Here is a 72089-nt window from a genome sequence, read left to right on the forward strand (position 1 = left end):
GGCATGGATATTCTTTATTATCCTGGGTCCAAACACAACGCGCTCCCCGTGATCCTGTGGATGCCGCCATTGTTGACTTGCTCGTAGGCTTGTTCACACGAGTACTCGTCATGGCAGACTATCTGCCGACTCACCTCCGACCCAAGGTGGCTCTCAAGATCCTCTGCGATGTCAAAATCGAGGTGATGCCCATACGGACATTTACATCATTGCTTCTGTTCATACTGGTCATTACAAGATACCTTCCTATTGCACTTTTAACAAAAATGACTACAGAAAAAAAATGTATTCAAATGTTAGTCTGAGGCTTACATAATACTTAAACATTCTGTCAGTCAAATCAAGTGGATATCTTACAAAGTTACAACCCTGTTTGTTTTTTTGTATAAAATGTCCTCCTTGTGTTTTGCCAGATTGTTTCCTCCCTGGGCTGTAGTAAAATAATCATAACTGATACAGTGTACTCATTCCAAGTCAGATAATACAAACAGACAATACAACCAATGGTCAAAATTGATTTTTAATGTTCATTTCCACTTGTGCCATTTCTTAATTTCAAATTTCAGCAGTGACTTACATCCAGCAACAGGAATTGGTATAGGATGCAAACACACCTATCTTTTTAACAGACGTTAAAAATAGACACCACAGGGATTACATTTCATGTACCTGAAATGTAGGTCTTCTTGCATGACGGCTGGCTGACACAGCAGTCACACATATGACTCAACAAGACAGAAGCAGGAGGGAGTTGGAATTTTGGTTTAAATAATGTGACAATGAAATGTACAAAAAGACTGTACTATGTTTCCAGTGAGCAGAATGATAAATATATGTATAAGGCGGGGGTAAAACATATGAAAAAAAAGAAAGGAAAAAAAAAAAGGCTGAGCTGTCATAAGGTCACTTGTCAAATTTAGGATGGGTTTACCAGAAACACGTCAGGACCAACAACATGCCATTGCCTCGCAAAGGAAAAACAGGGCTGGTTGACACTGGTAGGATGCAATTACAGAAACCCAACCTTATTTGATGCTGTAGCCTAACACACAAACAGGCACACTTTATTTTAGAGTAAATTTTACCTATAAAAACATGGGGCACTCAAAACCGGCACTGGGGTTACAATAATCTAAGGTTATTGACTACAATATAAAAAAGGCTTATTCCAATTCTGTTACCTGACATGGGATCTATAGTACCTATCTGAAGACAAATGTTTGCATCCTTCAGATCACAATGACAGTCATTTATGTGGCTCCTAAGTGGATAATAATATTATCAGTAGAAAGATTCCAACTTCATGCAACAACAATACAATTATTCCACAAAAAACAACTAACAAACAGGTTAAAATAAAAAGAAAAATCTTCACAGTTATGTTTCTTCTCACATTCATACGTTACAGACCAGACGTGCATGCAAGATGGGTCAAAACCGAACACAGTGCAAAAATGACAGCTTTCTTTTTTGCTCGTGTTCTGGAAACTCCTTGTATAATCACGCACAGCTTGTGCTGTCGCAATATAGTTAGGGGAGATTAATTACTTTTTGTTGATATGAGGGTGTGATCCTTGTACCCTGTCTGGCAGGTCTAATGCATTACAGGGGCAAAGGCAGACTTTGAACCTTATACATAGAAATACATAAAGTGCTTCTGTCAAAACAAACAAACAATAAAAACAGTACAAAACAGTTTTCAAAAAAGAGGTATCAAAACAATGCACTTGGGGATGTGGAGGACAGTGGTGTCGACTGGACACCAGTTAGGATTCCTGCGGTACAGACAAAGGGGGCGGGGGTCCTTGTTTTTTAAAAAAAAAAGATGAGTTCAGAGATGAATGGATGTAAGAGGGGGGGAGTTGGCTGGGATTCAACCCAGGATGAGGCTGGACTTGCCCCCAGGGGGGTTCCTGCGACCGGATGGTACTCCCGCAGCGGGATCGTCAGCTGCAGGGGCCTCTTCCTTCTGCTCTGGAACTGCTTCAGGCTCAGGAGCACTGTTTTCTAAACACAGGCAGGGAGGCACGTGACTTTCAGTAACATCTGAAAACATTAACAGGGTAAAATTCACTGTCACTTTGTCACAAGACCACACCTCACCCATTGGAAGCTTGCCAGGCTCAACCACATCATTTTGTAAATGCAACCATTGCCCTGAGGGAACTCACAGCTTGTATTCACATGATGTGGGAGCGTCAATGTCGTCTGGATTTTAGCAGCCTCAGCCATGCAAACAAGAATGTTTCTTTTACTCCTGCTTTATTCTTACACTGCAATACAACAACAATGTCGTTTTGGATTTTCCATGTCTTCTGCATGGATCATGAACATATGATGATGCTGACTTTCTGCCTGGTACGCGTATGCATATCTATAAAAAGATTCTCTTTTTAAAACAAGTCAGCAAGAAATATTATATGGATCTAGCATTTATTGGCTAATTAGCTACAGCAGATAAAGTCTGTCAGCAAGTTTTTATTTCAGATGGCAAAGCGACAGTCACTGGCTGGAAATAAGATGCTGCTTTTGTCTTCTGCAATTTAAGGACCCACCGTTTATCCAAATTACTAAGAATTTCAAGTGGTAAACAACATTTCTTTCTTCAACGAGGGAGTGTTAGTATTTGATGGTATATTTTTTAGACAAACGGGCACATTATTCTTAATTTTGTTAGATTTTGGTTTTAGAGACCGCAACACGAAAGACGGAACTGCAACACGAGACCATGGGTGTTTGTGTTGTGGTTTTCTCAGTTTCAGAACCGTTATACTCCTAATGTAAAAGCATGAATGTTTATGTGTACAGGTACATACAGTATGTATGTGTGTGATGTTTATATGTGATATTCCTGATGACATATCACAAATCTGTTCTTTATAATACTGAGCCACTGGTTTAGGGTCCACTAAACCAGTGGTAAAACTGGGTTATGTTACCAGGAAAAAAACAGGTGCTTACCATAATCGCGTACAGAATTTTCTCCATCCTAAAGAAACAAGCATAGAGGAAGTGGTTAGTATTTCATCAGCCTTCACAGACTTAAAACAAGAAACCCTGCTGTATGTCATCAGTTTTGATGATAGACATGTACTGAATAAGGAAACAACAGCAGGTATTACTTAAATGTTTCAACATAACAAATACACAAGAAAACCTTTGTAAGACATTGAGGGAACATGAAGAGAAAATAAATAGATGACTCTTATCACATGGACTTTAGCTGCTTCCCTATATGTTCGTCTGCCCTCAGGTTTCACTTCATCTCTTTCCAGCATAACTCATGACCTGATATGTGATCTTACTGTGGCGGAGGCGTCAGCAGAGTGGGTGGTGGTCTGGTTCCCTCCTCTCCTCAGGGGGGCTGATGGCTCACCACAAAGCACACCTGTGGGCTTCCCACCTGGAAAAACAAGGGGAGGTAATGGCTCATATAGTAAGGCCTTCACTGCATTTCCTCTTCCAAAACAGGTTGGCTAACCTGACTCAACCTTTTTTGTGAAATCACAGCCTTCGATATTTCAAGAGCAGAAGACAACAGTTGAGAGAGAATGGTCTTACACAAGACAGTGATGACCAGACCAAAGACATCCTATTGACTACCCCCACCACTCAATGTTACTGATTGTGATGAAGAGCGAAGCAAGTGTGCTGTTCTGGGTATTTGAGGACATAGGTGAAGCTATATGCCTCTCAAACTAATTAGATTACTGTCATTAGTGACAGACATTTCCTGGCTAAACTCAATTTAATCAAAGCATTGCTTGATTGCCTAATAAATCAGAGTACTTTAGATCTCGATTTTAAGGTTTAAAATTTATTATATTACACATTTATATAAATAAAACAAACAATCTTTCTGAGCTATATAATCAGCGATGTAATGGTGAAGAAGGCTGTTCAAATGATTGATTAATGTTGCAGCAGGTATATTTACTATGTCCACCATCTTAGTTTAGTGTGTTAGGATGCTAACATTTTGGTATCCTTTAGCTTACTAAGGGGTTTTTTGAAGGCCTAATCAACGGAAGGTGAAATAGCCTCTTAAATATACATCATTGAAACATAAATATCTGGGGATTATAGGCTGAAACCTGGTCCGAAGGAAAGAGACCATAGAGTTTTGGAAAACTGTGCCATTGGAGAAATAGCCCATTGTGAAGAAGTCTGCAAATCCTGTCTTAACAATCCAGCCACACAGATCCTCTTAACATATTTCAGACAAAACACGTTGAAACACTATGTCAGGGGTGTCAAACTCATTTTTAGTTCAGGGGTCACATACAGCACAATTTGATCTCAAGTGTGCAGGACCCCTGAAACCACTTAATATTAACCTATAAATATCAACCCCTTCAAATTTTTCTTTCATTCTGAAAACATGTAAAATTATGTCTTGGATTTTACACATTCAGTCAATCTAGAAATCACTGTCATTACATGTAACTTCTTTTTATTTATAATTTTTAGATGGTTTTTATCAAGGTTATGTTACTGCACTGCCTATTTCTCGCCTAAAATGCCTCTTAGAAACATATTTTAGTGTCGTATTTCGCTGTAATAGCGAGTTTATGAACAGGAAGTCGGTGCCAAACAGTTTCCTGCATAGTGAAAACAGAGGCCAAAAAAATTGAGATCAAACGATAAAACTAGGCAGCACTGATCAAATACAAACTAAAATTCTGTTACTGCATTGCCTATTTCTCGCCTCGAATATTTTCAGAAACAAGTTTTCGCCAGTGTTTAACTGTAAGAGATTGAGATCGTTTCCACGCAGCTTGCCGTCACTGCTTGAAACGGACATGTTCGCATTACATTACACACCAGCTGAGGTCCAGTGCAGCACTGTGCATTCTGGTAGTTGTAGGTTTTCTCCCTCTTGAGCAAAAGCCTACTTTTCTCTGTTTTCTCTGGTTCTGTAGCACCACTTTCATAAGTATTTGCATCTTTCCACTGCATAGACAGCCTAGTTTTATTAAAAGGCCATCTTTCCCACAGAGAAGTACTTCTTTAAGTGCAAATATAACACTCAATTATTTATTACACAACTGACAGCATACAGAAAACATACAACACTTACATTTAAGCATTACCTCCATGAACATGCTTTTGGACATATTATGATCACAGGAAATACAGTTGTTATAACTTCCTGCTCAGAGTAAACCTCCAAATATTAAGATCAAATGCTAGAGCATGGAATCAGGGTTTTCATAAAACGTGCAGAGTTTCCCAGAAACTATTAAAATATGACTGAGGATCTCATCTCTCCGTCATAACATAGGCATTGGAAAGCAAAAGGGGAAGTGACCTATCCCATGAATGGAACAACCCTGACAATGCAGTCCACTGACATCAAGGCCTGACCTAATGACCCATTATGCCGAACTTTTCTTAGTAATCAAGTTGCTCCTACAATTTCCTACTAGTTTCCTATTATGCTGTGGGGAGTTTTTCAGATTTTGGAAGTTTCATTTTCACACTAAATGTCTTTCTGACAATAATTCTGTTCACTTGGTCTAAATAACAATGTGCAGTCATGTCCTGCTGTGTGGGCTTTTCCCCTTGGACCCAAAGGCGTGGCCTCCGTGACTTTTATGGAAAATAAAAGAAGCGTTATGGAAGTTGAAATAGTTTGGATTTTTTGATCACGTGCAAAAGTTTCAACCCACAGCATATCTGTGTATTGACACACAGATGAGTGTATCCGGCACAATTCACACCACCAACATTGTTAAGCATTTCTGAAATTCAGTATTTGTCCACATCACGTAACAAGCACATCTCTATTGTATCAATCCGCACCAGTTTAATATGGCAACTGGATGATACATACCCTTTTAGTTCATCCCTTGACACTTGTATACGTACCTATTTGGTTTAAACTAGGGATGCACCGAAATGAAAATTTGTGGCTGAAGCTGAAGCCAAATAAAATTAAACGCTTGGCCAAATACAGAGTACCGAATACTGTTGTTTAGTTTTTCATTAGTTTTTGCAGATGAACACCCTCCAGATTAGTGTTGTCATGGTACCAAAATAGTAGTATCATGATACCACAGTGAAAATGAGGCAGATGTGCCTTTTGTCATTTATAAAAAGATAAATCACTTTTCTATCATACATCAATGATATTTCAATGGAATAAATTACTTATTGACTTATTCATACTTCAAACACAGCATCAATCAGTGATTAACATAGGGGGGATTAAAATAAACAAATAAAATAAAAATCAACCAGCCACCCTCCTCCCCTGACAGTTCCTTCATAAGTAAAGAACAGTCCCTAAAGTGCGGTGAGGTTTGTGGACTGTTACCTGCCACAAAGACAGAAATGTGAACGGCTCGTTTCTCCTCTGACACGTCACATACCTGTGTGCCGCCACGGCTCGGCTGTCCAGGTACTTTTGGTCAGTCATGACACCAAGAAGAGGAAAAGAAACCACTGCAGCACCATGTTGAGTGCCAGGTGGCCAGCACGCGCCGTTATTGGACGGTGCATGGACACTCACCCTCTTGCGATTGGACTTTGAACTTATCCCACAGTAGTGGTACCGTGAGGTACCGTAGTACTACGGTACTCCAACATTATGGTATCATATGTACGGTGGTGTTTTAGTACCGCGGTCTACTGTTGGTACCAGTATACCCTGCAACACTACTCTAGATAGTTCAGTATTACATTCTTTGCAAACCGCCTTTCTTCTATCACTCTCCAACTAGGGCTGGGCGATAAATCGATTTTATCGATTAATTCGAATTTGTAGTTTAGGCCGATTTGTTTTAATGAAAATCGAATTTCTATTTAAAATCCACCACCGCCGCTCCACGCTGGGCTGCCGTAGTTCAGAGTGGGCTCACCCATCCCCCCCGCACGCTTGATACACAAACAACATGGCAGCGAGCGGGGAAGAACTCGTTCAAGAAAGCGAACAAGTTCCTCAGCGCTTTTGTGTGCACACCTGTGTCTGTGAGTGTGTGTGTGTGTGCTCACCTGTGTCTGTGAGAGTGTGTGTGTGTGTGTGTGTGTGTGTGTGTGTGTGTGTGTGTGTGTGTGTGTGCGCATCAGGGCCAAACTCCGCCATGCGCGACACAGAGAGCAGAGGAGGATTTTAGACGTGCACCATGTAGGCACATAAATGACATGCCGTTGTGTAAATAAGATAAATAAGTGTTTACAACGCCAAGCTGGCAGACCCCCGAACCGTAGGAAAGGGACCTACGAAGACCATTAGCTCCTTTAGCTTGTGTTAGCTCATTGTGGCAACAACACATAAACAACGGGACTTCGTCTGCGTTAAAGAATGGCACTTTATTTTCAGCACTGCAGGGATGATGCACAGCCTCTCTCATCAGTGTCTGACATTTACATAGAGGGAAATAACTCAAAAACAGCATGCAGAACTGCGTAGGCTTCTTCACTGTGGCTGCTCGATGTAAACAACGGAGCACATGCCTTACTTTCTTCCTGGGGCGCATCCGTCTGACGTCACTCACCACACCTGGCGCACTAACGTCTCATACCTCCAACATCAACTACACACATACACAACTCCACACACACAAGCCACACACATCAGGCTCAGCCTGTAACATAAGGCTATTTAGTTTGTTTAATAAAAGGACAAGGTATAGACCTGTTCTATAGGAAAGGTAACCTTAAATAACTTCTGTTGTGATCCAATATGATGGTAGGGGAAACACTGCCGTATGATAAGAAAGGGGTCCGGTGGAAAGCAATCACAGATGCAGTTGCCATGTATATTGCAAGAGATATGGTGCCCATATATAGGCTACCGTGGAAAAGCTGGGGTTTATTCACATGCTGAAAGCTTTGGACCCCAGGTATGTGCTACCAGGCCGCAAATATTTTTTTTTTAACTAGGAGGGGAAAAAAATTGATTTAAATCGTGAATCAGATTTTTTGTGAAAAAATCTGAGATTTTTTTTTTTTTAGGCCATATCGCCCAGCCCTATCTCCAACACTTTGAAATATCGCCACACTGCTGACATTTTACTCCGTCCGTCACCACACGCTGTTTGATTGCATAATCAAAACACGCCGCTATTATTCGGCCTTGCTTTTCACTTATTCCACCAAATACCGAATGTGTGTTTTTTTGCAATATTCGGCCGAATATATTCAGTTACCGAATATTCGGTGCATCCCTAGTTTAAACTTGTATATTGAATTAATATATGAGATGATGTACACTTAGTTTATCTTTTCGGCACTACTGAACATAAGTCTTGTTTGTTAAAAATAAGCGACAGTGTTTAGTATTCATTCAAGAGCTTTTGGTCTTAACATGCCTGTCAATAAGACTGTCTGAGCAGGACCTTTGTCTTAGTTTTCTTTTTTTTGCTAAAGAACTGTTCTTACAATTATTTCTGAGTGCTGATGTTTCTCATTAGTATTTATATTTTGAGATTTCTGATTTATACTTAACTACATTTTACAGGAAATAGTGTATAATTTATTCTACTAGATTTAGCTTTCAGCTTTAGTTGGTATAGTTTGAGGAGCAGATGGAAGCCCCATTTGTGTGAAAACATGAGTATACAAATAGGCCACAGAGATGCAAATTATACTGCAGGAGTGATCTGACAAGTTCCTCTTTGGATGTTGACACTGTTTAAAAGGTTTGCTGTCAACAGACCTCATGGTGCTCTTTTATTTCACACAGTCCAGGTAAGATTGACGTATCATGTACAGAAGGCTCCCCAAGTGTTGGTAACAGAGCGGATGGCCAGCTTCTTTTATATGCTGTGGTATTGTCACATTTGACAGAGGAGGAGGAAGTCTCACTCTATTATTAACTAAACATGTTTAGTTTAAGATTCTGCTTATAAAATATTAAATAACTAGATGCATGAATCCTAATTACGCTGTCATTTTAAAGCTGTACCAGGCCTCTGCAGGACCGCCATGCCAGTCCAACTGTCCGTGTACACACATGATGGAGCCCAATACAGCCAATCACTGTGCCTCTCTGTGACAGCTGAGCTGCTGCAGTTGCAGTGAAATCAAAAGAGTGAGAAAAGCATTCAGTGACTACGAGGAAACTGCCTGCTGAAAAATAAGTTGATCTTGTTTCAAGAAGACAGCCATTCTGACTCCATTAAATCAAAGTTCATATACTGAAAGGACTAAAGGCTCATTTCTCTCACTGAATGTGAGAAGTAAAAGGAGGAAGAAGGAAATGTCAGAGGAAGAGAATGTGTCAAAGCTTCAATATGTATTCAGCCTGTGACCACGAAGAATCTCTATAAATATCCTCTGTAGGCGTGATTGTGTTTGTGATGAAGAACAAAATATGTTCCATTTACTTTTTGTGTTAGAAGATTTATTTAGGCTGCTGTACACTACACTGCCTATACACAAAGAAAATATTTATGACAGGAAAGTAATTTAATAAGGAAATTACTCTTAATAGCATCCCTTTTCAGTAAGGCTGCTCTTTTTTGCTTGAATTTACAATTAGGCCTTTGATAAAAATGTTTGTTATTATTTCAGTCACACTGCATTCATTAACACGTGTTAAAGCTATGGTTGGTAACTTTTATACAAGTAACTTTTCGCCATATTTGATGAAACTGTCAATATATTCTTAGAATAGTACAAAAGAGAGTCTGTGAAAAAAATTGTGTCCCTCTGCTTCCTCCTAGTGCTTCTAATGGCATTTGCAGCTGAACGAAAACAATCAGAGTCGAGGGATCTCCAACGCAGCTGTCAATCATGTCAATCATTCTCGTGAACTGCAGGCAAACTGTCAAACTAGGCAGAGCTGATTAGGTATGAATCAAGATTCTGTTACTACAATGCCTGTTTTCAAATGTTTTCAGAAATATATTTTAGTGTACTGTTTACCTGTAACATGAGAGAGTTTGTGAACCGGCAGCCACACTGAAGACAGTCGTGCATCAACCAAGCACTGCCCACCAGCCAGAGCAAGCAGGTGGGCAGTGTTGTAATGCAATGAAGTAATAATACTTTGTTACTATACTTTAGTATTTTTTGGGAGTATCTGTACTTGACTTTTTATATTTCTGTCAACTTTCACTTTTACTACACTAGATTTTCTGAATAAAATGTATTTCTATGTATTGGAGTAAAAGTATTATATTCCTGTTTTACTCTAGTATCTATGTATTTCTACGTCCTAAGCATTCTTTACTTACTTTTTACTGTACTTACTCTGTAACTACAAAATAAAAACTGAAAGTTTGGTTTATCACTGGTTCTAGCTTGCAAGTTTGATCATAGATTAATCACACAATGGCAAATGCAAACAAGTGCTCTCAAAGCCGCAGTTAAGTTTCAATTTCAAGTCAAGCCCAGGCTGCACGTCAGATTAGATGCTACACGATAGTGACTATATTCCACTCAATGGTGAAATCGACTTCATGATGTAGCAGGAAATGGCGTGCCACAGCAGAGAGGGCAAGTAACGGTTCACGGAGATAAAGATTTGTGACAGGCAACTGTGTGGAGACTGCTCCACTGCAGTGGAGTGTGAAGAAGCCCTTGTTTTAATGTACACTCGGTTTTTAAGGTGGTGTACATGTTGAGAAGAAATAAACTTCATAATCCTCAGATTTCTGACTGCTTGCTTTTTTATTACCAGCATTTACTTGTACTTTTTTTTCAAAAAATTAACCTTTTAACATAATAAAATTACTCTTGATACTTGAGTAAGTAAATATCAGATACTTTAAGACTTTTCCCTAAAATAATATTCTAATAGGTGACTTTAACTTTTACCAAAATCATCTTCTATTTTCACTTTTACTCAAAATGGCTTTCAGGTACTTTGTCCACTACTGCCAGTGGGCAGCTGTGTTCGAGAATCCCCTAACTCTGATTGGTTGTTTTTATTCCGTCAGGATAGATTCCTGTAAATACCATGAGAAGCACTGGGAGGAGGAAGAGGAAAATTATTTTGTTTTTCCCCCAAATGATCCATTTCATGTACTAGTGTCAAGATATAGTGACAGTTCCAGCAAATATGACAAAAAGTTATTTCATAAGTTACCAACTGTAGCTTTAAAGGTATGATTATACAGGTAATGATCACACTGAAGAGATTTTGTCTTGCTGCTGCAAACATACCTCATCTGGGTATTTTCCCGTTTGGGTAGCAACTCAAAACTCTTTGACAGAGGCTTCCTGGTTGATAAATCACCACCTTGGAGAAAAGGAATCCAGGCTGATGCTTTTAAAATGTCACCCAACTTTGCACATGCCAGTGTCAGAAAAGCTTCTGTGATTGATGTGTTACAGTTCATCCCTCCTTAAAGAGATTCCGGGAACGCCAGATGTAGTTAAAGCTGTCAAGACATTTACAATTTGACACCTGCCCCATATTTTGATGTCACTGAACGTTTCAAACACAGAAAGCCCCACCTTACAAGCCAAAATATTTGTTTCATTGCATGTAAAAAAAATAAAAAATAAAAAAAAAGCTATTTGTCACAAGAGACAGAAAAATAATTGTTGATCCATCTTTGCACTGCGCAATGAAAGCTACCTGGTTTACTACTTCTCGCAACCTGTCCTATACGCCACATCTGCAAGGAAGAACTATCAAATGCAGCAATGCCTCTGAGTAAGTTCAAGAGACATCTCTTGTGACACATGTGTTTGACTTAAATTGGTGTATTTGTTCTAGAAAATTAGGAACCACTGCACAAGATTTAAAAAATGCATACCTGGCATCACTTTTACTTCCTATTATGTTTCAATTCCTCTTTTGGTAACATTTGGCTGTGTAGTATTGTGCATTTAGAGAAGGCCTGGAAAACCGAGCTCTGGGCAGGAATGACAGCCTTTTATTATTCCTCTGAGAAATATACTTTTTAAATTCTATAATAAGCCTTGTGATCTAACAAGGACTTGGGGCAGCTCAATTCTACATGAATATTTCAAATCTCCGCAGGCTTGTGAAGATCCTGATTAATAGAGAAACACCAGTTAACTTGAATATCTAATGACAGCCTGAGAGAGAAATCAATTCATCATTTGGGCACCTAAACCTGTTATGTCAAGTAGCACCAGTGGAGACAGCAAATGTTATGCTTATGTATTCGGCTGTCTGAGGTGTTGAGTAGCTTGGGGAGGCTGAGGATCACTTTGGTCCAGCAGCAAAGAGAAAAACCTGCAGAGAAAACCTTGCATCTCCAAAACACAATAATCAATATTCTCAAACTTGTTCCTCATTGTCACTAGTTTAGTGCTCTGGTTTGATTTTTAAGTGACACTATCTATAAATGCTGTAGTAAACTTTCAAAGTAAGATGGATAGAAAGTAGAGTTCTAAGCTTTCACACTAAAGCAGCAGCTGTTTGGAGGAGAGGGAGATTGTACCTGGTGGGTTGTTCCTTCGATTGGCATAGGGGTCCTCTGGCTCAGCGAAAACACTGGAGGCCATCTTGTTTTTCCGGACGGGTGGCTTCTCCTCATCTGCACCAAGTGAAATGTTGGAGCCGCCACCAGGAGGGCGCAAAACCCTGGGAAGAGAGGAATGGTCAGCACTGTTACTAAAAGCTGGATCATAATGGCTAATGTTTTCAATGCCTGTCAGGTGCCTACAAAAAAATAACCTACTTAAATGTTTTGTTTCAGGTGAGGGATATGCAGAATTTATCAGTAAGAAATTATTGTTAATTCACATTTGTGCCAATAAAGGTCAAAAATTTCATTTTGTATCATGTAACAATGTGCTACCTTTTGGATAAACTGTAAATAACTTTAACTTTAAACAGTCTATCAGATCAACTCATCAGAGTGGTTGCAAACTATCTTTGCACTGTCTAGACAACCAGATTCAAGTGGCGAAGAAGGACCAGGCGATGCCTGCCGAGATGAAAAGGTCACTGCATACATGTCATTAATGTTTCAGTGAACTTTAATGACAAGAGGAACACAAAAGCATTCTCTTTAATGTGTCTATGTGGCCTTTATACATAAGGTACAGTTTATGCTACTGTAATACTGTGGTATGACTTGTAACGATGTTATTATTACAGATGTTTATGACTTAAATTAAACCCAACATATAGAAAACATTCCAGCAACACTGACATGAACTACAGCCTCAAAAATTACCTTCATGAAGACAGGATTTATTGCAGGGCTGTTGTATTAGACCACAATATTCCTAACAAGATATGCCTATTAAACTGGCAACTAAGTGTATATTGTTATACTGTTATATATCAGTGATAATGTATTTTTCCTATAAGGTTTACTGTGGTTAATACATTGATGTGATGTATTTTACATCATTACTCACATTGCTACTGTCACGCTATGATGAAATGTATCATGATAACAACATGCCTAGCTGATACCTCAATCGTTCACTTAAACATTGAGAGTTCTGCATCCTTACGGTTTTTCTATCACTGGATTACCAGCGGATGTGGATCCATCTCCCTGCATCTCGATGATGAGAATTATACATGTGGCTCGGGTTATTGTCAGGTGTAGCCAGCTGTAACATGGCCCTCGCCTCAATAAGGCCATATGCAGGGCAGACCAGAGGATGCCTTTATTGTAACGTTACCTCACTGATCATCTCGATAAGTGATCTGAAAACCACGGTGGCCCCACCCAACTGGAGTGACAGATTTGATACATCTTTCCATTTCGGATAATATACCCATAAAAGTGATGGAGGTAATATTACGTCAAAGGCCTGCAGTTAATACTGCTGTGTGGCGACGAGCCGCCTAGTCTGCACATGCTAGCTGAGCAGCCTCTCTACAAAAGGGAGGGTACATGTGTGCTATCTTGCTAGCTACCGTTGAAAAATGGGAAGGGTCCATCCCAACAGGAAAAAACGGGAAGGTGTGGTACCGAGCTTTATCCTGGCATCGTCGCCTCATGCTTATATACAACCATTTCGAAGCGGTTAATTAATAATTACGGACAGGGGTCAGAGCAAAACTATCTAAATTTTAGGTTAACCTTTGTAGCGTTGAGGTTAACGTCAGAGGATGCAGGACTTGTTGGCATCATGGTGGCTAACGGGTTACGGAACCGTCTGAACGACGCCTTTTTACCTGGAACTGCTTTTAGAGCCGGGCTCCATCCCTTGATATGTTGTGGTCGTCGTCATTTTTGCACAAGAAGTCGTAAAATATGTATAAATCTGTCAGGATACACGCGAATTACACTTTAATTAGCGACACTTCACCGCCTCATCATTGTCTACCCTAGCCGGTGGTTCCCAATAATCAACCTGCTTCCAGTCTGAGTGGACCAGTGTCAAAGTGACCAGAAGGAGACGTCTCACTTCCGGTCGGAATTTCAAAATAAAGTATGCTCAACTGAAAATTAAAGTGTTGTAGCAATATTTAAGATCAAATCGAAGTTTCATCAAATCACAACTGAATTATTAATCTAAGCAGCGCGTGCTTCTTGGCTAAAAGTTTATTGTTTGAGACCCTGTCTCAGTACAAGTGACACACTTGGATTTTAATTTGAAGGTAAAAACGCCCTGTTTCCGGTTGGGCTGGCTGAAATCTCTTTGTACATCCACGGGTTTGACAGACTGAAGTGCGGGTGCGACGGTGCGACAGAAACCACTGTGAAGGAGGCGTTTCTACAGCTCAAGCACCGCCCACAAGTGAACAGCTCCTAATTGGATACTGGCAAATTAATCAAACCTGTGATTGGATAAATTGTTTACATGGCATGCACATAGTAAATTGGATGTTGACCCAGAAGTCCACCATCAGTTTTGATCATATACTGAAAAAGCTACTGTTTATTGTCATATTATTCAGAATAACATTATCTAATACTGCAATCTTATTCAAAAATACACAATCTAGAACCAATACTATGTGAGAAAAACTTAAGTGAAGCAATTTACTCCAAATACCAAGAGTAAAATCAAAAGACAAGTGGCAAACTCATAAGAGTAGTTTCCAAAACTCTTTAATGACAGCTCATTGTCCCTGTTGTGGACTTGAAGCAAGTCTTGTTTATAAACTCTAAACAGCTGAGTAAACAGTTGCAGCCAGGAGACAAGCTAAAGCAACCATGCATGCATCCTCATAACATGATGGTGGAAATATATTCAGATGTGGGTGTTATGCTTACTCTGTGGATTATGACTTGCACACAACTAACCACACAGTGATTTAAGACAACTACCACATTTTACAGTTTTTTTGGGGGGGGGGGGTTTACTGGCAAGCCTTCCTGTGTGGCCAGATTTTTCTTCCAATAGCAGGATAGTGATACTCACAGGTACTGAAGCTGGGATAGGCCTGTTAGCAGTCCACAGAACAAGTAGTATGGTTTGTACTGTTTCCAACAAGTGCAAGCCTGACTTTCATAAAGACATTTGAAGCATTACAAATTAAAAGTAAATGACAGCCATCTTAGATTTACCTTCCAATTTGTTTTACACATCTATGGTTAAGCGTTAAATTGTTTCAGGTCAAAAAAAAAAATGCACTTTTTTTTTCTAACTAGCATTCTACATGCTGACTCTGATGAGAGCTGCTGGTTTAGAATACTTAAGTATCCATAAATCAAACAACAGGGACATATGTTTAAAAAAAAAGACTCAATTTATTCCAATAATACATTTTCATAACAACAGATGTGAATTTAAAATGCAGGCTTACTTGACAACAATAACAAAATTCCATCTGAATCAAAACCTCAATGACATAAGTATATAAAAAAAAGAAAGAAAAAAGGAGCTTTCTGTTAAACCTCCAGGGGAAGGGGTGGGGAGAGAAAAAAAATTATGATGGCAAGCTTCTAATTTCTTCAGCACATTAGACTCACTGCAGCTTACAGGATGTTTAAACTGCGCAGCTCAGACATGGTAATATATGAATGACAGTGTGATTATATCTATCTACATTGACTGTGCCGCTGCCTTTGAACATTTTGTAAAAGTATTCCACTGAATGGTATCAACACTGGTCATGAACATTTGAAGACCGGGCATAACAAAGATGTTCAGGGATGAAGAGGGGAGGTAGGGATGTTCGTAGGAAACAGTCTTTAAAGGGAAGAGCCTCCGGTTTGCTGTTGGAACACGTCAATCGTATCTTCGTCCTCCATTTCTAGCTGTTAAAAAAAAGAGAAAAAGGTTTAAATGTCAGTTGATCCATCCCCTGCAAATATTGATAATATTGTCTTGATTAACACCATTTGACACCTATAGCTCCAACACAATGACAGCCACTGTTTACAGTGCCTGTGTCCGCTTGTAACTACTAACCCAGCACTTCCTGCATGTGCTTCACAATAACTGTACTTTTAATTTGAAGGCAGTGATAGGTCTTTACTTTGAAGCCACTAACGAAGTGCTGACAATGCCAGTAAGGTCAGCTAATGCCTCCAAAACTTTTCAACAGGAAGTTAGTTTGAAACATGTACAGGGCAAAGTTTATTTTATTACATCTCTTACAAAAAGAGATCAGAAAATGAAGACTGAGTAAATGTCAAGGATGTGATGTAAGTAGAAAGAGGAAAAAAAACTTAAAAAGAGGTTAGAGGAAGAGGTACAGAAACTTAGTAGAGTTTTGCCTAAAATGAGACTTCCAACATTAAAGTAAACAAGACCTTTTCCTTTATGTTATTGTTCTATGGACATAAAGAGGCAGCACATCTACAGTATGGACTCTGATCTGTTCACAGCTGCTAAGTGCTGTTTGTAAAGTCTAATACCAGCACTATGATACAGTACATATACTTGACAAAGCTGATGTGAAGGGTTCATCCTCAAGTATAAAGTTAAGAGTAGCTTTGCAGCAAGTTTTCAGAGTGGACTCCTTGTATTTCCTCAACCATTTCACTGCTGCCAAGGGCACTGATTTTCAATAATTCAGATTTATCATTTACCAAACCTGTGAATGAGGATTCCCACTGCAAGGCACAAACATTAATTCATTTGATGTGTATTTTGCAATTAAGAATAACGTTGTTAGGGTTTCAAAAGAACCTCTGACCTTAAACTTTTGCAAATCCTTTTGTCTCACCAGTTGCTTTCCAGAAATACTTTTAAAAAATGGCGCATAATCCTAACACTGACAACAAAGTGTAAAATCAGAGAAACGCAATGGCTAAGGTAGCAATTCTGTGAGGTTAGTTGGCTGTAGAAGAGGGCGAAGCCTTACCTGCGAGGGTGTGTCTGTTTCATTGATGGGCTGACCGTCAAACCGGAACCGTATTTGCCTCATCGCCAGCCCCTGTGTGGGAAGACAGAGAGATATCATGTTTAAAATAGCGCTTAACAAAATGACTGGCCACCCTCAGGCCGTGAGTGCCAACCATGTACTGCAGAACAGAAGTAAATAAAAAATAATTCATGCTGCATAGCTAGCTAGCGCCCTATTTTCATTCTTGAAAAATCTGCAATCTGCAAGGTACTGTCTAACTAGGGCCCATGTAAATGATAGAATTGGCAGATATCAAGAGACTATAATGACTGTTCCAATTCCATTAATTAAGACAATAGAGGTGTGTGACAATAACCTGGTATCAGTGCTTTATGGCAGTATGCTCTAAAAAAGTGCAATGAGCATTACGCAACAATGGTCCATCCTCATTTGGCGAGCACCCAGGACCCCTCAACTGGTCTCCAATTCAAGGACCTCTTATTCAGGCTACCTTTACTGAGATTAACCTAAAGATGACTTCTTTTGAGTCACTGTGTAGCAGTCTTACCTGCCGTTCACAATAAGCTTTCATCAGTTTGCTGAGGGGAGTGTGCCTTTTGATCTTGAACTGCACCACTGAGCCATCCTGCCCTGCCACCTTCAGATTGATGTGCTCATTGTTCTCTGTCTTCACTCCCTCCTGGAAGAGACAAAAACAGAAGTTTCCAGAAAGTTAAATTGATGGCAGAAAGTACAGGAAACAGAATAACCTTAGTAAAAATGTGACCTCCAGCATGTGTGATGCATTTGCTCTCCCCCTCACCCACAAATCCGCTACAGCCAGGGCCAGACATTATTTAAGATTGATGTACAATAACGTTATGTACCGCAAACACTAACGATGAGAGTATATATAAACTACTCACATCACGTGTGTGAGCTACACGTTTGATCAAATTTGTCTAACATCTGCACCTTTAAGCACAGACCGGAGGAGTGGTGTGGCTATTGAGCACAGAAAAGCAGCAACATCGTTAACTTCAATGTTAGCATTTAGCATTAGCATCAAGCAATTCAGCTGACAATGGCCTACAATTTAAAATAAAGCTCAACGGCCTAACTTCGTCAGAACAGGAATAACAACTCGCACCTGTCGAAAAATACTGACGTTACTTATCCCGAGACACTCGGACGTGTGCTGGCGATGAGCACGACTGTGTCACATAAGACCCGTTAACAGTTAACGGTCTGTGCTCAAACAATTACTTTAGGCCCGTTGCCACTGCACACTGCTAACAGCTAAACGTTACTCACTTTTCTTCGGTTCTGACTGACGTTATATTTATAGGCAACATGTATATTGCTACGTGTTACATGCATATCACGGATACTAATAGCGGCATTTAAGAGGTGTGGATTAAGCGTGTTTTAAAAGACCGGCAATTATTATTTCTTTCATACCGCCCGGGTCTCAGGCGCATTAGCCGTGTTAGCTTATTATGCTAACTTAGCTCGCTTGCTAGCTAGCTAGCTAGCTAACGCGGTAACTCTGGTTTGTATCCTTCTTTGTCATAACGCCACCGTGGACGAATTGGTCTCACAGGCGGCCTTTCACGGTGATATCAGTACAATTATCAGGCACGGATTGGGTACACACTGTACAGAAAAACTCCATACAAAATCCGCTCCTCACCTTGGGTTTTTCGTCTGCCATGGCTGCTGCTGTGTCTGTAGTCTGCGCCTGTTCTGCTGCGGCTGCGCTGTCTCTGGCGCGCCACTTTGCGTGGGCAGTAGAGCACACCGCTGCGCGCGCCGGATCAACACAGAGCTCTTGGTATGTGACAGATTCAATTGCTCTGCATGAACCCTTCAAGACAATACATATGAATATTCTTCCACATACAGTAGCTCAGTGTAAGCATTTGCAAGTTGGTTTAGTGAGTAATTGTCTGACAGTGTAGGTACTTTGAGATACTTACTTTACTTGAGTGTATCACTTTTATATTACTTTATACTTCTACTCCACTACACCTATGCGATAGTTATAGTTACTGGTTACTTTTCAGATTCACTTTTTACACACAATACTAAAATGAGCAATCCAGTTAACAGTGGCGGAGGAAATATTCTGAGCCTTTACTTAATTTAAGTACTAGGCTACCAATCTGTAAAAGTACTCTATTACAAGTAAAAGTCCTGCATTGAAAATGTTACTTAATTAAGTATTATCAGGAAAAACTACTTAAAGTATTAAAAGTACTCAATCCAGAAAAATCTAAAAAAGAAAAAAATCCACCACCAAAACTCAAAGTTACTAAAAAATAATAACCCTAACAAAACAGTATATTTTATAAACTGTTCTTATGCTTTTCATGCAAAAATCCTATTTGTAAAGTAACTAGTGACTAAAACTTTCATTTAAATATAGCTACTAAAATAAAAAGTACATTTCCCTCTACAATGCAGTGGAATATAATTATTAAGTGGCATGAAAAGAGTCTCAAGTAAAGTAGAAATACCTCAAATTTGTACATAAATGCAGAACTTGAGTAAATGTAGGCTAGTTAGTTACATTCCACCACTGCCAGTTTAGGTATTACAATTAGCTACAACTTCACCAGCCACAACATTAATATGCAGCTTACATGTTATTGCATTAGTAATAATAATCCATTAGTATATAATAATGACAGGGATGGTTCTGCTGCATCGGTACTTTACTTTTAATACTTTGTTACCTTGTTGCTTCTACATGTAATTGATTTTTTTTATACGATGGTATTGCTACTTTGAAATGAAAATGCACCTCAACGATATTGTGGTTAATATGCTACACTACCACACTGATACCAGTCCTTTGACACTAAATAATAAGGCAAAATATGTGGAAATTGTAATACAAATAGATCAACCTCATTCTTTATTTTTCCATGCACAGAAATAGCTTTTCAAAAAATATACAATGACAACTTCATTTAACAATCTAAGACAATTAAATAGTTTTATAAGAAATATGTAGAGATTCTCCTATATAGCACTAATAGCCCCAGAAAGACAAAAATAAAGAAGTCACAGTTTTTGATGAAGACATGGTAAGCCTAATGCTTTGAATCAACCATCAAGTTTTTACTATTGATATACAGTATTTTGTCAAAGTAGTGTTTTCCTAATTTGACATAGGAAACTCCCACACAAGCTAAACGTTTACTGTTGACCCAGGGTAAATGTCTTTACCCCTACTACCCTCATGTCTGCAACACTGTCCAACAGCAGGAGTGAGGGCAAAGCTGTGCATGGCATTTAATTAAAGTCCAACAATAATACTTTCTGTCTCCAGAGATTAAATATCAGCTGGTCAGCTGTTCCTAAAGCATATCCACTTATTGTGATCCTTGCCCTTATCCGCTCATGTTGCACCTACCAAGTAAATTGGGCTAATGTCTCTGGCACAAGGCTGCTGTCTCATTCTGCAGGAATTACATCTTTACACTAAAATGCTATCCAGGGTGCACAGTCTGGGCAGGTAACAGGATGTGTAATTCATCAGAATCCACCCTGTTGCTACATAATGTAACATTATAAAATGTCTGTCTGCATATTTGGTAACTTTACAGTGTCTGTCTGAATATTTGGTAACACTGGACTGATTTGTGCCTATCTTACTGCAATATTGTAATAGTCTATCATAAGAAGAGTGCGCAGAAAGATAACAACTGTTGATTTAAACACCAAACAGGAAATTAACGGATCTGATACCTTCTTCCCAAAACCCAAAATAAATAATATATTCATGTCAATAAATACTGAAAAACAAAAAAAAAGCATACCAAGAGTCTGAGCTATGTGTTACAGTAGAACTCAGAGGACAAGTGAAAGTATTTAGTAGTGGCTGTGAAACAAGTCAACAAGGTCAATAATTCTTACTGAGCAATTATGGATGCAAGTAAGAGATGTAAGTATTTGAATTTTAAAGGTCACTGAATACATAATATTGAAACTTAAACACCACTGTATTAATAGCATTTCAGAATTTTTCTTTGAAAACCATGCATCTGAATTCATCACTTATTAATTATCTCTTTGAAATTAAAATGTGAATTTTCTTAATTTGCAATTTCAAAAGCTGAATATTTTTTCAACAGATCCAAAAACTCAAGTTGAAAAATTAAAAATAACAACAGTGTGCCCTACCCCGGTGAGAACAGGTTGGGTAGCCCGAATGTTACTAAAAATTTAACCTGGATTTTTTTTAATCTGAATTTGGCAGATTTTTCTGTTTGAGAATTTTAAACTTGAATTTTTAGATTGAAATTGCAAATCAAGAAATTTCACATTTTACTTTCAAAGTGGTGATTTCAGAACAAATCCATTCAGTCAAATGGTATTAAAAGTAAAATGCCAACGCTATGAATTCAGGGTTGTTTAAATATAAACATTAAGTATTTAACAGCTGTTAAATATCAAACACATATGTCTTTTATTTGCCTCCATAGCCAATGTGCGGGCGCCTTTTATTTAGCAACAGAGAGGCTCTTGTCTGCTTCAGTCCAATGTTCTTAGTGTCAAACATTGTCATCATATATAGTCGGCAGCAAATCACATGAAATGCAGGTTGTGGTCACACGTTCATATGACCCTGGCTTCATACTCTCCTTCAGCATGTGTTTCTGCTCTTTATTAAAACTGCCTGGCATTGGAGGACAGTATAATAATAGTAAAAACCTGATAATGAGTTATTATTTAACATTAGCAAATGATTTTCCCACATAACCATCATCCACGTTCAACCACTTCACATCATTTGTTACTGCACCACACTAACTACCTCTGGCACTGTCATAAAACTAAAGTTGAATGCACCCTACGGGACTTTGGCTACTTCAGTGGGCCATCTCAAGCAGAAAAACTCCTTCAAGGTCCATTAAATTTTATGTTATATTCTTCAAAGTTTCCATAAAAGTCTACAATACTGCCCTTCCTCTTGATCTCTGAGCTGCACTGACAAATTTAATTGTTGATGGAGTCTTGTAGTGTCAGTTTGCACAGCTATAGAGCCCCCCATCTGTCAGCAGGCGGGAACTCATTCACCTCCCCCACTTCTGTGTGTGGCTGCTCTCCCAGCGTGAATGTCAGCTTGTATCTCATCCGAACCTTTTCCTGCAAAACACATACATATGCAACACACTCAGCTTGGCAGCTTTCATTAGCTTGCTGGGACACAAATGATGTAATGCACTGTCACTATCAGTGATGATTATCCTCATGTGAGACTGTAAGAAGAGGCAATACTGTGCTGTACTGTGTGACTTCAAACACTGATAAAAACACTGCTGAAGTAAGAAAGTGTTGTGTTAATTTATACATTACTAAATGCATTAAAAATGTAGGAACACCAAAACAGCTCCGGGCTGAGCTTTACCTTGAGAGGATTGGCAAGCAGCATGACCTGAGTGATGGCAGCAGGAGGAAGGATCGGGTTAAAAGGAGCCAGCTCTGTCCCCGAGGGTGCTTGCAGTCTCACTTTCATCGTCTAATGAATTGGCAGAACAGACATCCACGTTGACTAAATAGAAGCGGCAGCCCACTTAATGTTATTTGAAGTTGAATATTTAATTTAATGAGTGGAGAGTCTGCCAAAGTAAATACCTTTAAAAATAAATGCACACTGTGTAGCTTCCGATGCAGTAATGGGTGATATCAGAGAAGCACAGCAGGTTTTACCTTGGGCACAGCAGCCTGCAGAGCAATGTTCCTGACAGGCAGCGGGGCTGTGTTAAGCATGGACGCCACCATCACAAGTACATCAGGTCTGCCTGCCGGACAGTCGGTGGCGAAATGCAGCAGAACTCGGACGCCGTTTTTGTCATATGCTGTCACAGGACACACTTGACCTAAAATACAGCACACAAAGGGGGAGAGGAACATTGTAACAACAAGTCTGAAGTCTTCACAAATACACAACCACCTATTGCTCCCAATGTACTCTGCACTGAAAGCAAATTTTGATACGTCCTTTCTTTCACACATGCTCTGACAACTACACTTATTCACAAACAAGACCAAATCATCACCCAGTATCTTTTTCAGTCTCCTCCAGTTTGCCTCTATCACCACTAAGTGGCAGTAATGTCTAGAGTTCAGTTTTCCAAACCACTAGTAATTCTCAAATAAGGAGGGAAGTGTTATTTTTCACTGAAAAACAGCTGCAGTTTATTGAAATTATCTGTACTACTGAGACAAGAACTCTCCCCTCGAGTTTTTTAAAAGATATACTATGCAGGATTTTCCGAAAAACAATGTATTAAAGTAATCCCTCTCAATATGACCCATTAGTAGTAATAATAACAATGACTTAATAATTAAGGACACAACGACAGGTGCATAGCGTACCACACAAAAACAATCGTCTATGTACAAACATAAAATAGTGTGTGGCGGTGTATTTTTCTGCAGAAGTTCTGTCCTCTGCCTGGATTTTCTTGTCATTTTCTATGCTCAGGCCTTTTTGAGCATGAACCCCACAGCCCTCAGGGTTTTATAAGAAGGTAGTGACAAGGTGCCAGACTGTAAGCAGCACACATGCAAAAGACGCTGCGCTGAAAAAATGTAAATACATTGAAGCGAAACACCACATGACAGTAAAATTCAGGGTTAGCTTTTACTTTCAGTCTTGCTGAGCATGTTAACAAATTACACCTTTAATCTCTTTTGTGAATCTCCTCTACAGGGTATTCTATCCAGGCTGGGGGATCAGGCAAAAATGTCACTTCAGTATGCTGTTGTGGAGGTGGCAACCAATTGTTAGAATGATTGTGGCTGATAAAATATCCCAATAATGCATTCAACGTTCAGCTTTTGAGAATTAAGCATATTCCACTTTCAGTTTGCAATAAGCTGCTGACTGATTTGGGTCCTGGGGAGCTGGCCTCTTCAAGTGTTTTCAAAAACAGGCAGAAGGAGTTGAAGGAGGTTGCATCAGGTTATAGATGCTTTGACTAACTATTTGCCTCTATGAAATCCAGGACATATTGACCTGATTTCTTGGTATGCTTTGTTAAAATGTGCTGCTGCATGTCTTGGCCAGGACATTCTTGTAAAGGAGTTGTTTAATTTCAGCGAGGCTTTTCCTGTTTAAATATTTGTCATGTGGAATTGCACTGAACTCCTGGGCAATCCCCCTGGTATACACACTATGTAAACTGTGCACAGAATATAATCTCCTATATTAGATTCTTGGCAAAGGAGATTAAAATGCATCTTAGGGGACTGGATTATGTGGACAGCACCAAATACAAGTATAAACGACCACCAAGATGCACTTTAACAATTTGCCAAGGTGGTCTGGGGCACATTTGACTACATATCTGTTGTAGTGTAAAGGCTAATGCGCCCTGATGCATCCTGAAGCGTCCCCAACAAGGACGTAACAGGAAAATGCATCATAAATGCAGGACATGGTGGTTGTTTTGGTGACAGCGACAGCCAACTCTCTATAACTTGCCCTTTTATTACGAGTTGGACAAAGTGTTGAGTGACCGTCTATCGTTTTGCCATATGGAAGGAGACACATTGAATTCTGCTGACAGCCATATCTCCAGCTGTACCGAGACAACCACTAATGTGACTGGCGAGTGTAGACGTAATGACTGTGCGCAGGGCCGGTGACCCTCTAGCAGAGGTGACATATGCTGTAAAAAAAAAAAAAAAATCTGAACACAAGTGGTCAGCACGACACCCTGGAGATCACTGAAAGACATTTTAAAACCAACAGGGTCTCTATGTCCTCAATAGTATGTCTGCCCTGCTCCACTACTAAATGTATCCATGGACCTCTTGCAACCTTGTAAAAACCTTTTGCCTTTTCGATGAAAAATTAATTTCAAACATGATGGACCCGAGTTAAACTGATGTTTATTCATCACAGAGGCGAGTCTACCAAACAAGACTTTTGGCTCAGTGTGATGTCCTTGTCAATCTCAAATAACTTTCTGTCAACCCTCTGCTCCATAAATATATAAAGAGGCCACCAAATCAATTGAAATACTCAAAATACACACCCACACACACACATACAAAAACATACACTCTATTTTATGAAACCCACTTGGCTTGATGGCATCCAAAGGAACAAAGACATTGGCCAGGGACACTTCTTGTCCCTTGCCTGGACTGGCCTGGCTCAGAGGGAGGATGGGGGACAGAGAGCGTAACAGAGGGCTGTCATCTGCCTGACTCTTGGCAGGTGGGGGAGTCAACCCTCCTTGTATCCCTCCGAGGAGAAGTGAGGTGGAAGTGGTGGAGGTGACCTCAAGACCGACAGAGAGGGCAGGAGGAGCGAGTAGATCCTCACTCTTGACCAGACAGCTGCCAGAGTCAACCCCACCTGGTATACTGTGTGTGAATAATTAAAGAGCCTTTGTCAAAGACATTGTATGATAACAGACATGATCATTGATAAACTATAATAACAAGACAACAGAAGCAACATGAAAGAAATGCGATCTAAAATGTCCAAACATTCACTGTGCAGTCAGGTTTAGTGATCACAAATGAAATGCAAGGCTCTTGGCCTTACATCAACACAAAATCAGACCTCAACCATCTGACATCTGAACAAGCGGCTGCTGGACACTTAACCAGCACTTTACAATGATCAGTCACAAATAGTCTTTGAATTTTAATTAAACTGATGAGATACAGAGTACTCTTATGCTTCAAAATGTAATTTGGACAGTATTCTCAAAACATTCAGCAAAGCATTTTTCTATCCACTCTGAGCAACGTTGCTTGGTTACTGTGCTTAAAACGCTGCCCTTCTAGTGGCTGCAGGGTCATCCACAGATCACTCTGTATCAAAGGCTAATGGAGTCACTACCATTTGGAAACTAGCAGTTAAGATGCACTTGAAACCTCATATGTGAATGAAGAAAACACTGTTGAGCATTTCAGTGGACAGAAGTGATTTTAAATTTAAGTGCTGAGCAACAGCAACAGACCAACCAGTGCAATTTAAAAAAAACATTGAGATTTTCAAAATATGATCCAGCACCCGAGTTATCACGTGTGACAGATGGACAGATTGACGCTGACCAATGCTCTGTCCCCCAGTTCTACCTCATGACACTACTCACTTTTTAGGACTGCCCAGATCCAGCAAGGCAAGGTCTTGCAGATTGTGACTGAGAAAAGTTGAAGTCATGTGGGACACTCCAGTGGAGACCTGTTGTGTACTGACAGGGGTGGCTGAGATAGCAGGCGAGGCCATGCTGAATGACTGAGGAAGAGCAGCTGGGGTCATGGTGGTCAATACTGAGCTGAGGGGCTGCGGGAATATGGCTGACGTCGTTGAGACAGATACTGTAGAAACCGGAGGTGTGGAGAAGATGGGGCCGGGGAAGATTAAGGCAGAGGCAGTCATAGAAGATTTGGCTGGATTATCTGGGGCACCTGATCCAGAAAGGGCATCTGGAAGAAGTGAAGATGTGGAAAACGCAGGAGCCAAAGTGATGTCAAAAAGACCCAAATCTTGACTGGAATCCTGGAATATATGGCAATAAAAACACTCCTGTTAACAGTGAGGTAATACTTGACATTACAAAAAAAAATTGCTCTTAATTTAAATACCTGTAAAGATGGCAAATGATTGCTTGGGTTTACATGTGTTGATTTACTTGGAACAGGAGCGGGATCGTTGAGGCCTGTAAATTAACACAAAAGAAGTCATACGTACAACCTCTATTTTTGAACCTATATTTGATTGACATTTAATGTTCAAACAAATAAACTTTATTATTTTTTGTAAATATACACTTGTTATGAATTTGATGCCTGCAACACATTCCAAAAAAAGTTGGGAGAGGAGCAACAAAAGACTGGGAAAGTTGTAAAATTCTCAAAAAAAACACCCAGAACATTCCACAGGTAAAAGGGTTAATAGGTAACAGATTAAAGTATCACTATTGGGTTTGAAAGTGGCACCCTTGAAATGCTCAGGTGTCTCAAGAAAGGGTGGTCACTTTGTGAAAAACTGTGTGGGCAAACAGTCCAACAGTTGGAGATCAACGTTTCTTAAAAATCAACATGACTGTATAAAGAACACTTTGGAAAAAACATTGTCATTGATCACTGTTCATCTCTTCATCTACAAATGCAAGTTAAGATTCTAACATACAAAGTGAAAGCCATATATCAACAACATCCAGAAACATCCTGACCCCTATGGGCCTAAGCTCATCTGAGATGCACTGACAGAGTGAAAAAGTGTGCTGTGTCTGAGGCATCAGCATTTCAGACTGTTTTTGAAAAGAATGGACGTTGTGTCTTCCAGATTGTTACCAGCACAAAGTTCAAAGCCAGCGTCTGTGAAGGTGTGGGAGTGAATCAGTGCCTATGGCCTTATGGGTAACTTGCAGATCTGTGAAGGCACCATGAATGCTGAAAGGCATATACAGGTGTCCTGTCTCCCACTGAAAATGTGTGACACATTATAAAAAGCAAAACACAACAAGCTGACTGACTGTTGAGCAGCTTAAGTCATATATCAAGCAAGAATGTGAACAAATTTCATTTTCAAAACTTTTAAAACATGTCATGTCTTCAGCTCCAAAACACCACTGTTAAAAGAAAAGGTGATGTCACACAGAGGTAAACATGCTCCTACCCCAACTTTTTTGGAACGTGTTGCAGGCATCAAATTCAGAATGAGTGTATATTTACAATAAACAATTAAGTTTATCAGTCAACATTAAATGTCTTGTCTTCTTACTGTATTCAATTGAATAAAAGTAAAGAAACTTTTGCAAATCATTGCGTTCTGTTTTTAATTACATTTTACACAGCTTCCCAACTTTTTTAGAACTGGGGCTTTATATGTCAACTAGAATCTAAAAAGAACAGTTAAAGGAACAGTTCACCTCAAAGTCAAAAAATACATATTTACCTCGAACCCGTAGTGCTGTTTATCAATCTATATCGTTTTGCTGCGAGTTGTTGAGTGTGAGAGATGTGGCAGTATTAATGTCTCCCTTCTCCTGAATATATCTGAACTAGCTCAGCAGCAATGTCTCTGGATGGACTATGGAAACGAACATGGTGATACAGTTCTTAGGTGTAGCCTACACAACCAGGTCTGTGGACTATCTCCAGTAACTAGGTCATTATTTCTGGAAAGAGACATTGCTCTTGAGTCTTTGTATTGTGGTTTTTTTTTTGTTTTTTTTTGATGTTTTGAGCACCACAAGCCGAGCCCTATCTATGTAGTTCCATTATATCAGAGAGAAGGCAGACATCTCTACGGCCAATATCTTCAACACTCAGCAACCCACACCAAAACAATCTAGACTAATAAATAGCACTAAAGGTAAGATAAAAAATAAATATATGTTTTTGATTCTGGGTGAAACTGTCCCTATAATGTTCAGCATTGCCATGAAAAAAACAAACAAACAAACAAACAAACAAAAACAACAACAACAACAACAACAACAACAACAAGATACTATATTGGATGTTACCTAAAGATAGTAGCTCTTCATCCAGCAGAGAGAGTGCTGCAGATGGTGCACTGGGACTCGGGGACTGAGGGTCAGTGACAGCGGACCCACACAGCAGGTCAGCAGGAATAGACAGAGAAGACGGGGGTTGATGCTCTGGTAGAGAGACGCTCTGAGTGTCCAGACCCACCAGGTCAATAAGAATCTCTGACTGGTTCGTGTGACCTGTGCTTGTCAGATGGAGGAAAACACTGGCAGTGAGAAAACAAAGGTGTATCCAATTTCAAACAGGCAATATTCTCTGTTTGTCCATCTGCAAAGTTTAAAGGGGACAGTTCATCTAAACACACACACACACACACACACACACACACACACACACACATACACAAAACACCAGTCAGTATATTCATACAACATGCTCTTGAGAATGTTTTTTTGGTGTTCAGATTAGACAGAAGTTTAAGTTTGTCTGACCATGGGCTGTAATTGTGACTGCATGGTTTCTGCAATGAGGAGTTGTGATGCACACAAAATGGAAGCCTCTTTTGAAAATATGTCAGAAACTGCACTGCCTAATGACATAATTATTAGTGCTATGCAGTAAACATACAATGAGGACATACAATTCTGTGGTTATACCAGTTAAAATGTACCTTGTCTGACCGATGATTGTATTTGTTGTGCCTCTTCAGTCTCTCCATTAATGATCTGTCCTTCCACAATCTTCTTATAGGAATTAATGACATGGGAGAGGTCATCGCTGGCCTGCAGGATATCTCCTGATAAATACATTTTAAAAGGTTAGACTGGGCTGATGCTTCACAAACAATAGAACAATGCGTTCTGAATTTAGGAACTGTGTGTGTTGAGTGTTTTTTATAAAGTGATCAAGTGGTTGTTCCGGTCTGATAGGATGTTGTTCTTACGTCAGCACAAGGCCTTCATAAATCATGAGTCATGCATATGTACAACTTTTTATACATACATAAGGACAATGAGAGTGCATCACCAGAGTAACTAGGGCCATATCACAGGATGTCTTACCCAAGCTGCTGTCATTATCCTCGGTCTCTGTTGCAAGCTGGAACACTGTTTGCCTGAGCTTGTCGCAATCACCATACAGCTCCTGAGAAAAGAATTTTAGAAACCACTAAATATTCCCTTCTTGTATCTCAATTCAGAAACTGCTGTATCATAGGATAGAAAAAGAAAACCATTACTCATGATACATTCATGATAAATGTCACCTATAACTATGATATTAAATATGTCATTATTACCAGGGCTGCCCCCTAAGAGCTGACCAAAATGTTAGTCAAAAGAGTCTTATGCTTGAGGTTCATGACTGTCCACACAGCCAAAGTGACATCACACCATCAGACTAAGCCCTTCGTAGGGGTCCGGTGAGGCAGGTTTTCGCCTGCCCATGCACATCCGACATTTTCTAACTACCTGGATGAGGATGGACAGAGATCCATGCTGTCGACTTGAGTTCTCTAAACACTGGCTCCTACAGTTTGTGCAAATTCTCCTCACAGCAAACCAAAATTCTTCCAAAGTATTAAAGATCCAAACGTTTCCTTGTCACAGTCCCTCGTCAGCTGATGTCCATGTGACCATCCGTATCGAAAGCATAAGTGAGGCTTTAGTCAGCCAAATTTCTTAATTGGTTGGTTAGTTACAAAAAAAATTCCCTCTCAATCTTCATGCCAGAGCTGCACTTCGATGTCACGCTGCCCGTGCTAATAAGTATGAGAATACGCAACTACCAACCAACCGCTAACCAAAACTCACAGTGGATCTCAAGACCGGCATATATCCAAGCTACTGTCCTAGACCCAAGTCGTAAGAGCTCATCATTACTCTATGCAGAGAAACAAGACACGGCATACTTGACAGAGTCAAATCTTGCGGAGTTTACCTCCAGCAGGAGCTGTTCAGAGAGAGGATTGTGACAGCACAGTATTTATTTTTTGTTTTCTAAGTTATTGTGTTGGTGTAAAGTTCATAAGTTGTGGTATGTTATACTGCGTTGAAATAAATTAACAAAATGTTCAGTCTCCTTGCTGGTTGTTCGGACACAATCATAATCATTACTGCTTTTGCCGTCCACATTCTTGTTAAAAGGTCTAGTGTGTAGGATTTAGTGACATCTAGTGGTGAGGTCACAGATTGCAACCATCTAAAACTTCTCCCATGTGCCAAGCATGTAGGAGAACTACATGCTTGGCACATTGTGGCCAATGCAAAAGCAATATTGTCCCTGTCTAGAGTAGGCCTGTCACGATAACAAATTTTGCTGGGCGATTAATTGCGTCAGAAATTATTGCGATAAGCGATAATATTGCGTAATACTGTGCTTTTAAGACTATTTTTATTATTGTTGTAATTTTGCTTTTTTAAACTTATATAATGATGATAAAGGCATAATATGCAAGTACACCCTTTTAAAGAGAAATAAACATTTATTTAACAAGAATATTTACAAATGCAAAAAAGAAAATTTAAATATCCGAAATAACATGTAAAAATATCGAAATAAATAAATAAATAGAAAAAAATAGACTGTCAGTCTCTCTCTCTCAGGTGTGCAGTTAAGTTGGTTGTATTTGCTCTTTTTGTTGAGATGGTTTTAGAACAAACCCGGCACACTGGCTCGTCCAAATTACTGGGCTCCCCTCTGTCATTTGGTTTAAATCCAAAATACTCCCACACAGGAGCATGGCATTTGGTTTAGGAACAAGTTTCATGTCTTTCTCTTACGCTCAACTCTCTCGTTTTTTTTCTCTGCCTTGTCTCCCCCTCACGAAGATCGCACTGTGTCTATGTGTGTAGCCCATAGCCCTGCCTCCCCCACAGAGACAAAGACACTCGATGACAAGAGCTTTCCCTCCGTTCATTACGCTAATGAACCAACTCACCTGGCTGCCAGATGATGCACGGCAGTGAATGCTCTTGTCGTCCAGTCTCTTTGGTAGAGAGAGATGAGGAAAACAAACACGCATGAATATGGCAATTAATCGCGGCCGGAAAAGTTACCGTCTCCCTTTTAATTTACCGTGCAATTAACCGACTTATCACATATCGCGACAGGCCTAGTCTAGAGCCACTGTTTGGTTTGTCCATTCTGGGCTACTGTACAAACATCATGGCAGACTCTGTGGAAGAGGACCCTTTCTCTGTATGTAGATATAAATGGCTCATTCTAAGGCAATGAAAACACAATATATCACAACATATCCTCCCAAAAAATTAAATTAACATTATAAATGTGCAACAATTAGTTGACTAATGGCTTGAACTAACGACTACTGGTGAACAAGGAAACATTTTGGTCAGGGGCAGCCCTGATTCACACAGATATTATGTTTTTTTTTTTTTTTTACATAAATAACTTTGAGCTGTTTACTGTATATATGTTAACGTGATGGAGAAATCTGAAGGAAAGTCTATACCTAATGAAGGACTGGTTTGTCTTAGAAGGAGGCTGTTTTAATTGTTGCCTGAGAGTTTAAATCTAACAGGAGTTTGGGCTGATTTGGAGCTATACAGCCAAGGTTTGAAATATCAAATAAGAGTGTTTCCAAAAAAGTCAGTTAATGCAAAAGGAAGAACTGAATTTGTTTCAAAAGGTCATCTGAGCCCTGTTTACAAACCCTAATGAGCTCCTTGTCTCCGTCCGTGGAGTCTTCCGGGCTGAAGTGAGTCAGCATCTCGTTAAGGAGTTTCACGCTGTTGTTGACTGCCTCCAGTGTGCTTTTTTGCTTTGTCGCTTTCTGTGTTCTCACCTCATCCTGGGTAAAAAAAAAACAAACAAAATGAGTCACACTTGTAGAGATAGTACTTATTAAACTTGGGTGTCAGTATAAACACACACTTTAAAATGAAGACAGTAATTGGCTTCTAAATTCTCGGGTAGAAAGCCAACAGAACTGAATTAAAACACAACCAAAACATTTTACTAAACACTGACACACCTCCTTGACCATGTTCTTGATGAACCGATTGGCCTCTTGCAGATCTTCTGGCTTTTTGCTCTTCAGCAGCTCTGCCAATCTCTGCAGAGAGAGTAAACACTTAAGTACATTTCCCACAGATTACCCAGACACAAGCAGCAAAGCAATACAAGCTCCCAGACTCTAGAAAAACAAAACTTATCCATAGATCAACTGCAGTCAACAAAAAGTAAACATGCACTCATGACCTGTTTCAGTAACCAGTGAGGTACTGGAGCGAAAAAATAAACAAGACTTCTTTCAGTGTCGTATATGCACATTAAATACGACCCTTTTTTTCTGTGGAATGCCACAGCCTTTAAGAGAAGCTCACACTGCATAACATTCACAGTCATCAGATCGCAGCACTGTTCACTTGCTGTTTGTATGTGGGAGTGTTGCAGTCATTGTGATTCTCACACTACATGACCGACCGGCAACAGGAGGTCACTCTCTACAAGATCTTTCACCATGAGTATGCCATGTGATGTGTGGATCAAACCACAACCTGGGTTGGAGGGGTTGCAATAGTCCACCTTCCACCTTCTCTTCACCTTTTTCTGTCACTCTGTCTCTCTCTTCCTCTCAAACACACCTTGGCGAGCGCCACAGCACCACTCGTCTCTGTCCTCAACTTGTGTTCAGGGCTCTCACTGGCTGTAGCTCGATGACAAAGTCCCAGACAGGTCCAGATATTTAGCATACTAGATATCTGGGGAGCGTCTGCAATGCACTGATGTGCCTCTCAGCACTAAGAGCACCATTTTGCAAGTGCCGTGCCAATCACCATTTGCCTCTGATCTGGGGCTTTTGTCAGGGAGCTCCAAAAACTGTCGGCAAATCGAAAACTAGGCAAAAGTTGTGGATTGTGAACTAGACATTAGTCAGTGATGCAACAGTGGGAGAAGGCAAGAAAGGAGGGGACAGAGAGATACTTGTCTAATCCTTTAAAACCTCTCAATCTTTAGTATATAGTGAGACAATCCTGCGATCAAAACTCCCATGAAAGAGTGGAAAAAACATGAAAGTATATCATATGAAAGACTGGTAATTACATAGTTTCCTTTTGGGATTTTATTTCTTATATAAATGGGCCGCATCCATACCGAAAAATTTAAGGGATAGTTCAATGTTTTGGGCAATACCTTTATATGCTTTCTTTCAGAGTCAGAAAGGAGGATTGATATGACTCGCATATCTGTCTGTTAAATTAAAAGCTACAGCCAGGAGATGATTAGCTTAGCGTAGCATAAAGACTGGAAACAGCAGGTAACAGCTTGCCTTGCTCTGTCCAAAAGTAAGAAAAAAAAGATCTGTCAACCAGCTCTGTTGAAGCTCATTAATTAACATGTTATATCCTGTGTTTTTCATCCATACAAAAACTGAAATTAAAATGACACATTGTGGTTTTAAGGGGAGTTACTTGTTGGACCATTACTTGGTTTTGGGCAGTAACGACATGGATCTGCCATCTCCTGCCTTTACCTTCACATTTAATGAACTGATTTGAGGGTGGTATCCATCTTCTCACCTAACTCTCAGCAAGAAAGCAAATTAGGCCATATGCACTATTTATTTAGTATTCTATGGCAAGGAGGGTCTGAATGTGGCAGCTAAGTATGTAAGCACTCAAACACTTAAACTACAGAGGTACCAAATGATCTACATTGTGCCAGCAATACACTTAATTGAATCTGTATCTGTAACAGAGATAAAAGAAGATAAAAGAGAAAGCTACATGCAGTGAGTGAGCCGCAGCGTTCACATCCCAAAATAATTCTTCTTACCTTGCTCTTCTTCTCGTCATCAAACACAGGATTCTTGGGTCGTGGAGAGGGCGATGGTATTAATGTTGCATCAAGAGGGATTTCTGGGTCAGTTACAATGATACCTAAAATAAAAATGACAACAGAAAGCTATTTTAGTCTGAAAATGACAGCTACGGGACATCAAAGTCCAAAGCACAACACAATTATAACCAACTATTTGGGGAATTATTTTTTGATATCACTGTTATGCCAACATATTGTTTTACTGTGTTATTTTTTTTAGAGTTTTAAGTGGCTGGTATCTCACCCTGTGACTTCAGCATCTCATACGCTTCAAAGATCTTTGCTTCATCTGGTAGAGACACAGTCCAACTGTACAGCATCTCAATCACTTTAGTCTTCACTTTTTCTGACACTTTGTCTCCTAGATACTGAAAAATGATAGATGCACAGCTTAAAATGACATCAAACTTAAATTCAGGTATACATATCTCCATCAGAGGAGGTTTAAACATTCACGTAACCTACCTTAGGTGAAACCACTTTAATTAATTCATTCAAAAACCTAAATTTCCCAACTTCATTGTGAAACCGTCGCCCGCAATTCTTCATACACGCCTCAAGAACCTAAAAAAAAGGAAAACAACCTCAGATATCGTCTTCCACTTTCTGCTGAAGGATGTCAAAATGAAAAGGACAGTGAAGTGATTCCACTACACACCATTAATGCTTGCATCGCCTCCCATTCCTGAGGGGACTGGATCTTGTGAGCCAACAATCTAACGGATATTTGTGGGCTGGAAAATAAGACAGAAAGTCACAATCCAATGCAGACTTAATAACACAAGCCACTCAGAGTCTGTGTTACAACAACCTTTATAATAAGCTCCACGTGTTTTGCACAATGAGGACACACATGAGCACTATTAGATGGACATGATTAGGTTAGTGAATGAATGTGACCATACCCCTCTAGCTCCTTATTGATTTGGTCACAGAATCCCATTATATACTCCCAGTCTTCCTGTCTGTTGGAGGGGTTGGTGGCTTTGTCTAAGGGGGAAAAAGGAGGATATGATCTCTCATGCCTTTATAGCACATTTAGCAAAGCTTATCAATAGGTACATCTATGGTTAAATTATCATCATGTCACTGGAGAGCTGATGAAGGCTGGAGCTTTGTAATATATCAACAAGATTTAAGCCAACATACGAGTATGAAGCTATATTCCCTCCGAGACTAGCTCCCACACAACCTAACGTTAGACCTTTCAGGATATCTTGTGTTATGTCTCCTCTCTTTAATAGCCCCCGGACAGTTCACTGATCCAGTTTATTTCTGCAAGACCTGTTTGAACTTGGATAAGTCAGCACCTGGAGCTGTTTACAACAGCAGTCTTAAAAACCAGGGAGCAACTGCAAAGGCGTACAGTAGGTCACCAACAGAATAATCACATTTTAGCAAACCTGTCCACACACTGACTCCAGTTTAAAGCCAACATCAAAGCTGGTTTTAGCTAGCGACGTCAATGAGTTGCCAGCAGCAGCTGTCTGTGTTAGCAATAACACAGACGAATTAGCACGATACTTTTCAGTTTCAGCGATGTCATGCGAGTCAAATTATTGTTTCAGACACTTACGGTTGTACAGCACATTGCTGCACACCTTTGAGACGAATAAACGACGTGAAAAAGGAGTTTAAGCATGTACTTACTAAGCCAGGACTCCAGCGATTCTCCATCGTCCGCCATATTTGCACTTTAAGAAGGCAAACAACGCGTGACTGCTGCTGCCTTCACGTTCTGTCGGACAAATGGGACTCACTACGTGCCTGTTCGGTGAGCCTTCCCATTGAAATGTTTCGAGTGATTGACGATGTGACAATATAAATACCTATATTTTTGACAATATCTTATTTCTGTGTTAGTTATTCTTATATAGTTACGTTTCGTTTTCCATTAATTTTAAGGTGGCACACACAATTAGACTACAAGCATAATACTGAACATCCCTCTCTTCAGTCTGCTGCACCAATTAACCTCTCTTGTTTTTGCTTGATTTCAAAATCTTAAGATCCAGATATTTTTCTCAGATTTTGAAAACAGACAGTGAATAAAACATTAATATAGTATAAACTGTGAATATTAAACATTTACAAGGTGGCTAGCTCCATACATGCATGTTTGGTGCACATGTTGGTCAGGCATTACGCTCACAGCTTTATGCATCTGTATTTTACCATGTGTACCTTATCCAAAAAGGATCTGGTTATCACAACCCACCTATGATCATAAGGTACATTCAGAAGAAACACTAATTTGACAGATACTAAAGAGGAGACATCTTTGCTTCACCTGTGTCCCTACACCTTGTGATTATCTCCTCATCTTGTACACTATTCACTATGTTTTTTTTTAAAAAGTTTCTATCTGTCTCACTGTCTCTAATTACTTTATAAAATTCTGGGACATCTCAGTTAGCCTTTAGCTCAAGATAGAGTTGCAAAATACTTCCAGAGTCAAGCGCTATCCCAACCTTCTGGATTCATCAGGCAAATGGTATGTCTGCTGGGACACCTGCTCCAAGCCAACGTCCTCTACAGCCACTGCTGTCACTGTGCCTCAGCCTGCTTCCTTTCCTCCTAATGCTGCTTCCACATCTACACAGCCCACTCCTTGAGGATTTGCAGCCAAGGCCTGGTCCAATATATCTCCTATTCTCTGTAAAAAGAGGTCAGAATTACATAATATGAGGGATGTTTGGAGTAACACAACGACTTTCCTTCCGTCAACTCTTGTGTGAACAAATGATGTGCTGTAACACAGCAGTCACAGCAGTACAATGCTCTCCACTGAGTCAGTTTAAAGCTGTCTCTCCCTTAACACACACATCCACCATATTCTGTTTCTAGTACACAGTATGTCAGAATCCCCTCCTGTCTCCAATATTTTTGATGAGCAAAGCAGCATCTCTGTCTCATGTAACCACATCTCTCAATAAACACTCTCTTTGCCTTTGTTTAGAATTCCCACTACTGTGACTGATTCATGCAAGGTCCTCTCCCCTGCTCTCCTCTGGGCTTCAAAGCACAAAAACACATCTTGATTTCCAACACCGATACAGTTATTGTAGAGCCAGCTCTGGTAGCTCCCTTGGCACAGAGGTGCATCCTCTCACTGTATTTCTGTTTTATCCAGTCATGGACCAGCACTTCTGGGTTTAGTGCATAAAAGGGAAAGTTTAGAGAGATTGAAGTCACCTCCTGAGCTTTTTCAGAGTTTCAAAGCTTCATCTGCTACATCCTCTGCTTGGCTTTTCAAGCTGTGAAGGACATAAGTTACCCTTTATTTCAGTAGCTGTTGCTATAGTGGATCCAGTTCTATCTCTATACATGGCCATTGTCCTGTTGTGGTTTTGGTGGTTTTGTTAAATGCTTCCTGTAGGAGTCCTGGCTGAGGCATACTCCATGGATGCTTTTTATTATGCTAACTTATGCTTCCTCGGGTCCTCTCTCCTCCCGTGACCTGAAAAGCATTCCCCTTCCGCCACCATAGAGAATCTTCCAATGAGAAGAGAAGGAGCAAGGAGAGAGGAGGCTTCTGAAGGACCTTAGAGTCAGGAAACACAGGTGTATCCTACACATCTCAACTATGCATCTCTCTCTGCAACCCAGAGGAGCTAAGATGCAAGGGAGAGACGTAAGTGAGGTAAGTGAGGAGACACGTTAGCATAATGAAAAGCACATAAAGAATGCATTTGAGGAGAGACTGTGTGTGCACCTTTATCCCCATTTGAATGGTTATCATGTCTTATTGCCCTTCTGTCTGACTGCAGGCTTTTTTCCACATGTTCAAGCATGGCCATTCCAAAGGAGGTTAGAACACTTTTGCCTTTAGACCAAGCCCCCAGGAACAGTGCTCGGCTCTGGAGCCAATTTTACATAGTGGCCATGCTGTGGGATTACAACTTCAAGGTTCGCCATGTGATGCAATTAGGCCCAAAAAGACTTTTTCCCATAGACTTACTTCAGTCAGGACCACTTAAGTTAAGGAAAACTTTATTTTTATTGCAGTATTGTATTTGGTGGTATGGCTCTCTTCTGGGGCCTCTCTGCCTTTCCTCGGGCCTACACAGAAAGCTTAAGGCAGAGAAAGAGCACCTCTTCATCCTTGCACGCGCCTACGTGAAAAGCCTTAAGGCAAAGAGAGCAACAGAATAGGGAACAGAATGGGAACAGAATAGAGCCACCATCAATGACAAACTGAAATGACATTGCTAAGTCAGACACAACATGAAAAGGAGGAGCTGGGTTGCAAAGGAAGCAGTAGGCAGGCCGGAGCAGTTTAAACAGAGCCCCCTGAATTAGATTTGCCAATTGGTTACATAGAAAGGAGTCATGTGATCTATCAGCTGACTCTCTTCCATCAGTCAGCCACTCCATCAGTTGATTGGGCTGTTTGAGATCAGCTGATGTAACTGGGCATCATGTCCTGCCTAAACTAATGCTATGCACAATATTGTAAAAGAGATGTCTGTCAATCAGTGGACACATTTATTTGAGCGTCACGATCCCCGAATAATTGGTTTCACTATCAGGATTTGATACATTTGGACTGATAACATTTTTAGAGTCTCGAGGAGCAACACCACAAAATCATTTTATCCCCCTTCAGATTTGTGGAAGGCTAAACTATAAGTTAGACGCTTGGTCAGCAGAAGTTAGCTGCTCAGCTGGTAAAAGTCTCTGGTGCACTTCCTCTATGAGCCCAGTGATGTGGAAGATCCTGTTAATTTCATTAATTCAAACTTTTTTGGCTTCATGCCCCACTGAGCAATTTTCATAGGAATGAACGAGTCCCTGACTCCAATGCTGTACCCAGCTTTCTTTATACATCCTATGCTTCAGGGTACAGAGCGATATTTGTGCTGAATGTGGGCAGTGCCTAGTGTGATGGACATGGAAAACTAGCTTGCTAGCTAATGCTAGCTAGCTTGCTGATAAATGATGTAAAATATAATGCTAAATGTTTCATGCCTTTTTCCTGACCTACTTTAAGCCAGTGTTTCACTTAAACTTAACAGGCAAAATACACTGGCGTGGCATGACAGGTCAGCTTCAGCATGCCCACAGCAGACTGCGACCATTATAATCAACCAAAGCTGCTACACTGAACATGGAAGCTGCGCTTCTTCACTGCTCAACTCTATTTTTGCACTTTGGAGTACGAGGTTGTGGTGTGCTCGAGAACTGTATTTATCATATGAAACCCAAGAAAAAACACAGGTGCTCTTGAAGAAAAGGGCCAGCACATGGGAAGAAATTTAATTTCATGCAATCATGTGTGGTGCAGGGACAAATGCACTTGAATTAAGTTAAAAAGCCTTTATTCAAAAAACATGGCTGCTTCCATTAAAACACGGACTGGTTTGTTTGGTAATTTCTCATTTTTGTGCAGTTTTTTGTTTTTTTTGTTTTCTTTCTGAACCCTTGTGGAGGTGTTTCACTTTCAAAATGGCCTCTCATTGTGATCCATTGCTGACACCCACCTGCTTTCACTTATTAATCGGGATTGGGTTACACCCCCTACCAAGTTATAGGCCTATCTCAGCTATAGGCCTATCTCAAAAATATCATTCCTAGCTAAAATGTTGGAATCTTTTGTAAATGAACAGCTCTATATATTTCTGTCTGCAAATGCTATTTTAAGTCCCTGTCAGTCTGGGTTTAGATCTGGCCATAGCACCATTACAGTAGCAACTGTGGTTCTAAATGATATAATGTCAGCCCTAGATCGTAGGAGGCACTGTGCAGCCCTATTTATAGACCTGTCAAAGGCTTTTGATACTGTCTATCACATACTGCTTCTGGATAAATTGGCCTTGCTGGGTTTTGATGAAGCATCCTTTAAATGGTTTCAGGACTACCTCACTGATAGAACCCAGTGTATAAATGCTGCAGGACTTTATTCAGAGTTTTTAAGATTAAAAAGTGGTGTGCCACAAGGGTCAATTTTAGGCCCATTGTATATAAATGATATCTGTGCCTCTGCAGAAAACCGTAAAAGCACATTTTTATGCAGTTGACATGATTCTTTATGCTTGTATACCATCAATATAGGATGCTGTATCAAACCTCCAGTGTGCATTTGACTGCGTGCAGATACTCTTAAAAAATCTTATACTGATTTAAAGGAAGTGTGATCTTGGCGCCTTTTCCATCCGTTCCCTTAATGGCACCCACATTGAACGTGTTACAGATTACAAATACCTTGGCATCTGACTAGATGACAAGCTTTCATTTAAAACACGTGGTTGAGCTCACAAAGAAAGTGAAAATTAAATTGGGTGCGTTGTACAGATCGAGGTCATGTTTCTCTTATAGAAAGAAGGACAATTATTCCCTCAACTATCATGTCAGTCTTAGATTACGGTGATATTTTGTATATGCAGCTCAAGGCATTGCTAGGAAAGTTACACTTCTAAAAATCAAATTCATCTCTAAAAATTCACAGCAATTTTTATCCCTTGAATCCCTCAGATCAGTACAGAGCTTGGTAAATTAGCTTTTAGTTTTTTCGCCCCACACAAAAAGAGGTATTGAAATTGGACAGGTATGTATTGGTAGATCATTTCAAGTATATGCTAGATGGTATGGTTGTTTTACAGTTGACAGACATGATTTTCTATCTATTACTATTTTTATTGTTGTTGTTGTTGTTGTTGTTGTTATGTATCTGTCCTTTATGGCAGACTCCATTCTTAATTATTTACCTTTCTGTCTTTTTACTGTTTTTATTGCTGTTTACATTGCTGCTACTTATTTTGTTTTATGGACTTTTTTCATCACTTTATAGCAATTATATATTTATATCCTTCCAGCCCATTTAATGTTAACTCAGGACATTGCTGTAAAAGAGCTTAATGCTCAGACAGAAATAGAACGTAAGAGAATTAGTAATGTACCAATAATGTCACACATTGCCGTATTTATTAGCAAAATAGCTAACATTAGTCACAGCTTTTCGTGTCTGTCACACCTGGTACTGCCAACATTCAGCATAAATATTGTATGGTCACTTGCCTGCATTCGCTCATGTGTGATGGTACCCTTGACGTAGTTTGTCAACTCTTTGTATTAACTGGTTTTCTGGTTGTTGCACTCTCTGTGAACCACCTTTTGAAGCAACAGCTCTTTGTGTGTGTACAGGAAGTCTTGTGGCATCTACGTTGTGAGTCACTGTGGGTCTGTTGCACATGATCTTTAAACATGGTTTCATTAAATGTTTTTTTTTTTTTATTTTATTTGGTAGTAGTTTAGTCTTTATCTCTAAATGAACTCAGAGATCAGCAGATAATTGCCTGAGCCTGAGGGGACTTCCTGTGTTTGATGTCACTGTTTAAAATGGGTTCAGGGACCTTTTTGTTGCATTTCACAGCCTACACTCGTAGAGCTGGCATGTGGCTAAAGGCTGAGTCTCAGTCTGAGGCTGAGGGGTCCCATAGCCAACACAGTGATGCCTCTCTTTCTCATCTTTCTCTTTTAGCTGCTGTTTCTACATCTGCAAAGTCCTCTCCTCCACAATGTACTGCAAATAACTGCCTGCCTGCACTTGATCCAATTAAAGATGCGCACCTTCAAAATCTGAATCTCACAGCTCCTTTTACTGTGTGGCCAGGTGGTGGTGCTAACAACTCAGAGAGGATCCTCAGTGTGTAGTGTTGTCACAGTAAAGTAAAACAGTATTTTGTGTGTGTCACAACTTTTCACAGTGGTCCTCAGCACTCTAACTTTTGAAATGTATGCTTTGTGTGGTTAAGGCTGACACATTAATGGAGTTGATTCAGCTCAAATCTATTAAATGAGACAGGCAATTGAGAAGGGTGATCAGGCTTATAATCAGGTATTTTTCCAGAAGGCGTTTTCTCCATCCTCTTAGCTTGGTAAATGTGGATTCACACTGTGCAAACAGCTGGTGGTACACCGGTTTTATGTTTCAAGTAAAAAAATAAATTAAAAAAAAAGTTGGAAATGGGGCCTCCAGAGGCCCATTAAGTCTTGATTTGAAGCAACGTGATGACAAAATGTTCACCTGCCTGCCACGTTTATATAAGATTTGTAGCATTAAGTTTCTTCCTCAACACTTGTTTTTATCCCTGATTGCAATTTTTAGTTTCTTTTGTTCTGCTCAGAGAATTCATTTTCAAGCTGCTTTTCAGAAGCCAGTCAATAAAGCTGTGGGAGGCTCACGGCTCACTACCAAAGTATAAACTTCAGTCCTGAAAGAAATGTATTAAAGTTATCATTTAAAGATATTTTTTTTGGGGGGGGGGGGGCTTTTTAGCCTTTAATTGACAGGACAGACAAGTGTGAAAGGGGGAGAGAGAGAGAGGGAGTGACATGCAGCAAAGGGCCACGGGCTGGAGTCGAACCCGGGTCGCTGCGGCAACAGCCCTGTACATGGGGTGCCTGCTCTACCACTAAGTCACCGGCACCCCTAAAGTTGTCATTTATAAGGGTACATGTGGGTGGAAGTTTGACGCATCAGCTTTCATCTGTGTCACAAATACGAAGGACCTGTTACGGAGTTTAATGATAAATGGAGCACACCAAGGCTGTGAAGAAAGGCCTTTCAAACACATTTTATTGTTTTACTCTGACACAAACAAGGAAATGGTACATCTTACCATCCATACACATCAATACCACCTCTGTAAATCTCACACAAAATGTGACTGCATGGCACAACTCTGCAATCACCAGGAATCCCACACATTTTTACCAATGAATTTTCAAAACTTTTCCATTACATTTGACCCCATTTCCAGAACTTTAACTGGTTTTAAATGTGTGGGCCTATATAGCGATACAGCCATATACATTATTAAACATGCACTTCCCAGGCATTTGCAGATAGGCAAACTGCCAGCACTTGCTAACTTTACACACTCGTTAGGTATTCTTGCCACCAACTAGCTGGCCAGACCGGTATTTTGCGAAACATCAAGGCCACGCCCCTTTTGGAGGGAAACCAAAGATCCTGTAGATGTCAGTGCACCTGATATGTTTGCATCATCACTTTGACAAGTTTGTATGCATATGTTTCTTGTTAAACAAATGTTTGCTTTATAGTTATGTATAATAATCATTTTGTGACTTTGCCTGAATCTGATCATTTGTGATACCTTAATAGATTAAGGTTGTTCACCCTCATATCCCGTCAGTCTTCCCCTGTCAAAGTAAATGAGTGACCAAACAGGGTAAATATTTCATGTACATGATACCTGGTGATTTAATCAAATATGTATATTTGCTTGAATCACCAGATATCGTTAGGCTGAGTGTTGTCTGTAAATAAACAACCTTTTAGTAGCCAACTGTCTGATCTAGACTGAGACTTGACTGGATACAACAGTTGGATGCTGCTATACTGTGTGACTGTGCAGCACAATGACTGTATGTAAAGATGGACAACGGGTCTCCATTTCCTGCCACTGTAGAAAACTGAAGCCAAAATATTACAGCTATCAATAATGACGTGTGTCGAATTACATATAATAATTTACTGCTGTGAAATAAATTTAAGCTTTTTGCATGAAAGACTAACTGGAAAGAAAATGAGTCTCAGACATGTGTGTCAACTAATCACTAGAAAAGATTATTTCATCTCATGATTTGCTTCAAAGAGAGATTGTCAGTTCTAACTCAGGTGAGACGTTAGGGCCTCGACATGTTTGAAATTAGTCAAGCAACCCACTGTTCAGGTCATGACTTATTGACTTCTGTGACTGAAATAATTGATGACTTCAAATCTAGATATCACACATCAGCTCTCTCCTTCTCTCCTATTATCCTTATCAGTTGAAACAGGGTTTACTGTGCATCATCCAACAGCATGCGGCCAAATCAATTGCCTCTCAGCACAAGGACAGAGATTATCCAAGGGAGAAGAAAAGACTGGATCAATTTACAGCCTTTAATGCTGCAAACAGACGAACGTTCCAACACCACTGTGTCTTCATCTTATCAGTCTTTCCCCAGACCCAACATGGCTTTATGAAACTGCATCCCTGCATGCTGCAACAGTACCGTTCTTTAATGTTAACATTAAGTGAGGCACTCTGCTTTTGTTGGAAATGATTAGAGGATGAAATACCTATTTACCTACTGCCTTGATGGCTTTGTACTTTCTTTTATGCTGGATAAAAATGGGTATCAGTAAAAATAAAGACTCCCCTCTGATTGTACCCCGCCATGCACACACATATATGAAATAAATTAAAATCCTTGTGCGTATTTACCAAGTAATCCCTTTGGAGCAACATGTTCTGCACTGCACTGCACAGTTAATCATCATCTTATCGTCCCTGAATATTGCAACATTTGATATCCGAAAACGCATTTAGAAACATGAGATTTTCATGGACAGTGATTTGCCTTTCCACAGTTCTTTTCTTGGAGGCGACAGTGAAACATGTAAACAAGGTGGAGTGACTGCATCCAGCACAGTTTTCACTGACACATACTAAAGTTGCGCTTGTAAAATGTCATTTGACCTTTAATTTGGTTGAAAATATGAAAAGCAAAATGAAAGTTCTGTTGAAAATGTACATATAAACTGTGGTATTAAATGTTCTATACCAAATTAAATGAGACGTATAATCAAACAAAAGTGTTTCCTTGGCACAAAAAAAATGAGTTTAACACAACCACATTAATTTTTACATCTGCATACCCCACTTTTAAAATTGTTGCAGCTCACCACACATTATTTAAAAACACGTACCCAGCGTCCCATAGCAGGGTAAATTGGGTCTCAGCTGACATCTTGTTATTAATCTGTTTTTAGCAGTTGTGTCCACTAACAGCAAATCAATACAATCAATAATTGTTCCTGCCACCATATTCAGTCAGCAGTATGACTGAATCCACACAAAACACCCTCACCTAACCCTCTTTATTTCATGTTCAACCTGTGCAGATTTGAGGGAGAGCTCACCCGCTCTGCTCAGCTCAGCTCTGCTGTGCGGACATCAAGACATCTTTCTTTTGCTTTTCATTCCACCAGGAAGGGTTACTTTTTGACCGGTGTCACATAACTGGCTGGGAAGAGGCCAATCTGTCCGTTGCAGTTCCCTTTCCACCAGTTGGCATCACTCTGTTCCAGGACCTGAATGATCTCTCCTCTCTTGAAGCTCTGCTCGCCTTCCTCCTGAGGTTTAAAGTCAAACAAAGCCTCGACTTGCAGAATCTACAAAGGGAAAAAGATACAATAGAAACAACAGTTACAGTGGTTTGCCTCGCTAGTGTCTGTTGTAGTAACTATTTATGCTGGCCTAACACCAGACAACAAAGTGATTTCATCATCACAGAAAAATTTCCAATGCCTGAATAACATCACGAGTTTTACTAGACATCAGTTTAATCTAAACAAATTTGGAGTATAGTGTGACATAAAACAGCATGTTTTTTATATTGCTCTCTATGTCTCTGAGGGCTGCTTCCAAACCCGCTGTTATTTCCAAAACCACTGATGTCCGTGGTGCTTGGAAGAACGACAAGCTACTTGGGCTTGTATTTCTTGTGTCCAACTCAGGGTATCCAGGGGGCGCACTCTAGGTGCATCCAGAAGCAAATCTTCCGTCTTGTCTCACATTGCAAACGAGCTGCGTGTTTACCAAAGTGGCATCATTTATTATGAGTGCAGAGGATTAGAGGACATGCAGAGAAAAGCAGCTGAGGCTGCAGCTGAGCTGTACACAAGGGTACTGCCAGTCGGACCCTCCAGAACCTGAGCTGCTGAAAGCAAACAGCAACTGGTGGTGCCTTTACTCTAACTGCCCTCAGAAACAGAATCATTCTACTGCACTGTACTTCAGTGTGGGCAGTTTTTGTTTGAGGCTGCTACAAACCAGAGAGAGCCTCTGTGTTCATTACTATGCATTAAAATTGTATTCCTCAATTGGACGGAGGTGTGCTGGAGACTACGGTTGGACTATTGCACAAATATTTTGATAGCTGGCTGAGCACATTGGCCTTTAGTCATTTTATTTTGCTTCTGCCTTCGCAGAATGATAAGAGCCGCTGCTCCCTCAGCTGAGGGACAGTGGGGAATTGCAGCATGTAAATCAAGCTTCACATCTTACTCAGTGAATTAAGGATTTATTTTGAGCAAACCAGAGTTGTTGGTTTCATTAAGTTATATTTCCTTTCTGTAGAGTTTGAATGAAATACTTAAACATCAGCAATAGTTGTTGGGCTAACTGTGGATGGTGGGAAAATAACTGAAGATCCTCTTCAGGGTCAAAAAGTTAAACTGAAAAAAAAAACAAACAAACAAAAAAAAAAACATGGCAAAAGCAACCAAAGCCGTTGGGGCTGAGAGGACAGATGATCATTGAGTGAGTATTGTTGTCACCTCAAGCTATGTTTTGGCCGACAAAGTAATGGCTTTTGGCTGTGGTGGTGATTAGAGTTCTCAACGGGGCGAAACATTTACAAGGATCCAACTGTGTGAGTTGAAGCCCGAACCCAGCCCGTCCGAACATCATATAAAATACTGAGCTCAAGCCTGACCAAGCCCGACTCCCCCAGAAAGCACTAGTTGGCTTCTAACGCCCGGGGACACACTGGCTGTGTGGTTGTGTAACCTTTTTTAGTTATGCATGCCCTGCACGTCTCCATTGGTGGATCACAGACTCTCCACACTGTATTTTCCCTCCAGAGAAGCTAATGGCTCCAGCCGGGAGGAAGGACAGAGAGCCCGGCACGGAGCCTAGCTGCTCCCTCTCCTTCTCTCACTGCCTGCAGGGCGAGACACTGGGCCTTTCCAAAACTGGACCCTACCCACTCCCACTCTATCGCCGAGAGTGCCCTCATTTGTAATCACCTTCACAGCTGACGGAGGCATCCTTCATCACGGTGTAGGGGATAAACACAGCAGCAAGTTTTGGGACAAACTTCCGCCTCTGCGGCGGAAAGACAAACTGTCATAACTTTTCGTAAGCATGTACAATAAAGCTTAATCCATTTTATGTTTTTCATCTGTATCCAGATGTATTTGTAGCACTTATATTTAATGTGTATGTGCTGCTATTGAGGATATATTTGATCTCAAATACAAAGTAATACAATGGATTGCACTCCAGGGGGATGGACAGCTCAGTTATTTACCGGTTACTTCACTGAGAATCTGGTCTAATGCACTGCAGAAGGAGGGGAGGAGTGAGTTCATTTTAGGAGAATGAGTCTACTTGCGAGTAAGGTGGTAAAGGCAAGCACTTGTTGGTCAGTCTTGGGCATATTAGAGGAGGAGATTTCGAGAGTGCAGCGAGGGGGGTCAAGGTCTACTGTTTTACCCAGTTCGATTACTAACTGTTTCAAATATAGCAGCCCAAAACTCTGATAATTGAAGGCATGACAGGAACATGTGTACATAGTCAGCAGGTGAACTTTTACACCTATTGCAACAATCAGTCCTGTCCAGTAACATTTAGCCAGCCTAGCGTTTGTGAGGTGGACTCTGTAACAGATCTTGCACTGCAAAAGGCTGTGTGTAGCACATATAGAAGAGGTATGTACGCAGTCTAGTAAAGGCTCCCTCCGTTCAAACATCACAATGTTCGCTATGAGTATATTCTTAAAAGTCTGACTTTAATCTTAAAATGTCAAGTTCAGTCTTGACAATTCAACTTCATTATCGAAATGCTAATTAAAAAATCTCTCTCCTCTGACTTATTTTTTTTATGCCTGGCACTAATATTAAAAGTTCATTTTGACTCAACATTTCAACTTTTTTTTGTAATGCAAAATTAAAAAGAAAGAAAATCTTCCTTTTCTCATTTTCCCTTAATGCCTGACCCGTATACTCCTCTGTCCACATCACTGTTTGGTTTTCATCTCACAACTGAGTGATGGATAGAGTGGGATCACTGTCATGATTCATTCAAACAAGGGGCATGAACTCTTCTTTTACCCAGCAGGACATTCTCATTTAAATATGACATGGTATCCTTTCTTGTCAGTAGTTATCAATGTTATAATGCAGTAGTTCTCAAACTTTTTACACCCCATACCACCTCAGAATTTATTAAGCTCTGCATGTACCACCATGATGACTGATGTTAAAATACAGTAGCTACTCAGCTACAGAAAATTTTACAAAAAATTTCACAAAATATTTTCCACCTGATGCGCACTTCTCTTCCTAATTGTTCCCATTTGGAGCCATGGTTGCTGTGTTTTTAAACCATTTTACCTCAGCTTACTTTATTGCCATCATATGGGCACGCTACATAGCTGATATCAAAACTAAAATATTAGAGGAAAGGCACACATTTTTTTTAAAAAAATTACAGTTCAGGGATCTTGTTTAAGTATTTTCATTTGAAATTTTGTAGTATTTTATAGCATCACATAAATGTAAATTATTATTATCTTTAATATTTTGGAGTTTCCTTCACCTTCACTAGAGGGAGCTTGGGTACCACCAGGGGCACATGTGCCATAGTTTGAGAACCAGTGGTATAAGGGAATTCTCAAAGGTTAGAACTGGTGGAAATCTGAGACACATGTCAACACGGCTGTGTTCACAATCAGATACTAACGTAATGCCTAGTACATTATGCGTGTACTGCATATTGCCTGCTAAGTGAACTATTAAGCGTGCCATTACCAACGGACTTTTCACACAGAGGTGTAGTCAAGATAGACAATCATGATGGCCGGTCTACCGCGCCAGCAGCTCTCATATCTCTGAAAACACTGCAGAAAATTTCTAAATAGGCATGATTTGGATAAACTGACCACATATTGGGAATCTGACATTAGTTTATTGCCTAAATAAATCTTAAAACCTAATAAAGTGACATATTAACAGCTTTAAGCCTGGCTCAAAATCTCAGCTGTTGTGCAGTCTGAAGAGTGGTGCAGTTTAATTTTTTTAATTTAATTTTTTTTAAATTTTGTATACTTTATTAATCCCCGAGGGGAAATTCAGTTTTTTCACTCTGTTGTCAATTACACACAGGTCCGAACACACATATGCACAAACAGGACCTATACATGCACCTTGGCAGTGCCCAGGAGGTGAACTGGCACCTCTCCAGCTACCAGTCCACGCTCCATATTTCAGTCCGGACGGGGACTTGAATAGGCGACCCTATGGACTGAGCCAACAGCATTTCCTTCAGGGGAAACGGAGCTTGTATTTACTTTTAGTCCACAGATGAGAAACAATAAATTGTCAAGACAGTAAAGCCTCCACTAAAATAGCATTTTAAGTCGTGTGTGTGACTTATCTGGGATCTTATCAGGGATTTATACTTCGGGATTTATCCAGGTTTCATATGAGAAGAGGGAAAGATCGCCGGCTGCTAGGCTAAACAATACAATGTAAAATGCCATAGGCTTGTGCTAATAACATTAGCATGTTGTATTTGTTTAAAAAATGTGTTTAGTACAGGACAGTTGTTTTGTCGGTGAACCTTGTGAGTTGTTATGGAGCCAAACTGTGTACCGTTACCTTTGTTACATGTTGCCGTTGTCCCTGGTTTTATATGAGAAGAGGAAAAGATTGCTAGTTGCTAGGCTAATTTATACAATGTAAAATGCCATAGGCTTGTGCTAATAACGTTAGCATGTTGTATTTGTGGGGAAAATGTGTCTGGATTAACACAAGTGTTTGTCTGTGAATGCTGCGAGTTATAGTGAAGCTGATTTGTGTACTTGTTTTTCAAATTGTCTCTATTAAGCCATGTTTAATGTGTGTTTTGGGTGTGTTTTGAATCAACTAAACTTAACAGCACGTCACAGAAACCTCTGCCGCCAACTAGTGTTTTGGAGGTGTAACTGCAGAGTGACACTCTTGCTAGAAGTCACCAAATGATGTCATCACCTAATTTGCATAATTGGCCATATGCATGTAATTGTAGTGGATGCTGTAGGAGAGAGGAATAATGTCATGGGAGAGACAAAAACTGAGTAAAAAACACCCTGAATATGTTTAGAATTACAAATGAACCTTCTTTCAGTGATTTATATTAGACAAAGAAAATTTTACATTTACATCCCGCCCTGACTGTAAGGATCAGCCAGCCAGCGGTTCCGCGCATGCGCAATTCACTTGCAGCCTGGACGCGGAGGGGTTAACATCTCCTGCTCTGACTGCAGCTGGGAGGGAGGACTGGGCCGCCTGCGAGTGCTTTGGGGTGGGGGAGGGGCCCACGGCAGCATCCGCTGCTCATTGAGAAGAATAAGAACGATACGTGCTTTAACGTCAGAGTCTCCAAAAGTCTCTAATAACATCAGAAAAAGCTGCAAGATTTGTTGCTAGTCGCTTTTTTAAAAACAGTCGCTATAGGGGTCTAAAAAGTCGCTAAATATAGCGACAAAGTCACTAAGTTGGCAACACTGCACAGACACACCACCGCAGAAGTAAAAATGCTCACAATGGCATAGGCAACGTGCGTAGGCTACATGCGTAGGGTCAAGCACAACCATAAATCCCCTTTTATACTTCTTGCAAATGTAGTTGGCTATACATCTGGGCATTTCTTGGACACACAAAATCCTCAGTCTATGCCGTGTGAACTGTCATTTTCTGTTAATTTAGCTTTTGCTGGTTAACTGGTTAATTTTTAAGGCCTTACCCTCCACTCCTTCTTACACTCCACTGACTCAGTAAACTTAATCGACACAGTTCATAAAGCACTTTCCATTTAGATAGTTTTTATATTTTGACATTGATGTTTTGATATTTTGTTATGTACCGTAAAACTTGGTGTATAAGTCACACTTTTTTTCCCTTTTTTTTCATCTAAAAAGTTGGGTGGGGGTTATAGACCAGTGCGACCTATAGACCAAGGTAAATGCTGACCTAGGTAACCCACAAGATGGCGCTATGTTAGGCTGACCAAACGTCCTCTTTTGCCCGGACATGTCCACTTTTCACGTCCTGTCTGGGGCGTCCGGGGGTCTTTTATAAACTGATGATAATGTTCGGTTTTCTGTGTGTGTGTGTTAGAGTGCAGCACGGGCAACATATTTCTGTCTGAACCTGAACCGAGCCCGATATTATTTAATGACCAAAGCACTGAGTTTGTGTCACACAGTGGTTACAGGCTATTTAACAGGCCGGGCATGCGCCGTGGGTGCTCAGCTGCGGAGAGGGAGACCTCCGTGTTTGAGACGGGAGCGGGAGGCGGGAGGTCCGATGCTTCTAGCGGGAGGAGAGGGAGAAATAAAACAAAATAAGATAAAATAGGAAAAACCTGTCTCCCTCTTTTATTTTATTTTCAGCGTTTAATCAAGGCGGAGGCGGGCGGCTGTTGTCACGTAAATAACAGTGCCCAAGCAATAAACAGGACAGACAATAGGATTTTATTTATTTTTACACTACATTTTCACTGAAAGCTGACCGATGTTGTTATACCGTAATTTTATTTCCTGAAGAGGTTGTTTGGAAAATTGCAATCTGAAAAGTAACCAAAGCTGCTTAAGAGGTTATTGTGTTTTGAATGTGTTTCAAATTAAAAATAAAGGGAAACAGTGTAGGAATAACTTGTATAACGTTTTTATTAACAAATAGTAATATAAAACCTTGTTTTCCCTGTTTGAGACCTTAAAAATAGACTGCGACTATATGCCAGTGCGACTTGTATTTCAAGTTTTACGGTAAATTTCTTGCCTTTATTTTATTTTTTGACAGCTGGCTGGCTTTGTCCCAGCTCAAGTTCCTTAGGTTATGTTTTTTTTTTTTTCATTCATTCATGTTCCTGTTTTACTTTTTGATGACGTCACCTGTGTCTGATTGTCTGTCCCGTCCTGATTAGCCTCACCTGTGTCTCGTTATCCTCCCCCTCACCAGAGTATTTAGTGTGTCTTGTTTTCCCCTCAGCGGCAGTTCGTCTTAGCTCCTTGTGTGTCTAGCGATTCAGCCTTTTATTCCCTGTGTCCTTTTCTTGTTTTTTTTTGGATTTAACCTGTTGATTCACTCAGCCTCTGCCTCATCCCTATTGGATTTGTTTGCCTCTACTGGTAATCCTTCTGTGTACCAAACCTCCCTTTTGACCAGTAAAGGCTGTGTTATTTTACCCGAACTGTCTCCAGAGTTGTGTGTTTAAGTCCACTCTCACTGGGTTCACCAGTTGTTACAGACTGCTTTAAAATGTGGAAACACAGTGCTGCCCACCCTCCGATCTCCATTGGTTAGCTAATGTTAGCCTTGGCTGAACTGCACTGCACGCCACCCGAGTTGGGTGGGAGCTAGCCGTGACCTCTCAGTCAGATATTATCATTGATGACGCTGTCCCACCGTTTGGGCTCCACCCCTAATAACGAGGTAGGTTAGCACAAGTAATCGCAAAACCCCTTCCGCGTTGTTAACAATGTTAACACCACTAGCTGTGCTGACACTGCTAATGGTGATAACACTGATATCATAGTGGACAATGCCAATTGGATTTGTGGTTGAAAACTGGGCTGCATACTCATCGGGGCAACCTGGGGGGACTGGAGAGTGGGTACAATGTCTCCACAGCAATGCTGTTGGGTCGGGCAAACTTAAGGTAAGCAAATAACATGAATACATGTCAAATCTATTCACAGCGTCAAAACTATTCACAGCAGTTAACCCAATAACTGTTCACATCCCTAGTGTGACTGCGCAATTTTAGATCATAATTGGTTTTAGTGTAGTAGTATTAGTATTAATTCCTACCTCTCCCACAGACAGCAGTTCATCAGCATAAACAACTGCAAATCCCCCACTGCCCCCCTTTGGCAAGGTGTTCCCCAAGGTTCAGTTCTCGGCCCCCTCCTCTTCATCCTGTACATTCTACCCCTTGGTCACATAATCCGCCGTCATGGACTTCAGTTTCACTGCTTTGCTGATGACATTCAGCTCCACATCTCCACCAAAGCCATCACTCCTGCCGCTCACTCTACCCTCACCAACTGCATCACCGAAATAAAATCCTGGCTGCAAACCAGCTTCCTCAAAATTAACTGTGACAAATCAGAAGTTATCATAACTTCTCCCTCTCCATCGATGGCTCCACTGTGCTCTCCTCTCCTCATGTCCGTAACCTTGGTGTCATCTCTGATCAAACCCTCTCTTTTGACCAACACATCAAATACATCACCAAAACAGCCTTCTTTCATCTCAGGAACATCGCCCGCCTCCATCCATCCCTCTCCTTTTCAGCTGCACAGACTCATCCATGCATTCATCACTTCCAGACTCGACTACTGCTATAGCCTACTCTACGATTTATCACCCAAAACAATCAAGAAACTTCAATATATCCAGAACTCAGCTGCTCGTCTTCTCACACACTCCCGGACCCATGACCACATCACCCCCGTCCTTCATAACCTCCACTGGCTCCCAATCCCCCAGCGTATCCACTTCAAACTCCTCATCATCACTTTCAAAGCTCTCTCAGTGTTCAAGTTTGTAAGGAAAAAAAAAATACAAGCACATCTTTTAAAGTGGGGATAAAATCTTTTGGTGGGTTGACCAAGTAAATACTACACATTACAAACACTGGATGAGACCTGAGTGAAAGCTTTAGTTTAGTTAGGACTCTGTGATAGGAATTGCATTTGTCATACTGCTATCACTAAGGTGAAAAATGAACCTTCAAGCTTCAAGCTGAGATTACTTTCAGACTTCTGGAGACTCTGTTGTGAGAGCACGTATCATTCTTAGTCTTCTCAACGGGCAGCGGATGCTGCCGTGAGCTCCTCTCTCGCCCCAAAGCACTCACAGACGGCCCAGTCCTCCCTCCCAGCAGCAGTCAGAGCAGGAGACGTTAACCCCTCCACGTCCATACTGCAAGTGAATCGCGCATGCGCAGAACCGCCGCTGGCTGATCTATCGCTCTGATCCCGACCTGGTTTACAGTCAGGGCGGGATGTAAATGTAAAATTTTCTTTGTCTAATATAAATCACTGAAAAAAGGTTCATTTGTAGTTCTAAACATATTCAGGGTGTTTTTTTACTCAGTTTTTGTCCCTCCCACGATGTTATTCCTCTCTCCTACAGCATCCATTACAATTACATGCATATGGACAATTATGCAAATGAGGCGATGACGTCATTTAGCGAGTTCTAGCGACTTTTAGGACAGCCAATAGCTACTTTTCTTACTGAGGAGTTGGCAACAGTGGATGAAGTCAGTATCAGTGTGTGTGCAAACCAATGTGCGTGTTCTGTATGATGAGATTATAAATCCATTCGCTACCTTGGGAACAGATGCTGAAAACACAACTGCACCAAAAGTTGAATTTTGAAGCTGTTGTCAAGCTTTCAATTATGTAACACAATCCTCCTCCACATCTATATATCCAAGATAACTAGGAGGTGCGATAATATTCCACCAGCTAGTTTAATGACTTGAACTTAACCACCCAGAGGAAGTCATTTCCTGCACTGTCACGCAAGACCTTGAAATGCTGAAAACCATTGTCAAACCTGTGGAGGGTGAAAATGTGAAGACCAAAGAGAGTTTAAAATCCTGGAGGAGATTTTGGTGGTAAAAACGTCCTTATCTTACTATATAATGACGAAAACTCTGTCTGTCTGTGGGTGTGTCTGTGGGTGTGTCTGTTCCACGTTTTTCTCCTCACTGACTTGGTCAAGCCATGTGAAATTTGGCACAGTGGTAGAGGGTCATGGGAGGATGTGAATGAACCAATATTACATCAATTGGCCAAAGGGGGGCGCTATAGCAACTGATTGAAATTGCAAACTTTGAATGGGCATATCTCTTGCCCTGTATGTCATAGAGACATGAAACTTTGCACAGAGATACCTCTCCTCACAAGGAACAAATTTGCCTCAAGAACCCATAACTTCTGGTTATATAGATTTTCCGCCATTTTGAATTTTTTGAAAGACACTTAAAATCGATCTCTTCCTAGGAAGTTTGACTGATCTGCATGAAACTCGGTGAACATAATCTAGGGACCAATATCTAAAGTTCCCTCTTGGCAAAAGTTGGAAAACTTACTAAAACTGAGCTTCTATAAGGCAATGAATATTGTGGAGGGCATGGCTCATCACATAAAGGTGTATAAAATCTCAAGGGTTTCACCGATCACCATGCAACTTTGTAGGCATATGACCACACATAATCTGAGGGGACCCCTCCATTATTGACCCCATCAAACAAAATGGGGGCACTAGAGAGCTAATTTCTTATCTAGGCCTAACCGCCATATCGATTTTTACTAAACTTGGTAGATATGTAGAACAGGAGGCCTCAAGGTGACTGGAGAAATTTAACTCTAATTGGCAACTGGGTGGCGCTATAACAACAGAAAAATGGCTAAAATGCAACCGATCGCTGTGGCTCCCCCTGTGGCCGAACTTTTCTTCTAATTTTTGGTATGACTAAGTCATGGTATGGTATGCTGTACATAATCACGGAAACTGTCAGTGTGTCATTCTGTCAGTCAGTCATTCTGTCTGTCGTGGTCAATCTATGTGAAACTGAACATAGGCATTGAGGATTGGCATAGGTAGAAGGTGACAAAGCTACCAATGGGTATGGACTAGTATTTGATAATCTAGTAAAGATAAAAAGTGAAAAAGGCAACCTAAGAAACTAAGATGATTCCTGACAAATTTAGAGCACCACTCAGGATGTCACAGAGATTAAACTTTAATATGAACCTTTGGGGTGTGACTGATGATTCACAGAGGGGAAAATATGAGAATTGTGGACCATCACAATACAATCACACAACAGCTGTTATTTCTTGGAGATTTCAACATCCTGAACCATTAGGTCAACACACAAATTCCATTTCTGAGGTGAAACATTATTTTATGCTTTATATGTATGAAATAAACATGATTTATAAAATATTTAATCTATTTTCATTTTCTGAACTTCTAAACTTGCTCTGAGCCAAAAAACTAACAGTATGTATCCACTGATAACATCAGTATCAAAATGTATTGCTATAAACATCTTTGCTTCAATTTTTCATTTATTTTTTTTTTGTTAAAGATGTGTCCCAGATTTTTTTCAACTCTGTCAGATTTCTATAAAAACATCATTTAATCAGGGCTTAGCCAGTATATCCCCAGGTCTCCTGTCTCACTTCCTAATAGGTGTGTCTCACCCATAACCAGTCAACTCCATAGCCCTTCCAAATCCAAACTAAATAATAATTATGGTTTAAAACTGAGTATTTTGACTGGCATTAAGAGAACTCTCAGCAACTTTGAAAGGTAAAATGGCTACTCATTACAACTGCTGTGAAATTAATAAATATATAAAAAGGTCAGCTCTGTAAGACGTCAACTCGGTCAGGTCTGACATCCATGGCGTAAATGGCCCTGGCGTACAACCATGATGTCAATTACAAATTCAAGTGAGCTGGGTTTTAAAACCAAGAAATGTCAATGGTGCAGTCATTTTCAGCAGTGTGCAGCTTATTCAAAACCTTTATTTTTCAAGCTTTGGGTTACGACAAATTTTAAACAAATGCAAATTAGCATTTGTTTAGCATAACAAGTGCAGGGCCATCGCAACCGGACAGGCAAACTAGGCAACTGCCTAGGGCTCCGAGCTGGAAGGGGGCCCCCAGAGATGGCTGACATTGGTCCATATCAATGACGATATGATGGAATCCCTATAGACACTGCAACAACGACAACACGTTGGAAGTATGAATAAGTCAATAAATAATTTTTTCCATTGAAATATCATTGATGTATTATAGAAAAGTGATTTATCTTTATATAAATGACAAAAGGCACATCTGCCTCATTTTTGCTGTGGTATCGTGATACTACTCAGATCCGTGATACTTTCACTGGTATCGTACCGTGGGTCCCAATTTTGGTACCGTGACAAGTCTCTGATGACTAAACTTCGGACTGGGGGTGGGTGTCCCACATTGTCCCTCACAAACCTACTCCTTGTCCCACATTTGGTTTATTGGGACCTGGTCACCCTAGATGCGTGGGGGGTGGGGGGGCCCCCAGAGTGTCTTGAAACAGCCCTGAACAAGTGGCAATAACAGTAACCAGTAACAAACTCCATAGGTGTTTCTCGAAGTCAAGCAAGGATCCTGAAATGGATGAATTTCAAGAAGGCTATATCAACAAACCCCGCTGAGGGATTATTTGAAGGACTCCTCCTACCAAGGAAGGATCCCTGACTCTGAGACACACACACTGGGTTCATCCCAATACCAAATCTCGCATTCACGTTTCCCTCACTTGCATCTCTTCCTCAAGTCTTAGCTCCTCTCTCGTAGGACACGGGGGGGAGATGCAAGGATGAGATGCGAGGAGAGAAGAAACGAGGAGTAATATCTTTCGAGAAATGAGACGTCCTTTCCTCTGAAGCATCATGTGAAGTGACATCCGTTTATTAACAGCTATAGAAACTTTTAATGGAGTTTGTTGCTTCACACACACAATGTTATATAAACATATACAATGATATAGATACAGATACAGTTCTCAGTAGCAGAGCAGCAGTGTTTTCTCTCTAACAATCACCTGCACATGAACAACAACCTGCGTTCTGTATCTATAATCTGTCCTGTGTCCTGCTCAGAGTCACACAATGTGTTTATATGATTTATTCATTATTTGCATCTATATTAACTGATATTCTGATTGTGAGTTCATTATTTACAGACAGACTCTCTGACTTTGATTGTATCCATAATAAAAGTTGATGAGGGAAATAACAGATTGTGAAGAGAAAAATGTGTGTGAAAAAGTGTATCCTTGCTTCCCTCCCCACCGAAAGCCTCCTCTCTCCTCGACTCCTCCGAGTGCATTTAAGGAACTCAGACACCATACAAGATGGCGAGTCTCAATCTATTTCCGGGTCAAGTGATCAAGGATAGAGGAGTCAAGGAAGGATGGGATGAACCCCTAGTCTCTCTGCCGGCATCTCTCTTTCTCCCTCTCCCCTCTTTCAGTTGAGGAAAATACATGAGATGTATTTTTATACAATCTATGGCAGCAAATATATTTACAACAGCAAAGTTACTATTCAAAAATGATCTCACTGGAGACAAATCTAAAATGTCAATAAAATACATATTACTCCTGACATCACAATACTGAGTGAAGTAAATAAGTAATGTTAATAAAGAATGAAGACCACAGATATCGGTCAGTATCAGTACTTCCTCCTGCTCGCTGCTCTCCTGACCTTTGCTGTTGATGTGAGTCACTGTCCGCAGGTAGGCTAACACTAGCTCTGGTTAATTTTAAAAGCCGTGGCAAACTCAACAGTTAGACTACATACACACAGCTTTAGTTTTAGCATTTTTTTAACAATTTGCTATTAGCTATAGGAGGGCACTGTGCTTGTGTAAAACATAACCGCTGAATGAGCGACTGCGGACAGAGCAAACTGAAATATCACCTTCTACATGCTCAACATGTATATTGATAAAGGATTGGCTTTTTACTGTCAAAGGTTTTATTGCACATATTTAAAAAACAGCGTTTTGTTGCGTTGTTGTCATCAACTAAAGTAATCTTCAGGTTATATTCACTTCCCCTGCACCATGGCCTCTCTCTGTTGTTCACTGACTTCACACTGTGTTGCATGTGTGCGTGTGTGTGTGTGTGTGTGTGTGTGTGTGTGTGTGTGTGTGTGTGTGTAGTCAGCCCCGACATGCAGAGTGCAAGATAGAGGCTGCAGCATATTAACAAAACTTTATTAAAAAAACAATAAAAAATTTCTCAGTCTTTCAATACCGCTGTCTTTATTAATTTTGCCCAGAGGGCCGTTTGATACTGAATTTTGGTACCCATCCCTAGCTGCGCCTCTCAGAGGTTCCTTCTGGTCCAGATGTGGCCTGTGGGCTGCCAACTGAATAGGCCTGATGTATGCTATTCAAGAAAAAATTAAGGGAGGTTGGCTCATTACAAGGTTTAAGGTTTAAGAATCAAGACTTTGATCTTTTAAAATATATTTTCCCAGCCTACAGGGGGGGCACAGGCTGGAATCAAACCATTAGACAGAGTTGTGACAGTGTGTTGGCGGACAATGGGCCCAACTCCTTCTCCCCACTGCTTCCACACAGCATTTAGACGCAAAAGCAGAGCGGGATAAAATAATTACTGAAGCACTTGGCATTTATATTAGCATATAGCCATAGTGGAGCTCACCGAAACACTCCCCTAACGCACACATTTTAATTTTATATTTGTCAAGTTATTTTGTATTTTTAGTTTCATATGATCAGATTCTTTTCAGTTTTATTATCTGATGTGACCTGTTGCCTTTTGGGAAAGTGTTTGTACAGTGTAATACACAAGTGTTTGAGTGATCCTTGCTTTTATAATAATTATAGTTGCCAATGGACAAATGTTACCTCAGTCCCCAGCAGGACTTTTTGTTTGTCTTTAACACTTGCACTATTGTTGGAAAACCACTAGTGGCTGGTGAGCAACAAAGATGATGTCAAGCCTTGACTGTAATCTAATTTTGAAATGGAAAAAAATGCAGATAAAATATATGCATCGACCAGTTAATTTAATCGTATTAAAATCTGTTAAATGCTGTACTACAAGGTAGACTGTGAAAATGAAGCCCTGGCTGTTGCATATGGGTGTTTCATCAAGTTACATCATAAGGAACATTGAGACCCAGTGAGGTCAGAGCTCAAATAAAAATGCCCTTTTCATATTCTGTCATCACACACCCAAAAGAAAGTGACAGCTTGCTTTGACATAATGTTAAAAGATCATTGATCGAGCCGTCAGACTCACACAAACAAGTCACCTTGGACAAGGCAAGCCAGTCAGAGTAAACATTATGAATAGATCAAATAAACAGAACAGAGCCATCTGTAATTTTATTAGTAACCTTCCATGATCCGTCAAAAATGTCAGCTGTCGGCGCTCGAATGACAGCTCCCCCACTCTGTGCAGGTGTGCAATGGCAAACAACAGGCAGGGCAGGATTTAGTGCGGGTGTGGTTGTAAGCATAAAATGTCCAAGCTAGTGTGGCTCGAAAAACGACATTTAATTTGTAGTTGTAAATTATGCAGCTCCTTGTCAGACATTCCACTGTCATTAACCTCTGTCACTATCTGCACTAACTGCAGCAAGGCAGCGACCCTCTGTTCCTGTTGCCTGCATTATTTAACTGCAGTTACATTAACAAGAATTCTCTGAATGAGGGATCAACCCACACCCTTCCACCCTTGAGATTTCACGGGTCAGTGTTTTAATTTAACTGTGGGCACCCTGGTGGCGTAGGGTTTTGCAGAGCTGATCATTTAACATCTTTGGTTTGAGTCCTGCCAAGACCTTTGTTGCATGTCGTCCCTTTGTCAGCACTCTACTATCAACCATCTAATGAAAGGGCCAGTGTGTAAAATGGGTTGAAAACAGTGACATCAGTGGTCAAATTCTAGATTGCAGGGCTCACTCGCTCACCCCTCCCGTTGGGTAAATGACGGCGGCCTCGTAGGGACAAAAAGCCTTGCGCACGAGTTTTTCAGGAGTAGGTCTATCTAGCGACGAGGTGAATATTTATTTAGAAATCTAAACCATGTTACGATATTGTAATGAATCCCTCACGAGCAGGAGACCAGAGGAGCATTCGGAAGAAAGGCCCGTTTATTTGAGCACTCCAGAAACTCCGGTAACACTCCAGGGGGTAAAAGACTCCGTCCCAAACTCTGACTCTTCTAGCGTAACAGACACACTTCATACACACATACTCGTTTACCATACCGAGTGGGGACCCCCGTCCCACCTCTGCTCCACCAATCTCCAGCCCGCACACTGACTGACAGCGTAGCCTGTAAACGGAGTTCAGCTGTTTATTTAGCCTAGCAATATCTCCGGACTATAGTAGCTGCAATGGACGACTTTGAACGCGATTTTGAAGAGTTTCTTGTAGCGGACACAGACCCAGAGCCATACCTGTTTGAGCCGGAGCATACAGATGAGGAACTCCATGTGTTTGATGCTGAGTGGGCGAGAAGAGAGGCTGAATGCACAGAATGGGATTCGGTGCTACTGCTACCATAGCTGGGGAGATATATCATCAGGAGGAAAAGCACCGCAGAGAGTGCATCACAAGGAGTGAAGTTGCATCTTCTTTTCCTTGCAGATGACGGTTTGGGTTCATTCTCTCCTGTTGCGTGGTAAGTGTGGTTCATTCGCAAACTTTTTAACTAAAAAAACTTTTCACTACTCTCTATCGATGAACTACTAACACTCTCTGCTGTTTCCTCCTCCTCTTTCCTTCCTTCCTTTCGCTGTCTTCGTTGGTTCATTTATACACGCGAAACGTGTTCTCTGGCTGGCTGGCTGCCTTACATACATGGCGGCGCAAGATGGCGACCTCTCTAAAGCAAGGCCCTTACTATATATATATATAAAAGCATAATTATAAGGCTACGAAAACCAAACAAATTTTATTTTATAGCGATTATACACTTATATAAACATATTAATGGGTAGAACATTCAGATTCAGATTGACAATAAACCATGCCAAATATTACACACTGGCCCTTTAAGGCACAAAATGTCCTAAAACTGAAATAAATGTCGAACAAATCTGGACTATCTACACCTTTATTTTAGTTACATTTTTAAAGGGAAAATTTGGATGTTGGACAATGATGGCGAGTGGCTTGTTATATAGAGGAAGGGCAGGGAACCCATTTATTGAGGCAGCAGGTATGACGTTGAACCTCTATTCGCTGATCATTAAACAGCAGCAGGTGGTAGAAATGCTGTGTTAACTTACGTTTGATCTTTTAAAATTTCCTAAGTGTTGGCAGAGACAATACAGTGCCTTTTCCGTTATTAGTCCGTATTGGCCTACATCATGTAATTCCTATCATATCAACTGTAATTTAAAACACTAGTGTGAATTTGCAGGCCGGTAATCCTCCCATGACATAGCAGCTGGTTGTGAGGTTGTTAATCTCTGCTACTGATCCCAAAAGATAATAAGGTGAAAATTTCCACACTGAGGCTCTTCTCTAATGAAATTAATTTTGAAGATAATTTATAAATGGATTCTTGTGTCCTCACTGTGTTTGTGTAATGTTATTGTGTAATGTTAGTGTTATTGTCACTGTAATAGAGTATTTTTTTAGGTGTTAATAACAGTTTTTTTCATTGAGAGCACACTCAGTTAATGATGTAATTTTCAGAATACAATAAAAAAGTCGAACGACTGAAAATTGTATCAGATAAAGACAGAATTGTGTTGTAACAGGCAAATCCATTTTCCCAGTGTGTGTGCTGCAGCCAATAGAAAAAACACTTCAGGGTGGAATAACTGAAATGACTACTGACTTGACAAAGAGGGTGAAATCCCCTGGAGAGCTCTGGCTCTCTCGGAGGAGGTAGGCTCCACTGTATCCCTGTTTCCTCAGCAGCTCTTCAGCCTTGCCTCGAGTTATGCCACCATGACACCAGCTGTGGAAATTAGTTTAACAAATAATAAACAATAACTTAAACTTGAACCTTGATACTGTGTACAGCCAGTGCTGGACCTAGCACAGTCTGCGCCCTAGGGTAGGCCCGCCCCCTTAGCTTATGAGAATTCAACACAAATAAACTACTGAAACAAACAACAATAATAATAAATGACAAACAAGAAAATATGGCATGTGCAATTGGCTTTTGCCTATTCATTTTCCTCAGAGAGTAGCTGCCTTTGTCGACAAGAAACATTCAGACATTCAGAGCTACTTTTTTGGCAGTAGAGACGGGTTCTTGTTAGTTGAATTGTAACCACAAAACTGCAGCAAATACAGAATCTCTTGCTTCTCACATGGATGGTTGATTGCGTTAGCATGACATCAAATTACTATGTTTTTTGCTGCTTATGTTGACCCACTACATCTGGCAACAGGAGAGAGAAAATTAAATCCATAAAAAGTCCCCTCTCATAATTACAACATCAGAGTTTTTAATTAACCCTCAGGAAAATAATGTCATTTTTTAAATTCTGTCGAACTGATTTAATTGAACAATGTGACTCAAACAAGTTTAATGCTAATCTAATGCTGAAATATGTGCTGGTTTCAAGCAGTGGGTGGTCAGAAAACCAGCAGTACATATTCTATTGGGGTGTCATATCACCACTAATGAGTTTGATCCAGTTTGTTTGTCTGTGAGCAACACATACTTGAGAGAATTCCATAAACCTCTGATGGAAAGTAAGGTTATGGGCTGGGGTAGAACTGAAGGGTATAAAGTGCTTTGCAGTACAGCTACTAACACCTCGACTCTGAAAAAGGGATTGTCTTAATGGCAACAAACAAACAAAGAAAAACAAAAGAAAGAAAAATAAATTGCACAGGTTGGCAACACTTTAAAATGTAATTAATTCCTATTGTCATTTTTCTTGTACCTCTCTTGTACTGATTCACCTGCTCTGAATTCCTCAAAGGACACTGCCAGCCTCAGGGTGCGTCCTTCACAGGACCTGAATGCCAGGCTGAACCTGCTCTAATGAGACCAAGACAAAGATGCATTTGGACAGTCCATGTGAGCTAATTCCTAAATGTCCAATTGTACCTGAAAGTTGCCCTCTGGTGGCTGACAAAGAGGAAATTAAACTTTGTACCACAATATCCTGACGGGGAAAAAAAGAAAAAAGTTTCATTTAATGAATGAGCGTTGTTCTTCTTGGTTTTGCTTCTATTATCTGGGCTATGTGTGCTTTGTCTGGGGAGAGGATGGGATTTTTGACAAACCATGACTGTTGCTTTCATTTTATGATTCTGGTGAAAACAAGGTGCGAAGGTCAGGATGGCATGTTGAAGCCAGGACATGTGAGGTCGATAGCTGATGTGGTCTTGTAAGGTTGCCAACCTAAAACTAGAATTACCGCCTCGTAGTTGTATGCCTCTGCAAACCGGTCAAGTTGCAGTTAGTTTATATCCATGTCTGTTCACACTCAAATGTCGTCATGACAGCTGACAACGCTTCAAATGTGGAGATTCCTGCAAAGGAGCTACGAATTCTAAAACATGGATGATTCACACACATGTTCAACCCAGCAGCACAGACAATTTATACGATCAGAACAGTTTCAAGGTGGACACCCAGCAGCAAGAGCTATGGCGTTAAATGACAGCCGTTAAAGTGTTTTTGCAGAACATTATGATGTCACAGTGAAGTTGACCTTTGACCCTTTGGATTTAAAATGTCATCCCATCATCGTAGAGCCCCCAGGAAGAGCGCCACACTGTGAAGCCAATTTTACTTAGTGGTCAAAAGTGGAACTACACTGTCCAGGTCCAGTCCCAAAAAGACTTTTTCCCATAGACCTACATTAGGAAAGAGATGTCTGTAAATCAGTGGATACATTTTTTTGAGCGTCACAACCCTCACAAAATGACTTGTTTCACCGACAAATAACATTTGGGAAATCTAGAGGATTAAATTATTGTATCCCCCTTTAAGTTAGCGGAGTGCTAAACCTGAAGTTAGTCTCTTGGTTGATGGAAGTTGCCGTTTGGCCGCATTCGTCCGCACGGCTGCAGTTAAGACTGCTGCTCTTGCTCTTTGGACCCCATGATGTGTAAGATCTATAATTTCATACCTCAGAAACAGGGCTTTTCTGTTTTCATGTGTCACCGAGCAGCTTTCATAGGAATGAATGGGGCTCTGCCTTCTATGCTGTATCCAGATCTCCTAAAACATCCATGATCATCATTTTATTCAATTAGATATTTGTGTGAAAATTTGTCATAATTACCATACCAATTCTGTAGTTACGGCCAAAACATATTCATGAGGTTACTTGACCTTTGACCACAAAATTCTAATTAGTTCATTGTTGAGTCCAAGAGGACATTTGTGCCAAATTTGAAGAAATTCCCTCAAGGTGTTCCCTTCTGCCATCGCCAGTCCTGAGGCATAACAATCCTAAAATTTAATTGGTGTGCAGTGGTTGTGTTGATAAAATCTGGGTTTGGAAAGACTGAATTTTGAGTGGGTCCACATGGAATACATTCCTTGACTTTTAATATCACACGTAGCCTTGAAATTTGGACTTTGAAGTGTACCGTGTGCTGTTCCTGCGATAGATTGAAAAAAACATCTGAAGGACAGGGAGTGAGACAGAAATACAGCATCTACATTTAAGTCCAATAAAGCACATAGGCTGGCATATAGTAAAAGCAGATAGAGAACGACACTTTTAAGTATGAATCCCTTGTTTGATTTATATATCCACACATCTGAACTACAACAGACGTAGCATTTGATGTTCACATCACCAAAATAAGCATCAATCTCAAGCTATACTGACACGCAGGGAATCAAAGTTTTATCATAACTGCCCATCTTGTATAGTAAAGCTGTTTGCTTCATGGTCAGCAGTGTGCTTTGCTGTCTCTATTACACATGTCCAAGCAGCTGATAAGTGAGAGAGTCACTTACTGTCTGTCACGTGTACAGAAGCACACAAGAAGGAATTCTAATTAACATTATGGATAGATGTCATGATGGGAGGCAGCTGTAGGGGAGCTGAATCACATAAATGATGACCAATGTGGGTCAGTCATCAGTAACCGGGGCTGCGGCTCATCTAGTGATTTAATGGCTTGTCAATTTTTTTTCCACTATGCGTGGAGTTCTTAGCAATTAGCAAATTTAAAGCCCTTTAGCTTTTCTGTCAACATATTCCCTTCATTTATTAATGCAAGGCTGTTACTGTGGCTTTTTTATGAGGCAAACTCAATGCAGAAAGATAGGAGCTGGCAGACAGTGTGTGAACACCACGTGTGAGCCGCAGCAGTTTTGCAAGGTAGTCAACACACAGGTCAGCCGGGCCGCACTGCCTGTGTGAGCAGCGTGTGGCTTCTAACCCACTGAACTGCTGGTGATCAACAGCTTACCTTTCATATTGTTACTGGGAGGTTAATAAATAATTCAATGCCCCAGTAAAATGAGTCAACGTTTGGCTAAAGTAACTCTAAAACTCCTGCACTAACACAGGAGTGACTTAATATGTTACCTTGGTTTTTGTGCTTGATGTAAGTCAGAAATAGCTGATATCAGAATACACTGACAGGGCAGTCAGCTATGTTTCATCTATTTAGTGCTCCATAGGTGGGTTTGAGTGTGTTTTCATGAGATTTCAGTGAGTTTAAGAGAAGCAATTTGGGTGAGACGTCATATTCAACTGCTGTGCTGGTACAGCACCGTGGTGATAAAGAAATTCAGGTCAGTCAAGCTAAGACAAGCTAAGATAAGACTCATCACTCATTTATACAACTTCATGGTGGTATCCAGCACTTGAAAAAAAAAGATAAAATGACTGCAGTGAGCCGCATTTTGCCCGCTGTCAGTTTACAGTGGAGCAAGGCCATCTGTATTCAGTTGACAGTTACCAGTGGAGTCGCGATTCAATTTTCATGTGTCTGTCTTTGTGCAGATTACAAAGAATGCTTTAAGATGGTTTTGGATTTTTGCATTTGTCACAACACATTGTAAAGCTCCAAAGGGAGTCATAGGATGATTCGTCTGATGATTAGCCTGACTAAAATGTAATTTCCCCATTTCTTCGCTCAGTTATGCATGGATGCTTTTCAGGCTTATCTGGCTACCATCTTAAAAGATAAGTCTGGTGATATTTCTATTGTTCTTGTTTTCCACAAACCCACTGAAAAGACCCAAATTGATCCCACAAACAAGCATCCTCTTTGTAGCAAAGACCTGATAAAAATTTGTTGTCCAAAATCTGTTTGTCAATGAGCCATAGAACGAGTGACAAGTTGCTTCATAACCATGAAAAGGGGCACTTCAGTTAATATTGAGTCAATCCCAAAGACACCATTTGTCTTTGTCTTTGTCAATTTTTTCTATTGACAACCGTCTTAAATTTTATAAACAAAGCAATTGATGAAAAGAGACAAATCAGTTGATAATGAAAATAACATCAGCTGATGCAACATAGCTTACATGTTTCGTTCCCTTCAATCATGACTTACTCTTGTGGTTTAAGTTGGACATAGTTGCGGGGAACCAGGCCTTCCTTCCATTCGACCTCTGCTTTGTACCAGTTGTCGTCACGATTTGGACCCAATTAAGAGAAACTGAAAAAAATGACAGAGCAAACAGATAATTACTTTATCTGACTGGCTGCGACCACCATCACCAAGACACTTAACATTTCCTCTTGCAATTGGACATGCAATAAAAGACTGTGATCACTCTTAAAATGAAAACAGACATGAAGGCAGAGATGCATATCCTTGGGGTATAAAATGGCTTTGTAGTCCACTTAATAGCATATAATCAGACAGAAATGCCAGAATATCATCTTTAAAACACCAGGAGAATCCCTATTTGTATTCAGTCTATGCTATATGTCACCGCTTGACATCGGTTTTCTTTTCTCTAGGACATGCTTTTGATCAAAATAACTCATTTGCAATGCATTCCCACTTGGCAGGGACTCTCTTAAACAGAGCGAGCGCTCTGCCGCCAGCTGCGATGCAAATTAAAGTTGTTCATTTGGTATATCAGCCTGGACAGGTCGCATTGTGCATGAGACGCTAACAAAGAGGAAAGGCACAAAGGTGAAGCATCATGCATGTATGAATAGTTTAAACTAAAGTTTAAAGAATCCACTCCCTGTACTTGACTTTTAATGGTTCTGACTGAAAAAACAAACTTACACAGTGTGAAAAAGCAATGTCAGCACCCTCCTGCAGGATTAATGGGGCTCAATAAGGCTCACAGTCAAACAAGAGCTGTAAGCTGAAGTCACCACGCAACACCCTAAGTATACTGACTCTAATTCAGTAAGCACTGTTAAAGTGGTGCCACTGTGTCGAGGCAGCTAATAACTTTTACAAAGTTTGTCTGTAAACCTCCAAGCGAGGCCGAATACATGCATCATTAAACAGGATGAAGGAGTAGTCCTTCTTTGTAAGGTTCCACCAGTTTATCGGCTGAACATCAGTACTGGCCGATACTCGCCTTGTTAACTGTCATCGGGCTATCAGCAGAAAAGATGACATTCACTGATGGCAGTGGCCGATGTTTATCTGTTGTGTTATATCAATTTTGCACAGACTAACAGCATCCTGTCGTCCGGAAGGACAATAGAAAATGTGTTTGGGACAAACAGAGATCTCTCCTAGGACTACTTTGGGATAAACGGAAACAGTAAACTCACTCTTAATGACTCAAAAGATACACCCTACTGTTTCCCTGATAATGTAACATTGTTAACAACAAATCACTGTTGACATCGGCAGGAGGAGAGCTAGTTTATGTTGGCTGTGAGCAGCTGGTGGTCGGAGGTAACTGCTGACATAGTTGCATTGAATTACTTGAATAAAACAACTTGAATAAATACAGCTGTTACGGGGAAAATTTGTTGATGTTTTCACAGCAAGATAAAAAAAGATATTGGAGAGGGAATTATGAAGTTGTGCTCATCCAAAGATAGTGCAATGAAGGTCTATTTTTTATAATGAGGATTTCATCGTTTCCCTGCCACAAAAGGGGGAATACATAACAACAAAAACAAAAACAATAACAAAAAAACATCTGTCTCAGACACCAGCCAAAATGTTATTTTAAACATTGGTATCAGCTCAGATCTCACCAATTTCATTTGTACAACCTGACATTTGTAAAACAGCCAACGATAACACGTATCCCTGCCACTGGTCTCCTAATCACGCTTTTACATGTGCATCTATTTGTCCCAAAAAACAGAAAAACCTGAGGCCCTTCCTTGAAAAAAAATTTGCATATGCAATATCTGCCCCAGTTTCTAGTTTTTGCCAATATCTCCTCTGTATCATTTAAAAAGATGCTCGACCAGAGAGAATAGCACTTTTGAAAAATGTTTTTAATTAGTTGATCAGGAAAATGTTTTCATTTATTGTTTAACCCTTGTCTAAATTGAGGGTGTACAAAAAAGTCTCACACACCTGAATGTTTTACAGTAATTGTTGCTTTCTGTCTAGTAATTACTGACTGGAGTTAATAGCTTTTTGTGCTGCTATTGTTGGCAGGTGTGGGGGTGTGTGTTTACATGTGTGTGAGATGCACCTGTTATTCTTAAAGAGCACATCCGTTTCCGTGAGCATGTGGGATCACATCTGCATATGTGTGTGTTACTCCTCTGCTCTGACTGACTCAGTCTTTCTCTGCAACCAGTAAATATCAGAGCACGTCACCTCCTGAGAAATGATTGCCCTCCACCTACACACTGACAGACAAATATTAGTTATGACACGGATCCTGCAAGAATGAGTGGCCTCACTGCCAAAGACCAGCGCCAGGAAATCATATTAATCATCAATCAATCATCTTTAAATGGGTCATATCCCTTGAGATTTTTTAATTATGTGGATTCAAACTAATGAATACTTCACTGTGTGCATGAGTGTGCATGTTTGTGTGCGTGTCTCTAGGGGTTGTCTGACAGAGCAGAGTTGAACACCCTTAAAGGACAGCTTCAGTATTTTTCAACCTGGGCTCTATTTCCCCATGTGTATGTGTGCGTATGATTCATGGGTACCACTCGTTCTAAAATTGGTTCAGTATTGAGCCGCCAAACGAGCTAAAACGGTAATGGGGGCAAATGCGTCCCGTATAAAAGTGTTTTTTTTCGCCACTGACCGGTTCAGATCACCAGTGCTATCTCTGTAAATAGCATACGGTAGCGGCCCTGGGGCAGTGGTGACTGTGAATGAGTGGAGTCAGCTGTCAGTCAGTGTTGGAGCAGAAAGGCGGAAGGCGTCCCCGCTTGGTAATGTAAATGAGTATGTGTGTGTGAAGTGTGTGTTACGCTACAAGAGTCAGAGGACGGAGTCTTTTACGTGCTACCCCCTGGAGTGTTACCGGAGTTTTTGGAGCGCTCAAATAAACGGGCCTTTTTCCCGAACACAAGAACAGGATGTTGCGCAACACCCCGTACAGCTTTCATAGGCTGCCTTTGTCGGACGGCGAGATGCTGAAGTTGTGGCTAGTTGTGCTACAAATGGATGCTAACACTCCTCTCCAGACACTGCGCCTTACAGACCATTGGGTCTGCAGTGCTCACTTCTCCCAAGATGACTACTGCCAGCCGAAGAAGAGAAGACATCCAATCCCGAAACACCTCTTCCTCAAGAAAACGGCTGTCCCACGAGTAGAGAGAGCTACAGACACAGTGGAGCAAAGCTCGTGACATCACACAGCCCAGAGGTAAGGGAAAGGCTAAGTTAGCATGCTATTTACAGAGATAGCACTGGTGATCTGAACCGGTCAGTGGCGAAAAAACACACACTTCACACACACATACTCACTTACAGTACCAAGCGGGGCAGCCCTCCCCCTCTCTGCTCCAACACTGACTGACAGCTGACTCCACTCATTCACAGTCACCACTGCCCCAGGGCCGCTACCGTATGCTATTTACAGAGATAGCACTGGCAATCTGAACCGGTCAGTGGTGAAAAAAAGCACTTTTATACAGGACGCATTTGCCCCCATTACCGTTTTAGCTCGTTTCGCGGCTCAATACTGAACCAATTTTAGAACAAGTGGTACCCATGAATCATACGCACACATACACATGGGGAAATAGAGCCCAGGTTGAAAAATACTGAAGTTGTCCCTTAAAAACACAACTAATTTTAACTGGAATATACTAAAATGAGTGAGGCAGCACACACGCACGCACGCACACGCACACACACACACACAAACACACAGAGTGTAAGAAATGGTGATTCACCCAGTTAACTTCTCATGTGGGATCACCTAATGAGCTCAATGTGGTCAATAAAGAGATGACACTCATCAGAGACACCAGGGGTATAAACAGGTGGCCAGGCAACAAAGTCCTTTGTCCTAGCCTGATACACAAGTCTAAGTGTGTATGCATGGTACTCTGACATGTTTATGGCATAGAGGAAATGAGAGCAAATAAAGGCTGACCTCAGGGTCCGTCAGGTGATTTTACTGAAGAGGCACTCTGAGAACACAAGACTGAGAAGGAGAAGCAGAGTGTGGGGGTCAGAGGTGTAATGTATGGAGAACACGTTCTGCATTGGATCCAGTTCCAAGCTATAAAGAAACTGAGAACATGACTTCTGAGACGGGAAAATCTGGATATCTCAAATATATTAGCGGGCGACCACTTAATCCTTGCTCTAAATTAGGGATAGGATGAAACCATATGAAAATTTCGATTATAGTGGCCAAAATGATCACAGTATCAGTATTTTTGTAATATTGCTAAATTATGATGAAAATGTTCACACACACACTGAAAATGTTTCACCAAGTTTTATTTCTTCTCGGTGCATAAGCAGCCTGTCTGTGCAATGTTTGCTCAAGTGCCCCTGTAGATGAGGACAAGGGACTGGCAGGATCACTGGGTTTGCCTGTTGCATGCCCAATCCGTAAATCTCTGGAGCGTTGTCCCTGCATTCTGAGATGTTTTCTCTGACACTAAACAAACCCACATTGCATGTTGCACCTGTGTCTGGGAGACTGTTGCTGACTTTGAATAAAGCTGATGATTCAAATTTGAAAGCCTCATGAATATCAAAGATTCGATAGTCAGAGACCGCTCAGTCCATTGAGATTCTAGTCAAGCAGCCTTTATGTTTTTTTGGGATGGCACATTTTGGTCCCTGGAAGAAGCAGCAGAATCAGCACTCCGTGTCCAGTCTGCTTAGCAAAGATGTCTGGGACCCAGCATGA

General features: G+C 40.5%; 3 protein-coding genes across 4 annotated transcripts; all 3 read right to left on the reverse strand.

The window, feature by feature from the left end:
* Positions 1 to 504: 504 nt before the first annotated feature.
* Positions 505 to 14280, reverse strand: jpt1a (Jupiter microtubule associated homolog 1a). Its single transcript, XM_033625295.2, has 5 exons — positions 14069 to 14280; positions 12369 to 12511; positions 3306 to 3403; positions 2962 to 2989; positions 505 to 2007 (listed from the first exon to the last, which is right to left on the reverse strand). Exons 1-5 carry the CDS (start codon positions 14122 to 14124, stop codon positions 1874 to 1876), a joined length of 459 nt encoding a protein of 152 aa, XP_033481186.1. The 5' UTR covers positions 14125 to 14280; the 3' UTR covers positions 505 to 1873.
* A 1290-nt stretch (positions 14281 to 15570) lies between these two features.
* On the reverse strand, positions 15571 to 18975 carry sumo2a (small ubiquitin like modifier 2a). The gene is made up of 4 exons (XM_033625296.2): positions 18828 to 18975; positions 17703 to 17834; positions 17153 to 17224; positions 15571 to 16100 (listed from the first exon to the last, which is right to left on the reverse strand). Exons 1-4 carry the CDS (start codon positions 18846 to 18848, stop codon positions 16035 to 16037), a joined length of 291 nt encoding a protein of 96 aa, XP_033481187.1. The 5' UTR covers positions 18849 to 18975; the 3' UTR covers positions 15571 to 16034.
* Positions 18976 to 20019: 1044 nt separating this feature from the next.
* gga3a (golgi associated, gamma adaptin ear containing, ARF binding protein 3a) lies at positions 20020 to 36192 on the reverse strand. 2 transcript variants are annotated; one of them, XM_033625284.2, is made up of 17 exons: positions 36107 to 36192; positions 35362 to 35446; positions 35115 to 35190; positions 34922 to 35020; positions 34701 to 34824; positions 34412 to 34515; positions 32607 to 32687; positions 32286 to 32423; positions 29674 to 29755; positions 29283 to 29408; positions 28648 to 28851; positions 26759 to 26832; positions 26266 to 26672; positions 25239 to 25525; positions 22856 to 23025; positions 22554 to 22664; positions 20020 to 22291 (listed from the first exon to the last, which is right to left on the reverse strand). In XM_033625284.2, the coding sequence occupies exons 1-17, from the start codon at positions 36141 to 36143 to the stop codon at positions 22181 to 22183; spliced, it is 2316 nt and encodes a 771-aa protein (XP_033481175.2). In that variant the 5' UTR covers positions 36144 to 36192; the 3' UTR covers positions 20020 to 22180. The 2 variants fall into 2 exon arrangements, 1 of the variants encoding a protein (XP_033481175.2); XR_004501593.2 differs by lacking the exon at positions 20020 to 22291 and having other exon boundaries at positions 22548 to 22664; positions 22781 to 23025.
* Between the last annotated feature and the right edge of the window lie 35897 nt (positions 36193 to 72089).

The sequence above is a fragment of the Epinephelus lanceolatus genome, chromosome 3, assembly GCF_041903045.1.
Source record: "Epinephelus lanceolatus isolate andai-2023 chromosome 3, ASM4190304v1, whole genome shotgun sequence".
Taxonomy (NCBI): Eukaryota; Metazoa; Chordata; class Actinopteri; order Perciformes; family Serranidae; genus Epinephelus; species Epinephelus lanceolatus.

Coding starts and splice junctions, on each gene's coding strand:
- jpt1a (XM_033625295.2), bottom strand. CDS start 14,124: ATGACGACGACCACAACATATCAAGGGATGGAGCCCGGCTCTAAAAGC. Junction 3,404..12,368: donor TCGAAGGAACAACCCACCAG/GTACAATCTCCC, acceptor TTGTTTTTCCAG/GTGGGAAGCCCACAGGTGTG. Junction 2,008..2,961: donor AAATTCTGTACGCGATTATG/GTAAGCACCTGT, acceptor GCCTGTGTTTAG/AAAACAGTGCTCCTGAGCCT.
- sumo2a (XM_033625296.2), bottom strand. CDS start 18,848: ATGGCAGACGAAAAACCCAAG. Junction 17,225..17,702: donor AAGCTTATTGTGAACGGCAG/GTAAGACTGCTA, acceptor CTTCCCACACAG/GGGCTGGCGATGAGGCAAAT. Junction 16,101..17,152: donor AAACAGACACACCCTCGCAG/GTAAGGCTTCGC, acceptor TTTTTTTAACAG/CTAGAAATGGAGGACGAAGA.
- gga3a (XM_033625284.2), bottom strand. CDS start 36,143: ATGGCGGACGATGGAGAATCGCTGGAGTCCTGGCTTA. Junction 34,825..34,921: donor TTAAAGTGGTTTCACCTAAG/GTAGGTTACGTG, acceptor ATCATTTTTCAG/TATCTAGGAGACAAAGTGTC. Junction 29,409..29,673: donor GGATAATGACAGCAGCTTGG/GTAAGACATCCT, acceptor TGTATTTATCAG/GAGATATCCTGCAGGCCAGC.